General features: G+C 43.3%; 3 protein-coding genes across 4 annotated transcripts in view; 1 reads left to right on the forward strand and 2 right to left on the reverse strand.

Moving 5' to 3' along the window:
* The first annotated feature begins 2188 nt into the window (after positions 1-2188).
* LOC107372805 (synaptotagmin-5) lies at positions 2189-12558 on the forward strand. The gene is made up of 5 exons (XM_054732600.2): positions 2189-2550; positions 3109-4064; positions 11633-11804; positions 11977-12143; positions 12215-12558. The coding sequence occupies exons 1-5, from the start codon at positions 2529-2531 to the stop codon at positions 12362-12364; spliced, it is 1467 nt and encodes a 488-aa protein (XP_054588575.1). The 5' UTR covers positions 2189-2528; the 3' UTR covers positions 12365-12558.
* A 9072-nt stretch (positions 12559-21630) lies between these two features.
* Positions 21631-26764, reverse strand: LOC139071847 (uncharacterized). The gene is made up of 2 exons (XM_070555130.1): positions 24903-26764; positions 21631-24455 (listed from the first exon to the last, which is right to left on the reverse strand). The coding sequence occupies exons 1-2, from the start codon at positions 25173-25175 to the stop codon at positions 21996-21998; spliced, it is 2733 nt and encodes a 910-aa protein (XP_070411231.1). The 5' UTR covers positions 25176-26764; the 3' UTR covers positions 21631-21995.
* A 23491-nt stretch (positions 26765-50255) lies between these two features.
* LOC139071848 (zinc finger protein 420-like) overlaps positions 50256-53329 on the reverse strand; it is a 36827-nt gene continuing 33753 nt past the window's right edge. For both annotated transcript variants that reach the window (XM_070555131.1, XM_070555132.1), the window contains exon 2: positions 50256-53329. This exon is cut by the window's right edge and continues 627 nt beyond it. In XM_070555131.1, the coding sequence (XP_070411232.1) occupies positions 51957-53329 (1373 nt within the window). In that variant the 3' untranslated portion in view covers positions 50256-51956.

Genomic DNA, 53329 nt, shown 5'->3' on the forward strand with positions numbered 1-53329 from the left:
CCACCAAAAGAATCACTCATCCAGGAAGTACATTGATAAGAAAAGCGGTAATTGGTGTTTGTGAAAACACATCGGACCGTAACCGTGACAACCGAGACAAAAATCCACGCTCTGGGGTGTGATGTAAGCATGGGAAAAATGTTTGATTGCCTTTGAGCTGCAGTGCAGAGGGATTTGCGGACATTAAATAAATAAACAAACAAACAAACAAATAAATAAATAATTAAATGAATGGCATTAAAGATGGCATTAATCATTAAAACTACCAATAAAACGGTGCTGTGGGGTGCTGAGATTCCATATCTGAATATTTAATGAAAACTTTTAACTTAACCCAAAAGGGCTTTGAGAGGAAAAACTGTTCAACTAATATCAGCCCGCCAGTCGGCTAATTCCCGCCGTGACAAACAGGTTTCAGGAAAACTTTCAGCACTGCAGGAACACCGGTCTGCTGTGGTGCAGAATTTTAATTTATAGTTTAGTTTAATTAAGAAAAGCACCATTAAAGGACCGATAAGTAATTCACGTGAATGTAATAAATATGATGGAGATTTTTAAAGTCATACGTGAGATGCTAATTGTTCCTTAGTGCTGGCTCCCTGCTCTCGTCCAAGGTTTGTTTCTACAGCTGCACGCATCATGGGTTGCCTTGACGCCTAGTTAGAGAAGTGAGTTACATCTGTCATGTCTGGGTAGGAGGTGAGGAGGAGGAGGATGGGCAGTTGGTTTAGTCAACATGCGTGTGTGTGTGTGTGTGTGTGTGTGTCCTGTTGGACTAAAGCGGTATATATTCCTTAGTTCTTGGCTCATTTCACTAATCTTCATAGACATGAATGTGTTTGATGCCTTCGGAAATAAATAATTCAAAAGACTACTGTTCTTCTATTGTGTCTCATCGGTTTGATAAAAAACTTCCGTAACAATTTGGCACCCCAGATTAAACTATCCGAGTGAATTACCGAGGATCGGTTTACCGGTGGAACGGCCACCGAGAATTAAAAAGGAAATTCTGCTGTCGGTACAGGATCGGCTCGGGGTCGTTCGACTGCCGATGACGTCAAAGTAGTTGCTTGGCTGAACATGAAGCTTACGGGAGTTACATTATCACGTAATGATTTTGATTGGTCAGAACAAATTTGCGGTCGTAGTCTTAGCGGTCGTAGTCCTGTAGTCCAAAAATCAACACTTATTGGAGAAAATATGTTTGAATTTCTAAAGGAAATGTAAAATATAAGCAAATGATAAATGGTGACCCTCAAAAGCTCTTGATGTTGATGAAACGGGGCAAAATAAAATATAAGAACTTTGTTGAAAGACACCAAGCAACATTTAGAGTCAAAGAATGTATTTAGATAACAACTAAGGAAATATACAGACGAACTCCACATGAATACAAACAGATGTGGCTTCACATATAAGAACTGTTCTATTGTTTGTCAGTCCGATGTCGGTTTTATGCAGTTTTTATGCAGTTTCTTTACAAAACAAAGATAATATGGTGTTTTATTAACAAATTACAATTATAAAGAAAACATTTAGGTGTTAACAAACAAGAATTAATTAACAAAACTGCTGATGTCTTCCCAAAACGTGTGTGAAAGCCGAGTAGATTTGCAGTAATGTGACGTCATCAGCGGGTGCCGGACCCCGAGCCGATGTGCATTCATAGCAAAATATTTTTATTTCTAAAGATATAATTTTTATTCTCAGTTCAGGGGGAGGGGGGGGGGGGGGGCTGATTGTAGGTTTTGTGTGTGTGAGCACGGCGGTCTTAAAGTCTGTAAATGTGTCCTAAATTTTACCAGCTGTGCCCATCTCTAAAGTGTGCTTAAAATTTTGCACATTTTTCCATCAAGTTCTCTCTCTCTCTCTCTGTCACACACACACACACACACACACACACACACACACACACACACACACACACACACACACACACACACACACACACACACACACACACACACACACACACACACACACACACACGTATCATTTCCTTTATTTTAAATGAAACAGCCTCAAGACATCTCTGTAAAACATGTAACGGCCACTAGAGGGCAGACACTGACCAGTAATGTCTGGATCTTGTTTTCAGGAGTCAAACTTTGACCAGTGGTGTGCCCCCCCCCCCCCCCCCCAAAAAAAAAACCTCTGTTTAGGCCTTTGATGACAATAAATAAATAAATAAATAATGTGATTTTCAGCAGTAAAAGTGCTATACTAAAAAAGTTCTTCTAAAAGAGATTGAATGTAGCTGTTTAAATGTTAATTGACTAAACGTAGCCATTAAAATGCATTATGTGACGAAGCATGGCTGCTGTTAGGAACAAACAGAAATCTGTTTGTGTTTTTGGAAGAGGGCGGGGCTTAAGATGCTTTTGACGCAGTAGTCAGAGGAATAAAGACGAGCTCCTCCAGAGGGTGAAGCTGCTGCTATAAGGTTTCAGACCAGGAGCACAGATAGATGATGATGATGATGATCATGGACCACTTCACTCTGACTCAGTCTGCACCAATCTGAGAGGATGCTGCAGGAAACTTTGGGAGGTAGGATGGATTTCACTCACATTATCGTTTATTCTGCATCTTTATTTTTTTCTTTTTCTATATTTGCATTTTGCCACTGGAAGAATAAGAATGAAAACAACGAGAACCGTTGGGTTTGATGTCACCCTTATGGATATAAAACATAATTACAGGTTTCATTGAGAAGATAGCCATACCTTAACCTATTTAGCTTTTTCAAGAGAACAATTCTTATATTACCATCTTTTTGACGTTTATAAAATAAAACAAAGTTGTTCTAACCCTCATCCTCTCTCCGATTAGTTTGTTTTAATAATCTGAGGTTTCATATTAAATCAGCTGACGAAGGCAGATGGGAAGTAAATCAACTGTCCCATTATTGGACCATTTCCTCTTTAATCGAATGAGCGTCTCAGAGTTCAGACACAAGATGCTTGTTTACCGAGAGGCCGTCTGTTAGCTTCACTCAGAGTCAGACTCAGAGGCTCATTTCCTTCCTCAGACTGATTAGTTGTTGGATAAATGTTTGCAGCATTAATTCTGAGTTGTGTTTATTATTTCTGTGCTTTTGTCGTCTAGTCCACCTGCAGATTCTGCTGGCTGTGGGTCTGGCGGTGCTCTGCTACGGTCTGGTTCTTGGCTGCATCGTCTGCTGTCGCAGAAAGAAAAGGATTCCCTCGGCAGACAAGGAGGCTGTTTTCTTGGCTTCTCCTCCTCCTCCTGAGGAGGTGACCGTGACTCTGAACCTTCCTGCCTGCACCCAGCCCGTCCAACAGCAGTATGAGGAGCTGGATGGAGAAGTGTTGGAGTTTCCTTACTCTAAAAGCTCTTTCCCCTCTCATGATGACCTCACCACTTTGCCGTTTGAGCCAGAGCCTAACGGGTCAGCTGAGCCGGTGCAGTCTTCCCTCCCAATGCGGCGCTTCAGCTCTCCTGCTTTTCCCAGTAAAGCTGGAGGTCCCAGTAGATTCTCTTTGTCCTCCCTCACTAAGCTGAATCTTGTGTCTAGAACCCGCCAGGTCATGGGTCGGCGCCGCACGGTGAGTGGGGATGCTTTAGCATACGATGAGAGCAGACACCTGACCAGGCCTGGGGAGCCGCTTCTGTCCCGGTACGGTTCTCACTCCCTCTCCTCCAGACCAGCGCCTCTCCTGCACTTCTCTCTACTCCTCAGCTCTGCTTCCTGCACCCTGGTGGTCAACATCCTGAGTCTCTCTGGGGACAACCGTAGACGCGGTGGGGTGTTTGTCCGGGCCAGCCTCCCTCCTCTTTACCCCACCCCGCAGCAGATCCCCCCACGGCGGCGCAGCCTGGGCCCAGATCTCCACAGCCAGAACTTGGTGCTGCAGGTGGGTTCTGTGGAGGAGCTGCAGACCTGCACGCTGAGACTGGCTGTCTACAGCAGAGACTTCTCTGGACTAAGAGAGGCTGCTCTGGGTGTGATGGAGCTGGCCTGTGAGCAGGTGGACTGGCAGCCTGACACCACCACTACCTACAGCAGGCAACTCAGCATGAGTAAAGCCAAGCTAAAGAAGGTACAGATCTGACCTAACTTTTATTTGTTTGGTGCACAAAATGTAGCCAGTTTAGAAAGAATAAACCTGACTACAAAGAAAAAAAGGCTCTGGTCTTCTAAATCTGAGACAACATGTCAATGTGGGGAATAGGTACGCACCAGATCAGAGGACCAAGCTGAACAGAAATGTTAAAGCTACTAAAAGTGGCTCATTAGGGTCACTGTGGACATCACCAGTGGCTTGTTGTCACCATGGCACCCATCAGGGAATAATAAACGAATGATACAATGTCCCCCACTTTTTCCAAAGTTAAGTTTTGACTCTTGGCACTTTTTACCATCCAAAAACAATAGTATGCTGTATTAAAGGGGCATTATGGAAGTTTGACAGCCAAAACATGTATAGAAATAATAAATGTCTTCTTCATACATTCTCCTGCAATGCCCTGGTCCTGTAGAATGAGCCCTGGCATTTTTACTGTGATTGCCGGTTTTTCTGTAAAATCACAGAAAAAGAGAGATGCTCGGGTCGAGCAGGCTGCTTCATGCGCGTTCACGCTCAGGCATCGCCCGTAGCATTTGCTATCTGTAGCTTTAGCAGCAGAGAGAGAGGTAGAGTCAACTCAGCGACTTTGTCGCTGTTCCTAACGCCTGGTGACAAACCTAGCTACATTTCTGAGGACCCTTATATGTGGCCCTGAAGTGCAAACCACAAAAACAAATCACTTAACGCACAACAAGTCTTCTTCAGCCAACACGTCGGACATGTTCAGAAGAATAGAACCGGAGATAAAACAAGTTCTGGTTCGGAGCAAGAGTTTATAAAGAAGTTAGCGAGATCCAGCTTTTATTTTGGTAACCAACTTCCGCTTATTGGCAAGCAAATTTGCATATTAGCTAAATGTTTAAGTACCAGCTAAATATTTATTTTCCACGATGTTATTTAGCTCCACACTATATTTTATATTTTTGGGTCAGACTTAAATATTTATTTCCCAAATACTGATTTTGCAAACTAAATGTTTAACTCCAAAATAAATATTTAGCTGGGATCTAAATATTTATTTCAGAAAATAAATATTTAATTTACAAATTAAATATTTAGTTCCAAAATAAATATTTAGTTAGTAAATTCAATATTTAGTTAGTGAATTAAATATTTATTTTACAAACTAAATATTTAGATCAGACCTAAATATTTAGTTTGCAAAATAAATATTTAACTGCAAATTAAATATTTAGCTTGCTAACTAAATATTTATTTGGAAACTTTAACATTTATAAATGTATGAATAACATGATGAAAATATGACTTCGAAAAAGTGAACTCCCAATTTTTTCTCTTATGATAGGCAAAATAACCAAAAATATTGCTGTTAGATTATGACTGTTTGACTTTACAAATGGCACCCCATACCCCCTCCCCCGCGCTGGCTGTTGCTGCCACTGTAAGACACGGGGAAACCCTGGATGTTAAAAAAATGTACACAACAGATCCTGGATCGGTCAAAATTGCAAAAACCGCAGCTTTGACGGTCACGTGATCGTTCTGTTTGAAATCACAATTTCGGTCCAAACACGGTAGATCGTTCAGCCCTGGGCAAGCTCCTCCTCCACCATCTTGAGCGGTTATGCTTGATTCCCTGTTTGAATGTTCGTTCAGTTCGTGTGTAGTTTATTTTTCTGTATGGTCGTATTCTAGGACCACAACTGTTATATCTGTCTTTTATTGCCACATATGTGTGTGTGACTAGTCAGTGACTTGATGCAATTTGCTGGGTTCCTTATACAGGAAACATTATTTCTGATTGGCTTAATGAACTGACCTGAATTGGAATGTTTGCTATGTGAAGTGCCTTGAGATGACTCTTGTCGTGATTTGGCGCTATATAAATAAACTTGAATTGAATTGAAGTTTTAAAATCCTGACATGTGAGCCAGACTTGCAGTTTTCAAAAGTTTTCTCTTGGAGGGAATCAGGGCTCTAATCAGCTTGGACACTTTCCCAGAGCGGTTAGTCACGCTGACTTTGTTGTTTGTGACTGCAGAGGAAACAACTGATTGGCTGAACGCCCACACCGTGCCCTCTGTGATGCTGCTGCCACGCTGCCAGGAAGCATCAAAATAGCCTTTTTGGGGGGTTTGGGTTCAGAAGACTTTATTCAGACACATCTACTGATAACAGACTTCTGCAGCTTCTGAAAATACAAATGAATTTGTTTAGTCCTGGAGTGAATTGTTTTTTTTATTCAGGTATTCTGAACTGGTTTATGTTACACCATGAAATCAACCGTTTGATGTTTACACTAAGAAAAAAGCAATGTTCATTTAGTCATTTCTTGTAATTTTTCTTAGATATTAGGAGGTGTGAGTGAAAATAATAGCCCTTAGACACAAGTCTCAGCTCCCCTCCGCCTGGACTGGGTTGGGAGTTTTCTCATCAACCATATCATATCACATTCATTTGTATAGCACATGTGAAAAATGGCATGAGAGCCGACCAAAGTGCTGCACAAAACAACAATCATAAACTAACGTCCCAATACAGATGTACACAACACATTTAGGTAGCGTTACTTTTTCTCGAACACAACCAGACATCTTTTCAGCCCTCTTCTCGAGGAGGTCTGCCTGGAGCTGAACAGGGCCGACACGCCCACCGCTGACTGACTGGCTGGCTCAAAAGCACGTCTACCATTAGGTGAAGCCTCCGACTGGCAGATAGAAACAGCCTGTGGGGGCTTCCCACATGCGTAATTCATTGGATGCTGTGGAGTTAACAAGCCTCTGACTAAGGCCTAGTCCACACGTAGCCGGGTTTTTAAAAAAACGAATATCCGCCCCTCCAAAAACTTGCATCCACACCACCTCGTTTAAAAAAACAAACTCTGTCCACACGTATCCGGATAAATACGTTGTTAAGGACATGCCAGACCTGTAGGCGGCAGTACTTCCCCCGTTCTTAACCTCGTCCTTCGTCTGTGGTCTTCCGCAAGGAGCAGTAATTCCGCTTGCAAAAACAAACAAGCAAAAAGCGCTTGGACAATTGATAAAGCGAGCGCAGCTCTGAGGGCATCCATGCTGTTGGCTAGTGTAAACACAGGTCGCACACGTGGTGTCAGCATTTTTTTGTCGCGGAAAGTGACGTTGCTGACCTTAAAACTCCGGTTTTGTCTGTCCACACGCAGACACCCAAAACGGAGAAAACGCAGATCTTCACTTTGGCCGGAGTTTTTAAAAAGATCCGTTTTCGTGTGAAAAAACTTCGTTTTCGTGTGGATGACAGGCCAAAACGTAGAAAAATATCTACGTTTTGGCAGATCCCCGGCTACGTGTGGACAGGGCCTAAAGCCGTATTTCGATGCCCCTCACTGCTGTGAGGAGGTGCGTGCGCACACACACACGCACAGAGTGCTGCCAGAGTCAGAGTCTCCAAAAGCAAGACTGCTCATGCTGCTTTTAAGGGCAACGGCGGCACAGGATTTCAGTGCTTGCCCCGTAATCGGAAGGTTGCAGGTTCGAGCCCCGCTCACTCTGTCGCCGCCATTGTGTCCTTGGGCAAAACACTTAATCCCCCTTGCCTACTGGTGTTCAGAGGGACCAGTGGCGACAGTGCTAGGCAGACTCGCCTCTGACAGTGCGACCCAGGCCAGCTGTGGTTACATTGTAGCTCATCCTCACCAACGTGTAAATGGGCGAATGACTGATTGTGTTGTAAAGTGCCTTGGGGGTTCCAGGACTCTAGAAGGTGCTATAACAAATATAGGCCATTTAACACACCATGGTCTTCTCAGCGCTCTTTGCCCCGTCCTTGTGCGCGGAAATGTGCTCATGAGATCACAGACCGCCCATGTGCTCAATCATGTCCGCATTCCTAAGGAAGTGTGGAACGAACACGGCCGGGCTGGAGCGGAGCCATGCTAGTGTGTAAGTGGCATAACTCAGGCCAGATGTGGTTTGATGTGAGTTTTTAAATCTATTCATGCTTTAATCCTTCATGAACATATGGACCGCTTCAAACATCAGAACTTCCGGGTCATTTTGCTCAACCTTCGTGGCATGTGCGTGTCTCTGTTTCACTGGGACACTTTCCGGGCCATTTCAGGGGCCAGTCGAGTACCTGAACTAGAGTATGTATTCACAAATGGTCCAGTAGAGTCGCCAAGGGGTAACCGCGATTACCGTAAATCCTCTAATACAGGCCGGGGCCTGTATTTGACTCAAGCTCATCAAGCTCCAGGCCTTTATTGGAAGGAGGGCCAGTATTAGAGGCAGGCCTCTATTTCTAATTGAGCAAAATGAACTAATGGTTCGCTGGAGTTTTTGACAATTAAAATTGCGCCCACATTTTCAAAGTTAAACACATTTCTTTTAACAACGGTAGTTTCTGCTTCAGCCCTCTCCCCCCTCCCCCTGCGCAGCGGCCGCAAACTCACTGATGCGTCTGCAGCCTCTCGGAGTTCCTGCTGCTCTAAACATTAAAATAATTATTTCATTTTCTGTTCCTCACTAATGATTACCTTCAATGGTGTCTGTTTGTTGCAACCAGCAGGTACAAAAACTAACTTGTTTTTATTTGACTATTTTTCTGTCCTGCCTGTTTATTATCTTCCTGCATCTCCTCTCAGTCCTAAAGAGAAACTGCTACCTGGGTTCATATATATTCACCTTATGAGTTACCTTTGAACTGCAGTTCTAAAAGATCTACCGACCGCAAAAACAGCGGAGTGCTCGCTGCTTGGCGGCCGCATCAGTGATCGGTGCGTCACCGGATGACAAGGTGATGCGCCCCGCTCCACAGCGAAACACATCAGGCGCAAATAAAAGACAGAAAACATTAAAGGAAATGAACCGACATGAACGATCGCGTGTCAGTACCGACGCTCTGGCACAGCGCCTTGCCCCCCCGAGCGCAGGAGCTTGTCACCTGCTGATAGCAGGCTGCTGTCTTTTCCGAGGGCTGCATCTTGCCGGTCATTATCACGTGACAGCGACTAGTCGATGACTATTGCTCCCCAGTGTTCTACAGTGCACGTTCTCTTTGAACTTGATATCAAATTTTCGCCTCCTCTTCGTCTCCGCACGTTTAAAGTTACCCTTGCGGTCTATCACTGGCAAATCAAAAGTGAGACGATGACACAACCGCCCCCCGTACTTGCTTGTTACCACATTCCACCCGGCCACAATAAGAGACCGGCCATTATTCACCTCCGCCGACTCCGACACCGGCCAAAATACGAGACCCGGCCGTTAATTGAATACAGGCCTGTATTAGAGGATTTACGGTAACTTATGCTGATTGGACAAAGCTCTGTAGAAAATGACATCAGCAGATGTCGCCAGACTACTGGCTTTCGCATAGTTGGAAGGGTTGCTTGTGAATCAGAATGGTAGAAAAAGGAAAGAACGTAGTGTTGATGTTGCTTTAAATACACCATTACTACACTTCCAACACAAAAAAAATAAATAATACAACAGAAATTCTCCACAGTGCCACTATTTTGTCCACTTTGAGGTTTCCTACAGAGCACCATAAGAAACGGCACTTCCTCTGGTCAATGAATGCCTCCTTTAACTCATTCACAGTCATTGACGACTAAAGTCATCATTTTAAATCCAACCGTTCACTGCCAATGACCTGTTTTTACTTTGTGGGCATCGGAACGAGCCACCGTGAGAACAAACATCTCAGCTATGAAGCCGATATTCACCCGCATTCATCACACATCACGTGATCGGGAAGCAGAACATCCATGTGTTAGGGAGTTCGTTTTGGGCCGCTGCTGTAAAAAAAGTGAGGCGCGAACCGGAAAAGCTTCTGCCGATCACAATTCAACAACGGATTATGAAAGAATGGATAAAGTTCGAAACGAGCGGATTCTTCCTGATGTAAGAGGTGATTTTCCGCTTTGTTTTGGAGTCGACATCATCCTAGCGCGCAACGTTCTGTGAGAAACGCTGGCCACGAAGGGCTTTACCGATCAGGAAACGGCTGGCAGCGAATGAGTTAATGTCATAGCTGCTCTCCACGTCCCCCAAAAAGATTAAATTGCAGCGTACTTTGAGAGAATAAAACTTTTCATTTTATAAATGTCCATGGGTGCCTGTTGGCAGTGAGTGATCTGTGACATCAATCACTGTCAAAGCAGTCGCAATACGCTGCCATCTCAGCAAAGTCCTGAAAGGGACGATTTTGTATGAAGACATAATGGCTGAGAGGACAAAGCTCTGTCACCCTGTCACCGTCCTTTCTCCCAGAAGTTTCCTGGAGTTCCTGTAGCCAACTACAAAGTTGAAAAAGTATGGAAAAAAAGGTTTATTTTTTATATCTCCAGTGATCCAAAAGGATTCAAATGAAGGCAACTGGACATCTTTGGTTTTTGAAGATGTTTCGCTTCTCATCCACCACATGTGTGGAAGCCCTTTTGGATTACCATGACCTGGAAGACTGAGAACCTTCACCAGAACATCTCCAGTGATATTCAAAGCTTGAAACCAGTGGTATTTAAAGGGTTAAAGTTGTTAGAGCGAATCTACGGAACAAGCTAGGTTTTGAGCATCATCCCTGAGACGCCTCTGCAGGTATCGGAGATCTGTGATGCCAGAGGACACAAGATAGTCCTAAACAGCAGTCGCCGTTTTTCTAGGTCCAAATACCTTTTGTTGTTTGTGACTTCAAATGGTGTTTTTCATTTTGGGACTGTGGTAGTTTGTCCTAAAGTTGAAGTGGAAGCAGCCGGTTGTTTTGTCTTTCTCTGATATTAGTGAGCAGAGAACCTCTTGCACCAGTGGGTTTGTATTGCTAATTACGCAAATGCGTAATGAATGGAGGACCCAGGGAAGTTAGGCTTAGGCGAGACCGACATCCAGATGGTCCAATAGTTGCTTTCCATCCGAGTATTGGCGGAGGTTTTTACTCAAGTATGAAAGAACATCCTCATTTTTTTAATCTCCACAATATATTCATAGCTATATTAGGTTAGAACGTTGTTAAAAGGCAAGAAAAAAGTTTGAAGCTAATTTGTTTTCCAAAGTTACCATTGTAGCTTTAAGTCCTGCTTTTGTCTCTTTATTATAAAACTCCTAGTTTTTTAACTATCCTTCACAGGACACATCCAGATGAAATGAGCGTCTTCTAGTTGAGACACCGCTGTCTTTTCACACAACATCACTCAAAGGAGTGACGTCCTCCGAGATGAAGCGTTAGTGACAGAGGCAGTGAACTGAAACTTGATACAGTCTGGTTTTAGCATGCTGGTCGCCTGCCGCTGATCATTCAGCCGACAGCAGAAAGTGACTCACTGGGTCGCTCACAGCTTTGGTTAATGAAGGTTGACACAAACTCAGATGGAAATAACCACCTGATCCACACATCAGCAGATGCTGATATCTAAAGTGACTCGAGACAAGAGTGTTTACGATCTTTAGATACATTCAAAAGTTCCATGTAAAGATAATCAATTAATCTAATTAATTAATAAACCTGATTTGATCACATTAATGTTCATTTTTTTACATTAATATTCCGTAATATTCCAAGTTATAGTCTTACAAATATCTGGTCTTTTCTCTCTTCTTTACCCTCAGAGTGTGAGTTCTTTGGAGTCACCGAGTCGCAGGAAGAGCTCCGTTTGGGTGCCTCAGACTTTGGGGCAGCTCCTGGTCCTATTGCAGTACCAGGCGCAGGCCCGGCGACTCAAAGTTATGGTCCGAAAGGCTGAGAATCTGGTCAAAGTCACACAAATTCCTGGAAATGCGGGTGAGTCTCACACTTTTTGTCCTTTTATGACTGAGAAGGAAGGTTTCAGGCTGAGGTTATTTGGTTTTAGTGACAAAAATACATAATTTCTGACCCACACACACCATAAACCTGCCTCTTTTAGAACAATGAGAGTTTAATAAACATGAGGATCTGCACATTCCTCCAACAGATCATTATATCGTCATCAACTTGCGTCAGGATGGTAAGATAGTTGATTCAAAAGAGACAAAAGGGGTCGGTGGTCCCAACCCAGTCTGGAACGCTCCGTTCCTGTTCGACCTGCCTCCTGGTGACATCACACAGCTGTCACTGACTCTGGAGTTCCTCGTCATGCAGGTTTGAAGCTTTAAGGTGTCACCACTGTACAGTTTTAAGACAGAGATTGCTCACTTCTGTCTACTTTACAGGGTCGCCTCTACACCAAGAGTAGCATTCTGGGTCGCGTCCTGATCGGTACCGATGCCTCAGAGGCAGGACGGGAACACTGGAGGGACACATGCTGTCCAGGTCAAACAGAAATCACTCGCTGGCACATCGTCCAGCCAGATATACGGTAGAACCAATCCAGACCATTATGGTGTCACGACACCGGACTGTAGAGGGCGCTAACAACAACTAATACCAGTTTTCTCCACATCAGCTGTTGCTCCTCCATCTTTTGTGTCATTTCTAATTTATTCTGTATGTGATGTGAAATGTGATTACATTGTGGCTTTGTGTTTTAATCCTCTAATTAAAAATGTTAATGTTGGCTGGTCTCACTGGGCTGTGGCTGGCAGTGACTAGTATTGCACAAAACTGAGAAAAATACACACGGTTTTCTATTTAAATCAAAGAAAATTACCAAGGGGATCTGCCTAAACTACAAATTGCAAAATGTGTGAGTAATTTATTTAGATATTCTTAATGTATTTCTATCCATAATTTATTCTTCAAATTTTCTGCATTGGCGCTTCAGGCTGCGAGTGCGGTCATTTAACCAGGGACTAGGGTTCACTGCAGGAACTGATCTGGTTCTGACAAGACAGATGTTGTCCAGAATGGAGAGGCAGTGCTCGTTAAACTGAGCAGTTAAGGAATCTGGGTCAATATCAGAAGAACAGGGTGGATCAAAAGCAGCAGAAAAATTGCTAGCTGTGCTCTCATTAAGAAAACGAGAACTAACCATACGGTGAGCAGGACGTGGGGACGCAGAAACTGACTAGTTAAAGAAAATGGTGATCAGAAATATAAATGTCCTCAGGACAAACACTGTCAGCATTTAGACTCAGGGTAAAAACAAGGTCCAGAGTGTGATCCCTGGTGTGTGTGGCCAGAAACATGCTGGTTCTAGCTGAAGGAGTCCATAAGGCTGGAGAAATTCATGGCAAAGCGATCAGAGGGATCATCAATGTGGATGTTAAAGTCACCAGTCTGGACAGCTTCACAGTGGAAGATAGAAAGTCACTAAACTCCTGAAGGAAAGAACTGTTTGGACCAGGTGGACAATGAACCACAGCACAGTAGAACGGGTCCTTACCCCCGACTTTAATCAGCTGCAGTTCAAAGGAAGCAAAGTGACCAGAGGTTGTAGAGCTACATGGAAAATGGTCTCTGAAAACAACAGCTAGGCCTCCACCACGACCAGAACCCCGGGGCTAGCTAAGAAAAAAATAACCACTTGGGCAAAGTTCAATCAGACCAGAATAATCGGATGTTTGCTGCCAAACTCCAGTCAGAAACAGAAAATCCAGGTTTTTAAAGAGAATTAGATCATGCAGGAAGGACTTATTGTTAACAGAGCAGGTATTTAATAGCCATGTTGAGTGAGGTGGAGGAATCAGATACTACAGTAACAGCTGGAGTTAGTGGACGTAAATTAGCAGGGTTAGATCCACGGTGTTTATAAAAACCACTCATGGAGGAAACAGGAGGAGAAAGCGCTGAAGAATGAGGATAAACCGACCTTAAAAACTTGGATGAAGAAACCACGCCGCAACGCAGCCTGGCGGGAATGCGGAAGTGGCGCTCAGGTCGCCAAACAAAGGACAAGAAGCTAGAAGATCACGTGTTTACTAGATAAACCACATTTTAAGAGAAGTCTTATTTCTCACCTGGATTCCTGCTCACTTACCTCTTATCCTCCGACGTTTTCCTGGGACCGGATAAACATCGCTGGAGGCATTCAGGTAGGAATCTGAGTTTGGCTCCGGGCCAGTGTACTGCTCATGTAAGCAAACAGGGAGGTGAATCCTCAGTGCATCTTGGGCGATCGTGAACAAACGGAAGGACAACAGAGTCTGGCGATCATAGGAGATGGCAGCTGGGACACTACCGAAGAGGATCGCAGACAGGAGCAAGGTGGAAAAGAGGACGTTAGTGGAGAAAGGGGGAGAGAGGAGGATCCTGACTCAGTATAAGCAGCCATCCACCATGACTCACTGGGGATCATGCGCGATTCATTTTCATGCTGGATGTTGTAGCACGGAGCTGCCGATCAGTGTGGGAACGGGAGAAGAGAATAGCTGTGTGTGTGTTTGTGCGTGCCTGTTCTCCACATTGGAGCTCTTGCCCTGGTGAGCTGCTCAGGGGAGAAAGCAGTGTGTGTGTGGCACATGATTATGAGGACACACACAGCAAATTAATAAAATAATGTGGTTCTGAGTTTCGAAAAGCAACAGCTCATGCCTGCCTTTGTTTACCTTATAATGGAGGACACTGCAGACTTTCCCGCGTGTATTAAACGCCACCCACAGGCTCAAGGATTTCCACATTCCTGAGAAGTCACTTGGATGTACAGTGGGGCAAATAAGTATTTAGTCAGCCACCGATTGTGCAAGTTCTCCCACTTAAAATGATGACAGAGATCAGTAATTTACATCATAGGTACACTTCAACAGTGAGAGACAGAATGTGAAAAAAATCCATGACTTCACATGGCGGGATTTTTATAGAATTAATTTGTAAATCAGGGTGGAAAATAAGTATTTGGTCACTTCAAACAAAGAAAATCTCTGGCTCTCACAGACCTGTTGTCGCGTGCACGTCCCATTTACCGGTTCCGTTAGAACTTATGAGACAGTGCATCTATCAGGGTTCTGTGGGGGTGTCGGCGAGTTTTATCGTACTAGACCCTGGTTATGGACCTCCTAATTAGAATCGTATCTTTTATTTTAAAGGTGAAATGACTTGCACGAATAGTATCCCCAGAGTAGTCCACTTCTTTTAAACTCGTTATCTTTTGGTTAAGATACTAGAGTGAAGTCTGTAGGAAGGCCAATCCTCTCAGCAATTGTTTGGATTATCTGGATTAATTGCGCCTCTATCAGCTTATGTGGGAGGTTGGTAACTATAAAATGATTTTTGTTAGTTGATCAGGCTAACATAAATTTATCAATTTATTTAATTAATCCAACCCTCCAGCTGATAGAGACTTTTTCAACCTGCAATCAGAGCCAAAAATAACCTCTAATATTTTGGTTTTATCGCCCTTAAGACAACTCGTTACTCGCAGGTGGGGGAGGAGTCAAACTCCTCTTATCTTGAGGTTTCTTTATATTAATTTATTATAAACTGTAAAGTAAGTCCTGATAATTCAGAGACCTATAATCGACATGCTTACCTCCTGTGCAACAATGGTCAGGGCCCCCACTCGTGAAGCTTTAGAGAAAACCTGAAATAATCAGGATTATGTTTCTTTTCCAAAAAAGTTTATTACAAAATAGAAAAATACAAAAATGAGTAAATATAAAAACAACCGCTATCCCCCAAGGAGGAATTAGTTCAAAATGATTAAATAAGAGAGTTAGTTTACACCAGCTTGTATCTTCTGAGAATCTCCCCAGACTACTCCCCAGCTTCGATCTGGGCTGCTGTTTTTATATCATTCCTGAGACTGCTCTAAACAATGTAAGAGTCACAAGTCATTCTCTCCTGACAGTTTAGGTCAAGAGGTCATTTACCAAATACACTTTTTTTAGCTCTACACAAAACATTTTGGTGTCATTATCACTTCATGCAGTATTCACATGAGGGCACAAAAGTTACATGTTGCACCCCTTATGGGAGCACAGGTCATAAATCTTCATGTTGGTAGCAAATTGTAGGTCTTCCTTCAGCATTCCTGAGGACTTCTGGATCCAAATGGACTGTCTTTTACTCTTCTCCATTCCTTCTTTTCCCGCCAGAGGTGGATCCAGGGGTGGGGCCATGGGTGGATCCAGAGAAACCAGCCTGCCTCTTGACCCTTGGCCTAGTTCTGCCCCCGACAGCAAGTCCTGAACCCTTGTCCTCTTGACCCTTCTGTGACCCTTGTCTCTGACCACTGTTTCTAAGTCTTGACCGGCTGGGACTTGCAACATCCCCCACGGGGACGAACTTGGGCAAAGGACCATAAAAACAAAGAGCAGCAATGCAAGCCTTCGTAAATCTAGCATCCATCTCACTCAGGAACGGCTGAACACTCAGAGACCTAAGTGTGGCCTCAACATCAACCCTCATTCTCATCATAATGCCATCATCAGCTATGGGTAAACACAAGGTCCCTTTGCGGGTTGTTACATAACCTTTAAACTGCTTTCTCCCATCCGCGGGATCTTCACCCAAGAAGAATAAAGATAAATCCATCACCGGAGCTTCTCCACGTGGATGCGATCCCAGCATTTGCGGTGGGAAGCTGGCGCTGAAAACCAAAACATGATTTCTCGTATCTAACAAAGGTGCGGTCCCAAAAGAGTCACAGACTTCTGGGCCGAACCATCCAGTCTTTACAGACAAAATATTCATAAACTGGAAGCAATCTATAATCTTGCCTTGACAACGTGATTGACAAAATTTTCTCTACGATGAGAACGGAGAAGGGGGCTCCCACCTGTCCCGAGGGGACATTCGCATCGGGATATGCACTCGATTCTTGGGAGGTCTGGCGAATCGTGTGCCTCTCTCAGCTGTCCATCGAGGACGTGGAAGATTTGTGGATATTCGGCCTAATGATCACTGGATTTCTTCTGATTGGAGTGGGAGGATATCTGGTTTTCTGGAAATTTGGGAAGACGGGAGCAATTGGAGTGCGACCCGTACCCACGGAATGTGCCGCTCGTGCGGTGGCCTCACAGACTGGGACGTTACTCGAGGTGAACCGTAAGCTGGACAATGTCCTTGCGGCGTTGCCTGTGTTAGTGCGCAAGATGGATTTGATCTCGGAGAGGGTCGCCGGACGATGCGGGGATGTGGAATGTAAAATTGGCTTCACTGGTGGACATGAATGACCACTTAGAGACTACAAGACGGAGGGGAAGATTATCTCTGTCTACTCTAAACAAAGCTATGTTTATCCTGATCTGACGCCATAGCAGCCTCTCAAGGCTGCCTCAACACACCCCCACAAAAGGAGGAATGCCGACAGATGCTGTGTCCCGACCTTCACCCTCTTCCTTCAGGCTGACATGTCTGCAGGGAACTCAAATGTGCTCTCTGTTCCTTATCTCTCCCTCCCACCTGTTGTTCTGCAGCTGGTCGATGCGCCGTAGTGGCAGCTCCCATTGGAGGCTTCAGGATCCCGCCCACCCCCACCTCCCCTTTGGACTCTGATGTTGTACACGTGCCGTCTGTGCTTCCATGTCGGGCGTTTTTTTGCATTGGAGTGCTACACCCTGCTGGTGTAACCCTGTTAATGCCGTTTTTTACCCTCCCTGAACTTTCCTCATGTAACACCCTTTTCATCTAGCTATTAAGGTAGCGCGACTCATGTTGCGAATGACCGCAGTCACCAATTCTTGTTATGTGTCTTACCCACGTATGTATGATCTTTGAATTGTGTGTGCTGAAACTGAATTTCATTTCTCTGTATGTCCTGTACATGTGGAGAATATGACAATAAATGACTCTTGACTCTTGACTCTTGACAAACAAAGTAACACCCCTTCTGGGATTTAATCCTCCATCGCAACTCCTTACCGGGGGCAATTCGAACAGGGGGAGGAATGCCTGCTGGCTCCCTACTAAGACAGATCATAGGGACTTCACTCATCACATCAGGACACGGGACACATGTCGAAGTTGTGGTCATTACTGATACAACTTCTTCTGCCACGTCAGATGAGGGCGCCGTTGTCAGCTCCTCGTCGTGGGTCCCATCAAGCAGGTCATTCATGCCAGGAGAGGTCAACATTAGTACGTCGTCCTCCTGACCAGCCTCCCGCTTGAGTCCCGTTTCCATTTGGTTTGGACGTACTGAATAAACCTGCAAGACACGCAGTGTTCATTCATCGTAGAATGCTCACATTGGAGTCCGATCGTCTTAGTCTGAGGCAATCCGTCCCTCCTGCGATTCACGGTGCACAAATAATATGTACCATTCAGAGAGAAAACAGTTGGTGGATTTGCAGAGGGGATTAATCCCTCTATGATATTCTGCAGGATCGAATCCATCTGAAAGGAACATAAATATGTCCCACATGAGATATATAACTCATTCTATGAAGCAATTAGTAATTGCATTACTGCATAAACACTTCTTAATTATAGGAGAAAATAAATCAGCAGAAGCTGCAGGAAGAATCACACCACAATTCTTCTGCAGGCATAGTTTTACAACAAAAAATCCTCATAACAAGTTTACACCAGTTATGAAATGTCTACAACATCCTAAAGATAAACTGGATAAAATCATTATAAAATCCTGACATACCTCAAGATTCAGAGCGTCAAGCAGTTCAGATTCAGGGTGAGTTTGATTAGCCATTTGTGTCCACTTCAAGTTACACTGACAGGTAAGGAGCAAGTGACATGCTGGTACATGCAGAGAGGCTTATACTTAAACAGGAGCAACAAGAGGGAGGGCTAATGCTCCCCCTGTCCTGACACCTCTCTTCCCATCTTATCTAGATGCACCAGGTCAGGTCTTCTATCTCCTAACAGCCTTCTTCCTGTCAACTGCCACTTGTTGTGTTTACAGGCCAAAATCATACCGATTAATAAAACAATCACCCCAGACATTAATCCGAGTGCACAGAGAGGCCAAAAGAGAGCATCCCAGACTGGCCTAATTATGTGCTCTCTCACTCCTTTTACTAAAGTTTCCATTGAATCAGAAGTTCCTTGAATTACATTATTAGAAACTTGCACCACACTGTCACTCACAATTTCCCCCACACCGCGAACTATTAAACTCACATGACGTAATGTGCCATTTATGCCATACGCAAAATAATCAAACCAGTCGGCTTTTTGCTGATCCAACGATCTTCGAAATGGTGAGCAAAAACCGCTTCTCAGGTCCCAATTTGGGAAATTTCTGAAGTTAGGAAACTCTTTGGGTGTGTCAGGGTAAATTGTGAATCTTTCAGGTTGAGGATTTTTCCCTAATCTAGGTTCATTAAAACACACATGATGGTCTATGCCTAATCCATTAAGGTAATTAAAATTAACCAGACTAAACGCTCCCCACTTAGTTGTTCCTGGGGCTGTGAATCCAGGGGGCACTAAGTCTCCAACCTTATCATTCATAATTATTATACGATCTAAAAGACCATTTCCGGTTTTCGTATCATTTACTTCCCAAGTATTTGATTTATCAATAGAAAACCAATTTGTTTTAACTCGAAGCTGACCATGTTCCATCACAAGAGTTTTAGTTCCCACTAATTTTCTTTCAAAGGTTTCTGCTTCAATCCGTGTGTCCTGGGGGTAATAATCATATTTTTGCTTATTATATCCCTCTCCATACCAGTATGTCATAGGATATGTCTCGTACATTCCTTTTCTATAATATCTATAATCTTCTGGAATATTTCTTTGCATATAACCACGTAAGACTTTATAGCATAATTCTCCAGTTCCTAAAGTAGCTATGTTTAGATAAGGAGGCCTAGGTTTAAAAAACTCTCGATCTCCTAATGTGTCTGGACGCAGACCTCCAACTGTTAATCCATATAGTTGTGAATACCAAAAAATACACATCCTTCTAGTTAACCCCTTAGTATTATTACAGACTTCCACCTGACATCCTTCAAGCATTAAGGTGTAATTTCTAGCCCATGTGGGACTGTGATAAAAATCTTTCTTATGGGTTGGTCTAATCATTTCATTTACTGCTTCGAATATGGAGTCTGCCTCAATTATACTATCAGGAGTAGCTGTACACTTTTGATAATATGCTCCTGCGATCCTTACTCTAAGTGGCTCGCCTCCCTGCCATAAAGCGCTGTTATTCGCTTTCTTGGTTAAAAAGAGTCTAGTTTCCTCATTCCATGCATGAAACCCTGTATCTAAATTAGTGGGATCAGATTGATTCGTTTTCATCCATTGCACTACATTCGGGTGTTTAAAATTGGGAACTTCGTAAACCCATTCTGTATAAAGAGTGTGTTTTATCTTATGCAGCTCCCAGCCTTGTGGCTGAAGGCCTACCTCATTATGGAGGCTAAAAAATGTCCAATTAAAATATCTACTATTAATGGGGAGTATATAATTCTGATATCCTGTGTAGTTTGCATATTCACTATGACCTTTACGTAAGAGTCGAGCTAATTCTGAAGTAGATCTCTTACCCCGCCCTCCGGGCTCCAGAAAGAGAGGAACGGTCTCTTCACCTTCCTCTGCCTCAGCCAGGGGATCAGACACTGCAGGGGGCACTTTTGATAACCATTTAATCACATTATCTTTTACTTTCTGCCACATGTGACTCTCTTCTATCATGGACAAGGAATCATATTTTAGTGTTGTGTTAGGAGGGGGTGTCGGACAAACGTCTCTTCTTTCCCTCCCCTTCGATAATCTTTGATATCAATGTGTAATATTTCCTGTTTGCCAGGAACTTAGACTACTGTCTTTGGTTTGAAAACACCCAAATTCGATTCTACGAGGCCACCATCTTTCTATTTTTATTACTTTAAAAGTGGTGAAGTTGTGTCCCCATTCTAAATCACTTCTAAGACAATATTTGTAAACCCACAACTCTACTTCACCTGAAGTTTGATTTAAGATTTTCTTTTTTCTTAATATTATCTGACAAGATCGATCAAGCTCTGTGGATCCTGTCTGATCCATTAAGACTGCCATATACTCTGCCCATGGGCCGGTCTCATCACACTCCGTGTCATTTCTCTCTGTTACGACCTCACCCTGGTCTAGGTTCAGGGAGGCCTAACACAGGAACGTGAGAAAAGAAAAGAAACAATCTGACACCATGTCACAATCAAAAGAAAGTCCTTTTATTAACCAAAGGTGTCCCTAAGGGAGAAAAAACCTGTTTAATGAAAATATGAGTTTAATTTATGCTGCAGGAACAAATGCTGAGGGCTTAAAGTAACTACAGGAGCAAATAACAATGGGAACGGAAACTCACTGGTTCTGAAAATAAACCAGGAACAACGGAGCTTGCCCGGAGGCCTTACCAAAAGGTCCACTGGTGAACCAACTCACCCACGCAACAGTCAACTCTGTTAAGAGCAAAGAAAACCGGAGCTCAACCGGTTTTCTTATGCGGGTGGAAATTAAACCAGCCAGGGGCAACCGTCCACAAGTTTTCCAACACAAGCAATCTTTCACTCCAATCCTCTCTCCAGTCCTCTCTCTGTCAGCCTCAATCCTCTCTCTCTCTCTCTCTCTCTCTCTCTGAGCAGCGCTGATCTTTATCTGCTCCAGCTGGGTGATTCCTGATGGGAGTCAGCTGCATAGAGTGAAGCCAGGGAGCTGGGCGCTCTCCATGGTCCTGAAAATGGTGCAGGAATAAGGGTGTGGAGTAGAAGCCGAGTGCTGGAGAACTCAGGGTCCGTAACACCCCCATACCTAAAGGAAAGAAAAATGGTGGAAGTGAAAACAGAATAAAAACACCATTTTTCTCATAATGTGTCTCCCTTTTTTTTTTTCTCTACCAGAAACACCAAACGCCCACACAGAGACCGAGTCCCCGCCATCTGCCTAACCAAAAACTAACTAAAAATAAGCCTAGCTTTTCATGTGGATTTGGGCGGGCAGATTAAGCACGGTGCAAAAGACACAAAAAAAACATAACCAGCAAAGAGAGGTTCTCTTTCTGGAGTGCTCCCGAGAAGGTGAAATGAATCACCAACACTAACCCATGGGCCACAACACTAACAAAATAACAAATAGATTATCCCCTAAAGAGGAAATAATCTCTCCACACTAGCCAGGGGATCTCAGCCGTCTGAACACGGATCTTGGGTGCTGAAGGATCGTGATAAACAATCAGCGATGACGTTCTCGGTTCCTTTCCGGTGGCGGCTTCAAGTGTTTGCAGCCATCACAGGACGCTTGAGCACCAACATCCAATACAAACGGGACCTTTGTAGACAGTAAAAATGTTAGTGTAGCTACTACAGCAGCAACTTTCTTATAAAAACAATGAGTTGTGAGGTTCGTGGTGAAGCTGGTCGGTTCCAGATGAGTAAAAGGATTTTCCAAAGCCAACAGGTCATCCCAGGAGGAAGTGTGAGTAACTATGTTATCCAGATAAATGCTGCACAAAGGAAGTTCTGGCGCCACTAGATGGGTTTGGGTAACCTCATCCAGAACTGGAGTGATGGCAGCGGCTGCGCACACCGCGGCCTCACCGGGTGGTTGTGCAGTAGTCTGAGGAGACAGATATCTTTCTAACATGTTAACATTACAAACACAATTTTTCCTGCGACGGTCAGGGATGTTTTTAGCTACTGGTTTACACCAAGTTCTCAGCAACACATCATTCTTAATAACACAACCAGTAGTTCCATTCATTGTCTTTCCCACATGCTCAAAGCAGTCGGTCAGAGATTTATCAGACCGTTGTTCCGCCTCCAAAGAAGCCGGACTTAGCAGAAACATGTTGGACGACACTTCATTTGTGACCAGATGAGTGGAAGAAGTTGTTTCAGCGGGATTAAGAACATCACTCTGCGAATCGTCAAACAAACTGGAGAGATCCAAAATCTCATGCGCTCTCTTAGCTTGAGATCGGGTACACACACAAGTGGGGAGCACTCCTGCGGGAGTCTCCTCACACTCTCCGGGTGCGATGTTCTCTTTCACCACTGGGGGAGGAATGACCGCACCTCCAGCCAAGTCGTTCCCTAAAAGAAGAGCTACACCTTCCACAGGCAAGGAAGGGCAGACTGCTACTTCACACGACCCAGTAAAAAGTCCACTCCTTAAGTAAATCCTGTGAAGCGGGCGAGAAACAGGCACAGCATTTACTCCAGCCAACAACACGGAAGAGCCGGTAGAGCTCAAGTCATCAAATGGCAACACTTTCTGTGAAATTAACGTCTGAGAAGCCCCAGTGTCTCTTAAAATCTTAACAGGGGTCAGCTTTTCACAGCTTTCTGTGAGAGACACTTGTCCTCCTGACATGAAAGGACCAAAACCACGGTTATTTTCTCCCGACTTGGAGACAAAACCCACGGGCTGCGCAGCAGACCCTCTTTTTTTATTCCTCCGCTTGAGGATTACACAATCTCTCGCGACATGCCCCACCAGGTGGCAATAATAACAGCGAGGTTGCTGAGGACGAGGAGGAGAAGGAGAGTTTCTAAAAGGTGTTACTGACACCGGGCGAGCAGATTCACCCTGATGAACACCACCAACACGGTGCGTCAACACAAACTCATCCGCCAGTAGGGCGGCTGAGGAGAGAGAAGAGACTTGTCTTTCATTTAAATATAATGCCAACCTCTCTGGCAAACACTTCTTAAATTCCTCCAGGAGAATTAACTCTTTAAGATCCTGTAGGGTTTCAACCTTTGAGGCAAGGATCCATTTCTCAAACATCAGAGCTTTTTCTCTAGAGAACTCAACATAAGTTTGCGTGGAGAGTTTTACATGCTGTGACCGGAACTTCTGACGGTAGGCTTCAGGAACCAACTCATAAGCAACAAGAACAGCAGCTTTTACTTTATTATAATCCATGCTGTCAGATAAAGAAAAAGAAGCAATTACCTCTTGAGCCTTTCCGGTTAACTTACACTGCAGCATAGTGGACCACACCTCTTGGGGCCAGTCTAAAGCAGCAGCCAGACGCTCGAATGTAGCGAAGTAGCTGTCAACCTCGCTCTCCCGGAAAGTCGGCACCAGAACAAGGCACTTGCTGATGTCACACTTGTTTCTCTGTTTGTCCATGGACCTCTCGTGCTCATAGTCTGTAGTAGAAGAAGCACCTCCTCTTGCTTGGTATTCCAACTCCATACGTTTCAGTTTTAACTTTGTTTCAGCCTCGATCTCACAGCGGCGGATCTCCAGTTCGATTTGCTGCAATCGGGACTTTTCCTCAGCCTCATATTTCATGCGGGCCAGCCTGAGACGAAGACGTGCATTCTCCATACCAGCAGCAGAGGAAGTGGGGGATAAACTCTCTCCTGTGAGCGGCGTCTGCCGCGAAAGAGCGTCCTGTTCATCTGGGACAGAAGGGCGCTCGGGTGCAGCACCCACAGGAACGGAAGTAACAGCTTTCACAGTCTGTCCATCCTCCATGTCCTGTTTCAGGGGCAAATCAGAAGAGTCACTGAAAGGAGGTTGTAACAAACCTTCCTTTTCCAACGCGGCCATCACAGAATCCTTTAAGTCCTTTTTCAGCAGGTTCTGGGTGCCTTGGAGACCGAGGTGTACAGCCAACTCTGCCAGTTCGGTCCTTTTGAAGCTTTCGACCTGGTCCCGAGAAGGGGCAGCCAGAAACTCCTTTAAATTAAACATGCTCACGTTAGCACAAAAATCAGCAACAAAAACACGGGTACTCAAATCACACCACCAATCACGTTAACGTAACACATAAATTAATAACAAAATAAGATCCCGGACGAGCCCCCAATATGTTACGACCTCACCCTGGTCTAGGTTCAGGGAGGCCTAACACAGGAACGTGAGAAAAGAAAAGAAACAATCTGACACCATGTCACAATCAAAAGAAAGTCCTTTTATTAACCAAAGGTGTCCCTAAGGGAGAAAAAACCTGTTTAATGAAAATATGAGTTTAATTTATGCTGCAGGAACAAATGCTGAGGGCTTAAAGTAACTACAGGAGCAAATAAAATTGGGAACGGAAACTCACTGGTTCTGAAAATAAACCAGGAACAACGGAGCTTGCCCGGAGGCCTTACCAAAAGGTCCACTGGTGAACCAACTCACCCACGCAACAGTCAACTCTGTTAAGAGCAAAGAAAACCGGAGCTCAACCGGTTTTCTTATGCGGGTGGAAATTAAACCAGCCAGGGGCAACCGTCCACAAGTTTTCCAACACAAGCAATCTTTCACTCCAATCCTCTCTCCAGTCCTCTCTCTGTCAGCCTCAATCCTCTCTCTCTCTCTCTCTCTCTCTCTCTCTCTCTCTCTCTCTCTCTCTGAGCAGCGCTGATCTTTATCTGCTCCAGCTGGGTGATTCCTGATGGGAGTCAGCTGCATAGAGTGAAGCCAGGGAGCTGGGCGCTCTCCATGGTCCTGAAAATGGTGCAGGAATAAGGGTGCGGAGTAGAAGCCGAGTGCTGGAGAACTCAGGGTCCGTAACACTCTCCTCCTGCTCTGCTGCAGAAAATGTCACGGAGGGTGTAGCCATGATCCGGTCTAATCCATTTTCTCCACAGGGCAAGCGCAGGCAACCAGTTTTGTTCCCTGTTACACTACAAATCTTGAATCCAATCTGTGTTGCTATCATGCAGGTGGTTATATTCTCATTAAAATCTTCTTTGGGCCATAACAGCTTAATTTTGGATACATTCCAATTCCCTACTAATTGTTGCGGTCCTCCGTGAGTTATGTTATATGTCACCGAGGACACATGATACGTTCGGAGATATACATGTACCCCATATGCAATCGCTATACTTAATCCTATGAGGCTAAATTCGAAAAGGATAAAAAAGGCCCATTTAATCCATTTTATTATCCAATTCTTTCCTTTTGGAATATTTACATTTTTCTTTTTAACTTTGGGGTCAACTCCAGCCGGAGTTGCATACCTGACCACTTTTCGTTTTCTGCTGCTTTCCCTCTTATGCTTCTGAGGAGAGAACATCTGCAAAAACAGAAGCATAAAAATCAGCAGGAAATGAAAGCACCCTGCTCTAATTAGTTAGAGTCAGATTGGAGACCAGCCTTCTACGAGACATTTTAGTGTGAGCAGTCCCATAAATCTTAGGCCAATATGCCTCCCCTCTCCGGGTGGTCACTATGTTAACAGCCGAACTGCAAATGCGACCCGACAGGTCTATTACCTCTATCAAAGTTAACTGATAAGGCATGAACTTACGCTCTGCCCCGGTCCAAGACTCTTCAGCTCAACAAGGCATGATGTAACACGCTTACACATCCCTGGAGGCTCTTGAACAGACAATCCTGTATGCCAGTCAAGAGTCCCTGACAGATAAGTTCCCCATCTGTCATCTTTATATTCTTGAGTTACCCCAATCTGTGTACCTGTTTCCCATGCATCAGCCAGCGTACCAAATTGCTGTCCTAATATCAAGCTCTTAATAGACTCAAATCTGGATCGAGCTTGAAGCTCTTCCAGTCTTTTTCTCTAGTCTTGAGCTTGACCACAAATGGATAAGCTTCTACCCATAAATCTCTAACTGGCTTCACCAGGCTAGGATTTCTGAGCAGCTCTCCTACAAAAAACATACTGGGCTGGCTTGTCGGCAAGCAGGTAGTCAAAACACCATTCTTCATGAAACAGCACCCATCTTTGATTTCACCTCTGTGGGTGCATTCACAGACCTGCCAGGAGATGATGCCTGGATTATTCCTCAAGCAGGTTCAGCAAAAACATATTTTAATGGGGGCTGACAGCTCCACTGCACCTGTATGCAAGTCCGTTCCTCTCTCCAGGTGAGTGGGCTTTTGCTCCCGGAGCCCCGACCATTTAATTAGGGTGCACAGAGATCCACATGCCACGCATGTTCCCGGCTTCCAGCCTCTCCATTGCGCCTAACGATACACATTTGCAGATTCTATGAAGCCCGGAAACATAGCCACTTTACAATCTTTAATAACCCCCCCCCCCCCCCCCCGGTGTCACCAAAATTAGGCCCGGATCACCTAGGATCTTACAAGTCATTTCTTCGCTAGATTTTGGCCCAGCCATGACCTTCAATCAAGTAATTAATTAATTATTATTATTTTTTAAACTAATAAATTTTTTTTTTTTAGAGTTATTTTATAACTTGATGAGGGTGAACGCGCAAACCAGTGTCAGTTTTAAACCACGTTCCCAGTTACGTCCTGTATTATAAAGGGTCCACTTACGTTATGCTTAATGCAATCTCCTTTTCGAACCGGTCCTCTTTTGACCCAAATTCTTTCACCTTTCTGTAACACAGAGACGTGTTCTGGGTTAGTTTTTTTCTCAGCTCTTTTCAGCTTCGTCCTATTAAGGATCACATTTAGTTCTGAAACTCCCTCCGGTGTATCCCATCGGGAGCTCAGGTTAGTTAGGATGTGATTTTTTATCGTCCTAACTGCTCTTTCTGCTATTCCGTTAGTGTGGGACTCGTATGGGATAGAAAAAATGTGTCTTATCCCCCTTGATTCAAGCAGACAAGAAACTTTGTCATTCTTAAATTCAGGTCCTCCATCTGAACGGAGTGACTCACACGTGAGGGGCAGATGCAGAGATAAGGCCATGCTGACCGTATTTCCTGTGACACGTTTCAGCGGTATTATCTTGCTCTGATCACCTGTCCATTATCTTTGATTACCAAAAAGAACTTATATCCGTTCACTCCTCTAGAGGCACATTCACCAACATCTGTGCTAAAATGCACTCCTGGCACATCACACATGATGGGCAAATGGCCATAAATCACGGGTTGAGCCCCTCCTTTTAATTTACACGGCTCACATGTCGCTTTTACTCGTGCTGTTAGTTCTTTTAGCTTTGGTACAGAAATCTTTTCTTTTTTGAAAATCTCACGCAAACGCAGCGCTCCCACATGTCCATAATTTTTATGCGCAAATGTCACCAGCTCTTCATCAGCTGCAGCGCTCCTGTTCTGTAAAAACACTGTGGGTAGAAACAAAGCTCGAGCTTGTACTAAGTCATCCACTTCTGTGTTACCGATCTCATCCTCACTTTTTCCATTTGTATGGCTATTTACATGTGTCACCTGAATCTGTAATTTTTTCTTATAACACGATACTAAAGTCCACAAGTCAGCGTGTTCCAATCTTTCTCCATCAGTTTTCTGAAAATCTTTAGCTTCCCAAAATGACAGATGGCCATCTAGTCCATCTGTCACATATTTAGAGTCTGTGACCAATCTTACTGATCTGAGTTTCAGCTTACACGCGTCAGCAAGCGCCATGACAACAGCTGTTAGTTCAGCAGTCTGAGCAGACCCAATTGCCTGTCCAGCCTGTTGGTATTTCCTGTTCCCTAACCGTCTTACAAACCCCCACTTACAGAAGTCTGCATCTGCTGTTTTCTTAGATCCATCAGTGTAGTAAACTGCCTCTGGTTTTATGGCTTTAACGACCTCTTTCCTGTCAGGCTTAAGTTTTGTTTCTCCCTCCACGTGGATCTGCGGGTTTGCCAATAACATCTCCCACTTTGCCCATCTGGGTAAAACGGCCCTCGCCTGTGGGAGGAGATCTTTCCGAAGTTCTTTAATCATATAATCAGTAGATTGAATTATGATTTTTTGCGATCCGGCCAGAGCGAACATCATATCTTTATGTTTCATCAGGGTTGTCAGCACCTTTTCGCTGGGCGTGTAACGGCTCTCAGTTGGTGCGAGTTTATAGCCTTTACATGTTATCAGACTCTTGCTGTCATAGTTCTGAAATAAACACTCTGTGAAATCCTGTCCTACAATCACTCTTACAGCTAACGGTTCATGATGCTCTCTATTTGAAAGATTCACTAGATTAGCACCTATTTTAACCATCACTGCTTGATAAGTCTCAAGTTCCTGTGAGCTCAGTTTGCGGTTGTGCGTCACCAGTTTCTGACCCACTTTGGTTCTGAAACCTTTTTTAAGTGACATTATGGGATCAATGATGCTTCGAAAATCACGGACGTTGCTGGAAATGTACTGAAGCTGTCCGATAACACCTTCCAGCGTGAGTAAGTCATGCGGGGGTGTTATGTTCTGCAGATAGGTGGAAGGTACCGACACTGAATCTGACACTTCGAAACCTAGGAACGTAACTTTTGTGCGTCCTAGCTGACTTTTCTTCAAGTTGAGTTTGAATCCTGCACATGTCAGTCTGGTCACCACCTCATCCAAAGTTTTCAGGTGTTCGCTTTCACAATCATGCGTGAAAAATAAGTCATCAATATATTGAACAACAGGTAAATCTTCCAGATATGACTGTACGATTCCTTGAAATAAATTTGGCACGTTTACAAATCCCTGAGGTAGAACGCACCATTGAAAATGCTTTCCTTCAAACGTAAATCCAGTTTTTGCTCGACTTTCTTGCGCTAGAGGGACAGACCAAAAACCGTTAGCCAAATCAATGCATGTTTTATATTTTTTAATAGGCATGGTTCGGAGCTGCATGTACGGGTCAAAAGTTTTACGCACGTCATGCGGAGTCAGCCTATTTAATACTTTCAAATTGTGTACCAGTCTGTAGGTGCCATCAGGTTTAGGAACAGCTTGAATGGGAAGACAGGTGGATAATGTATCTTTCTCTTCGATTATCCCTTTTTCTTTAAGCTCAGCGAGAGTACACCTGATCTCATCTCTTCCGTCTCTGATCGGATACTGCTTCTCCCTGGCAGGCATCGCTCCTTTAATAATGCATTGTTCTTTTACTCTGCCACAATCCTTTTTGTGTGTAGCCCAATTACCTTTTTGGATTATTTGTCTGAGTCTGTGTGGGTCCAGACTAGTTTTCTGAATTTGCTCATCAATGAGATTGTTCACATCTAATTCACCTAAAAAACTCACATGCAGTGCTGGGTCTTTTGTTAACTTTACTAAATCCTTTAAACTAATTAAGTTTTCTGCACCTTTTATGTAAAGAATTCCCTGTTCGTCTTTATGAACTGCCATGTTACGTACAGAGCCATCTGCGAGTATCACATTCTTTTATCCTATTTGTTCCATCGGATTATTTTCGCACTTTACTGATATTAATGCCCCGGTATCTAAAATGTATTTTGTATTTTCGTATTTTACTTTAAGCCACTCTCCATCCCAATGTGTATGAGATGAGAGCGCCTCAATTATTTCTACTTTTGTTGTGGTGGAGGTCGGCTTCTCTGATTGTTGTATTTCGCGTCCCAATCTTTGATTGATTGGATCAACATCTCTTTCTGTTCTTTGTTCATCCGGGCCCATTCCTCCGGGTTCGCTCTCCTGGGTCGAGCCACAGGGCAGCCGGGGGGTCCCATGAAAAACGGCCTTGCATTCGGGTCCAATTGGCCCCGAGATCTCTGGTTCTGATTCGGTTCTGTCCTGGGTGGGAGTTGCCTCGGTTGAGAGCTCACTGATTGGCTCCCTTGTTGTGGGTGTGGAGGGGGCAGAGGGGATGGTATCTGACCTTTCAATCTGTTTCCAGCCTGCCGTCCTAATTCGTTTTTTGACTGTTTAAATTCCCTTGTGCGATCCCACGCCTGCACTTGTCGGATCTTTTCTGCAGGAGAGAGATTAGGCCACATCGCAGCCATCATTAACCCCCCTGGCAGATCAGCTAAAATTTTTTCCTGCTGAACCTGAGAAAGCCCTGCGATTGTTCCCAAGCACCCAGCTAATGTAACTTTTCCCGTACTGATTTCAGCGCTTAAAGCTTTCCTCCGTCGTTCACCAGAATCCTCACCAATCCCTCTGGGAGAACTCTCCGCCAAGGACATCAGCGAGGCTCCTGGGGTTAAACGCAGATCGTTCTTTAATGCTATGACCTGAGAAATCTCTGGACTTGAAAGTTGTTCAGTCGTCATACCTCGATCCTGAAGCCGCTGCACATAACCAGTGTCTGTCTCACCCGGTGCTCTCTGTGGCAGGATGGTATGATCAAAATGTCCTAAGCTTACTTTTGACTGTTCCTGAGCGGTTTGCCAATATGGAGAATATTCCTGTTCTAGGACTCTTTCCCTAGGCATTGAATTAAATTGTCCTCCCTGCGGAGTGCTTCGGTTTGCATCCAAAGGTTGGGAGGGGCTGCACGGCGAGTAGCAGTGAGTTTTCACTGCCGAATCTCTAGCCATACATCCACCTCGATAAAAATCATATCCTTGGCCCAAAAAGGCATGTTTAAAGGGCTGCCCCCATCCTGATTGCAACATGACTTCCTCCCTACTTTTCGCTGCTTGAATTGCTGTAGCCGTGAGGCCATCCACAGGGTACCAGTCTGGAAAAGGATTTTCTGCTTCTTCTCCTGCATAATTCTGGTCTCCCCCTGTATTAATTGCAAACTGGCCTCGTCCTGGTTCTGGAACTGGTCTCACTGGGCCTACGTTAGGAGGTGCCTGAGGGTTATAATATTTCATCTGTACTGGACGGCTATTTTTATTTAGTCCTCGAATGCCATAAACTATAGGATTTGTCTCATTTCCTTTTTCTGCTCTCTGGGGTTGCTGTTCTACATTTTCTCTGTTCTCACCTTGCTCATGGGCTGTAACTGGGGATAACCAACTCACTTTTTCAGGTGTTTTGCCTCCAGGGATCCGAGTGCTGCATTTTTGTTGGGATCCGCATTCTGACCTGAGCGTCCCTTTGGGTGTGCCATGCACCACCAATTGGGAACCCCGTTCTTCCTCCGATTCAGCCTCACTCTCGCTGCTCCTGTCTCTGGCCTCAAACCAATATTTGACTTTCTTCTCTACTCGCGGCAAGGTTGATTTATCCACTAAAATTACGACCGGAATGTCTCCGAGCCTGCTGGAGGCTTCGGAATAAACCACCAAACCTGCACCATATGCTTCAGTTATCCGACACACCTGGGGTTTGTTATTAAGCTTAAACACTAGCCGTCGCGCTCCTAAATCCAAGGCTTCTGACACCAACCGCTCCCAAGCTTGGTGAAAAGAGATGTCGGGATTATGAGGGTCTACGTTAATTATGGAAATAGCGCTGACACGACCTTCCAGATTCCCTAATTGCTTGTCTAAGAGAGTAGTAATTTCTCCAGCTTCGTAATTAAGATCTACCAGCGGGATCATGGTGCTTCTACTTTCCGCCCCTAAGAGTCTCCTCAGAGAACTTAAAGAGGACGTGGTACCAGCAGAACTTTGTGGATCTTTCAGAAAGATCAACGCATCTTCCTCTCGGATCTCCGCATCTATTTTCTCGCCTGACAGAATTATCACCGGCTCTTGACCTATCATAACATGATTCAGAGGAGCTGCGGGACTATGCGGTTCTAACGGGGGGAAAGGAATTGGGTTTAGAGTCCCTTCAGCCCCTGACCGTCTCTGGGTCTCGTCTTTCTCCCACGCAGCAACATGCTGTTCAGTGGGCGATCTCCCCGCTCCTCTCATGGGCACCTGAGAAGGGGTTTGTACATGTAGAAACGGGTTCCACTGCGCCGGCCGAACCGCGTCAGGCGGGTTCGGTGGGGGTGCAGGAAATCCGCTCTCGGAACCGGGGCTCACAGGGAATTCCCCGCGGAGCGCTGGATACAAAGGGGGCGCGGTCGGAACCGATGGGACTTCATCCCATGAGGATGACATTTCGACCGCAGCTCTCCTTCGGTACATTTCCGCTTGGAGCTCCGTGATCCCCAGTCGGTTACATAACGCCTGTCTCATTTGAATTGCCTCATTTTTGCTTCTAGATAAGAAGTAAATTGTTCTACCATTAGCCTGTTGAACCACGAACTCTGCCATAGCAGAGTACATCGCTCCCTGATCACATCGGTACTGCCCGACTCCAAATGGAGTGAGAACTAAAGGTTCCGGTCCAGTTGGTATTTGCTCGAGCAATCCCAGAAGGATCTCATATTGCTCGCCCGTGGGGAGTTTCGCTGGATTCTCCCAACAACACCACGCTATCTGATTAAAAACAGGATCATTTTGTTGTTCTGCTAGAATCACTAAATCACCCACTAACGGAAATACATGATTATTCTTTACTTGAGTTTCAGCATTTGGACAGCGCTCCGCTGCGGCTTGAGCTGTGCCGGCCTCGTTCTGAAAGCTTCGGTTACAGGCTATTGCTAAAACGCTTTGTGGTTCACCTTGAAATGTCGCTATTTCTCCGGTGACAAATCTCACATTAAGGAAAATATTTTCCGGTTTTACCGTTAAAGATCTATCTGCCATGGCTGGTTGAAAGTTTCTCTTTTTTTTAATTTATTTTATTTTTATTCATTTTCACGTCTTATTCTTTACTCTTACTCTTTATTCCTTTTTATTTTTTGCCTAGCTTTTATCCTTGGCTTTTCTTACGTCGGAAAGCCGTGATTTCTTTATACCTCTTTGAGTTAATCGTCCGTTCTCCCAAATTTCTTTCCTTTTCGAGAAATTGGTGCGGTTTTCACTCCAAGGTTATAAGCGTATCAGGTCCATAGCGCGTAAGCTTTTATCAGCCTAAAAGACAGTTCTACGTCGGATAGCCTGGTATCTAATATTTGAACCTTCGCTCAGCAGCCCCACGTTGCAGGCGCCATGTCGCGTGCACGTCCCATTTACCGGTTCCGTTAGAACTTATGAGACAGTGCATCTATCAGGGTTCTGTGGGGGTGTCGGCGAGTTTTATCGTACTAGACCCTGGTTATGGACCTCCTAATTAGAATCGTATCTTTTATTTTAAAGGTGAAATGACTTGCACGAATAGTATCCCCAGAGTAGTCCACTTCTTTTAAACTCGTTATCTTTTGGTTAAGATACTAGAGTGAAGTCTGTAGGAAGGCCAATCCTCTCAGCAATTCTTTGGATTATCTGGATTAATTGCGCCTCTATCAGCTTATGTGGGAGGTTGGTAACTATAAAATGATTTTTGTTAGTTGATCAGGCTAACATAAATTTATCAATTTATTTAATTAATTCAACCCTCCAGCTGATAGAGACTTTTTCAACCTGCAATCAGAGCCAAAAATAACCTCTAATATTTTGGTTTTATCGCCCTTAAGACAACTCGTTACTCGCAGGTGGGGGAGGAGTCAAACTCCTCTTATCTTAAGGTTTCTTTATATTAATTTATTATAAACTGTAAAGTAAGTCCTGATAATTCAGAGACCTATAATCGACATGCTTACCTCCTGTGCAACAATGGTCAGGGCCCCCACTCGTGAAGCTTTAGAGAAAACCTGAAATAATCAGGATTATGTTTCTTTTCCAAAAAAGTTTATTACAAAATAGAAAAATACAAAAATGAGTAAATATAAAAACAACCGCTATCCCCCAAGGAGGAATTAGTTCAAAATGATTAAATAAGAGAGTTAGTTTACACCAGCTCATATCTTCTGAGAATCTCCCCAGACTACTCCCCAGCTTCGATCTGGGCTGCTGTTTTTATATCATTCCTGAGACTGCTCTAAACAATGTAAGAGTCACAAGTCATTCTCTCCTGACAGTTTAGGTCAAGAGGTCATTTACCAAATACACTTTTTTAGCTCTACACAAAACATTTTGGTGTCATTATCACTTCATGCAGTATTCACATGAGGGCACAAAAGTTACATGTTGCACCCCTCATGGGAGCACAGGTCATAAATCTTCATGTTGGTAGCAAATTGTAAGTCTTCCTTCAGCATTCCTGAGGACTTCTGGATCCAAATGGACTGTCTTTTACTCTTCTCCATTCCTTCTTTTCCCGCCAGAGGTGGATCCAGGGGTGGGGCCATGGGTGGATCCAGAGAAAAAAGCCTGCCTCTTGACCCTTGGCCTAGTTCTGTCCCCGACAGCAAGTCCTGAACCCTTGTCCTCTTGACCCTTCTGTGACCCTTGTCTCTGACCACTGTTTCTAAGTCTTGTCCGGCTGGGACTTGCAACACTGTAACGTCTTCTTTAAGAAGCTTTTCTGTCCTCCACTCGTTACCTGTATTACTGGCACCTGTTTGAACTCATTATCTGTATACAGGGTATATGCAGAGATCTCAAAATTAAATTGAAGACTTTTTCAAGACATTTTAAGACCTTCTAAAAATAAAATTAAGACTTTATCGCAAAGAACTAATCAGCGGTTAAACACTAATATATTGTTTTTACATATTGCATTGCTTCGTTTTCTACTTCATAACGGGTTACGTTCATCCGGGACAGCGAGGCTGTAGCAATAATACGTAAAGCCACATGGTACAAAAATGCAAGCCGTGCGCATAGAAGAACAAAAAAATATTTTACTAGTTTGCATGCATCTATTTTTCATACCTGCAAACTCAGAGGCTGTGAAAAAAGTGACAACTAAATTTACTCCCCCCAAACAAGGTCCTTGTGTGCTGCAGATTCTATTCTTTACATTTACATACATTTATTTTATTGAGAATAACAATAAAAAAAATGTTATGTGATTTATTTTGCAAATTGCTAGCTATTTTCTACCAGTCATATTGTTCAAGAGAGCTAAATATAATAAACTGACAGAACTGATCAGATAATGATTAGAGATCATCTAATAATAATTAACAATTATTATGAAACTAATTAACAGAACACCAAACATATAAACATCTGAAAATATTCCAAATTACTGTAATCGTTTTTCAGTAGGATGACCAGATCCCAACTCACCAAAAGTGGGACAGAGGCTACTCACGGTGGGACGTGATGCTTCAATGCAACGAGAAAATGTAAAAATGGTTTTGAAATAAACTATTCCGCATTTTGTCTCTAACATGACTGTTAAATATAAATAAAAGTATTATATGATTGATGTCTTATATATTCTATTTGAATTAAACTTGAACAGCTGTTTCTCTGTTCCTCTCCAGTTACCACAGCTTAACTCAGGCTGGACCTTCTACTGTGGCTCTGAGTAACTTTAGAAGAGGAAGAAAGAAAATATCATTTCTATAGCGCCTCTCAAGATAAAAATCACGAGGCGCTTCAGAAAAACAAAAAATGTAAACATTTAAAAAAGAATTTAGAAAATGGTTAAAATATATTTAAAATGAGCAAAAAATAGACAATTGTGATTAAAAATGTTAAAGAGAGAGAGTGAATATGAAAGAGGGAAATCTGTGGATCATGAGGAAGGTGGAATAGGTGGGGAGAGCAGAATAAAGTGAGAGTGGTGAAGAAGATCATTCAAAAGCCAGCTTGAACAAGTTGGGACTGTGTTGTGGTGGTTCAACCCGATTTCCACAGAAGCTAGCGATGGATAGCTGCCGCTCTCTGCGGCTAGCAGCAGCCTTGTGGCTAGCACAACACATGTGCGACTTTAAGGAGTTTATGCCCATTGACACGATACTTATTTTCTTCTTGCATATCGTACAGTATGCCTCCCTCACGTTCCCCTCGACTGGCTGCAGCCATTCTTTGAAATCCGGGATATCCAGCCAGGACGCTGCAAACTTGCACTTTCCCATTCTCGTTGTGCGTTCACGTTCACCAACATTCTCTTCTGTCTTAACATTTAGGTGCGTTCGTAATATGCACCGGGAACACCAGAGCGTTCTTTGCACTTTTGAGCTTCCACCCCATCCGCCCTGGTGCTCTGAGAGAAAAAATTATTAACGCACCCACAACAGCGTAGTATTTTTTTCAAATCTTTTTATGCTCCCTCGGTTCGTTAAAAAATAAAACTAAAACAAACTGTTGGCTATCTAATTCAGAAAAAAATCTCTAAATTTAAGACTTTATAAAGCCGTGATAAGAATTTTTAATACTTTTTAAGGGTCTTAATTTTTCCAAAATTGATTTATCACCTTTTAATACTTTTCAAGACTCTGCGGATACCCTGGTATAAAAGACACCTGTCCACAGCCTCAAACAGTCAGACTCCAAACTCCACTATGGCCAAGACCAAAGAGCTTTCGAAGGACACCAGGAAAAGAATTGTAGACCTGCACCAGACTGGGAAGAGTGAATCTACAATAGGCAAGCAGTTTGGTGTGAAAAAAATCAACTGTGTGAGCAATTATCAGAAAATGGAAGACATACAAGACCACTGATAATCTCCCTCAATCTGGGACTCCACGCAAGATCTCATCCCGTGGGGTCAAAATGATCATGAGAACGGTGAGCAAGAATCCCAGAACCACACAGGGGGACCTGGTGAATGACCTGCAGAGAGCTGGGACCACAGTAACAAAGGTCACCATCAGTAACACACTACAACAGCAGGGAATCAAATCCTGCAGTGCCAGACGTGTTCCGCTGCTGAAGCCAGTGCATAACCAGGCCCGTCTGAAGTTTGCCAGAGAGCACATGGATGATACAGCAGAGGATTGGGAGAATGTCATGTGGTCAGATGAAACCAAAGTAGAACTTTTTGGTATAAACTCAACTCGTCGTGTTTGGAGGAAGAAGAATACTGAGTTGCATCCCAAGAACACCATACCTACTGTGAAGCATGGGGGTGGGAACATCATGCTTTGGGGCAGTTTTTCTGCTAAGGGGACAGGAAGACTGATCCGTGTTAAGGACAGAATGAATGGGGCCATGTATCGTGAGATTCTGAGCCAAAACCTCCTTCCATCAGTGAGAGCTTTGAAGATTAAACGTGGCTGGGTCTTCCAACACGACAATGATCCCAAACACACCGCCCGGGCAACAAAGGAGTGGCTCCATAAGAAGCATTTGAAAGTCCTGGAGTGGCCTAGCCAGTCTCCAGACCTCAACCCCATAGAAAATCTGTGGAGGGAGTTGAAAGTCCGTGTTGCTCGGCGACAGCCCCAAAACATCACTGCTCTTGAGAAGATCTGCATGGAGGAATGGGCCACAATACCAGCTACTGTGTGTGCAAACCTGGCAAAGACCTGACCTCTGTTATTGCCAACAAAGGTTATGTTACAAAGTATTGAGTTGAATTTTTGTTATTGACCAAATACTTATTTTCCACCCTGATTTACAAATAAATTATTTAAAAATCCTGCCATGTGAATTCATGAATTTTTTTTTCAAATTCTGTCTCTCACAGTTGAAGTGTACCTATGATGTAAATTACTGACCCCTGTCATCATTTTAAGTGAGAGAACTTGCACAATCGGTGGCTGATTAAATACTTTTTTGCCCCACTGTATATGCGAACACTACACTGACCTTTCGAGACTTAACTCACGCCACCCAGCCCGACCAAACCCCAACCGTGCCGACGCTAACGTGTAAGCTCCATTAGCTAGCAGGTATTATAAGATTATTTCAAACCTGAAACTGGAAACACAAACCTATAAGGATACTGGGCCTGATCAAAGCATTTTAGATTCGTAGGAGCCTAGATATAAACAACAACAAAGGAAAAAAACACAACTGAGTAAAGAGAAATATAATTTACTGAAGAAATTTTATTATGGATTAGAGCTGAAACAACTAATCGATTTAATCGATTATTGAAATAGTTAACAACTTTTTTAGTCATCGATTAGTTGTTTAATAATCACATTTTACCGCATAAAGTCTATTTTTACCACAATCTGACATCGGTTACAATCTGTTAAATTTGCCGCCAGTGTGTGGCAGTAATGAGCCACTGATCTACCAGTGGAGCCGTAGAAGAAACGAGCCAATAAGTGCCCTCGGTTTTCATGACGTAACACGTTACTGACGCGCATCTTGCTGTGAGAGATGGCGGAACAAGAAGAAATACGGAAGAAAAATAGAAGCCACAAAACTGAAGAGAAACCCCGGACAACAACCTCACGAGTATGGGAGCACTTCCCTCTAGATGCCATGAAAAGACGGGTGACCTGCAAAATATGCAAAAACCATCTAGCATGGCACGGAACACGACGTCCCTAAGTGAACATTTGAGACGAAAACATGTGGGGGCTGATGCAGCAGAGGAGCAGCCAGCCCGGTGTTCTGACAAAACGTCCTACCCGTAGGTTAATTTTACGGTTTTTTACATGACACAAACCCTAACCCTCACCCTAACCATAACTCTAACCCTAACCAAAGGAAAGAAGTACTAAGACTTACTACTTATCTATTTTCCTGCAAATATGACAGCGGAGTAGCATTCCCCTTTAGTGTTGTGCGCATGCGTGCACATGCTCAGAAACAACGGGTAGGACGGCTTACGGGGTAGGAGAAATTCCCACAACACCGGTAAGTAACAGAAAATAAACAAGCTAAATATAGTAGTCCATCACTACACGCAGATCAAATTTGGGACTTAGTGTTTTAGCTGAGTTCGTTATAGTGGATGTTAAACATGTTTTTTTGCCACGTCGGTCTAATTGACTAGACGCAATCGTGAATTTCCTCCGTGTTGTGTATCATGCGCTTGCCAAATTTAGCACGTCTGTTTATAAGAATGTTCTCGTTAAGAGAAAAACGGCACAAACCCATAACTATGTTCCTCATTCAAAAAAGGACAACTCCGTGGAGAAAAATATACAGACGAGCTGTGTCCAGGTGAATATAACACGGCATAGTTGTATGCTTTCAATTTTTAAATACAGGAGAAATTCAGAAAGTCATTTTTGTACTATTAAAAGGCTGTTTTACTATCTAACGCTGTAAAACGCCTCACAACACATTTTTGTCAAAATAAATGATCACTGTATATTGTTAATTAATTCAAATAATATAATATTGATTTACTGTTGTAGTGTGTGTGCTGCTTTATTTTATATGTGTACTTATTTCAGTCTATTTGTGTTTCTTATGCAGAAAAAAACAAGCAACGATGGACAACTACATGGGGAACAAGACACTCACCCCCCAGCAATGCATACCACTTACAAACTCTATTCTAGATTCTACATTATTTTTTATGGAATTTACCTCTTATATTTTGATGCCAAAAAATTATTCTGGACTGATATTTTGCACTGTTTAGCTCATTTTACACCGCTGACTGTGTTCATGTGCAATAAAATAGATTGCATTCAACTGCACAATTATCTTATGTTTTTCTTTTTCTTAACTGAAATGTATTCATCACTTGTATAGGTTAAATAGCTAAACAATAACAAACAGATTAATCGATTAATCGAAAAATAATCGACAGATTAATCGATTATGAAAATAATTGTTAGTTGCAGCCCTATTATGGATCCAGTTGCAAATAGAAAAGGCCAGAAAAAAGCTGCTCAATTTACAACTAATTTCCATTGGCTTAAAGCTACAATTTTAAGGGGTTCTAAATTTAATTTTTCACAAATCTCCTATGTCCTCCTTAGGGATGAGTACCGAATTCGGTACTTTTTAAGGTACCGACCGAATTCCATAGTACCGACCGAACACCGATTCACGTCATTTCAAACGGTGCCTTGTTTCGGTACTGAAAGACAGTTGCGCATGCGCAAGAGCGTTATGTTGCCGGTCCCTGCGAGCCCGTTGTAAACAGAGCAAGCATGGTAGAAAGAACGCACGCTAAAGCTTGGGTCCACTTCACTAAATGTGATGGGTAACTGGGTGATGAAACTAGCGACAGACAACGATCTAAGTGAGACATCCTCATCTTAATCTGCTCCAGTAGGTAAATAAAATGTTTAAGATAACGTTACCTTGATTTGTTAGCTTCCGTTTCGCTAATGGTGCGTTCGCTTTCTCCTCGGAACTCCGAATTTCCGACTAGAAGAACATGAACGCGCTCTAAAGTTTGGCTTTACTTTACTAAATGCGACGGGTGAATGGATGAAGGTAAAACCAGCGACAACGATCTAAGTTTGAGGCATCATCGTTTTAATCTGCTCCAGCAGCTAAATAAACTGTTTAAGATAATGTTAGCTTGATTTGTTAGCTTCCATTGCCACCGTTGTTACCAGCTAATGGTGCGTTCGCTTTCTCCTCGGAAATTCTAACTTCCCAGTAGGAAAAATCAAATGAAAAAGGACGGCAAAAGGAATGAAGATACACAGTAAATTTAGTTCACAGTAAAGATGTTTGCTTCAGTTTAATTATCAGCTTATAAAACTACAAGGACGATGTTAAAATACAAACTTGTATGTTATTTATCGTGATATTTATCAAATATGGTTATATATTGAGAAAAATATATATTTAATTATAAAAGAGAATTAAAATAATAAACACTCAAAAGTATCGAAAATTGGTACCGTTAAGTACCGGTATCGACTCGTAGGTACCGGGAATTAGTACCGGATCGATTCAAATGTCAAAGGTACCCATCCCTAGTCCTCCTACAATACAGTTCAAGTAATCACAGTGAAATATCACCAACACATAAATAAAACAAAGAAGAACTAACTACAGCTACATGGTTTTACAGAATATTAATTCAATGCTTATCCAGAAATAATTATCTAATATAATGTGGATAAGAAACATACATTAGGTCTAAAGAGTAATAAGTGCTTATAAAACGCCAAAATAAGTGGAAATGCACAGAAAATACACCACACACAATATTCAGACATAAACCTTAAAGAGGGCATTTGTTTTGACTGAAATCTAGCGTAACTAATGGCCACAGTTTAATGCATTTTTGATGCTAAAATGCTAGCGGCGTACTAACTCTGCTAGCATGCTAACGTTAAACACTCACCAACAGCGTGAGGCAAAAACGGGGATTCCCAACGTCCCATCTGCTCACAACCACGGGTGTCTAAAGTCAAATAATAGTTAAATTACTATTTAGAACAATAATTTACACAACAGCTGTGGGGTTGTTTGTATTCTTACTGACTTCTAAGTTTCAAAAGCAAATTTTCAAGTTGGCTACTAACGAACGCGAACAGGTGTTCTGACTATCCGTGCTCCCCGTCGAAACTCGAAATGTGCTACTTTGGGGAAATGCGCATGCACAGGCTGATTATTGCATCACAGGCTGTTTACAAGTCGAGACGCGCTACTGTGGAAGTTTACGTTTAATCTCGACACTTATCTAGTTTCAACTCGTCGAAGGTCACAGTAAATTTTCTTTAAGTTGTTTTATTAAATTACTGCTTGCTGTATGTTTACTTGACAGTTAGCTTGTAAATGGCTTCTGAAATATCGTTATACTGTAAACAAGAAATTTCTCCCATTGTTTACAGTCATTCTGAAAGAGTCCCAATGTTGAGATGTTCAATATTGTGCACTCATGTGCTAAGCTGTGTAATCTGGTGTTATTAAGCAGGTTGTGCTTTTAGTTGTTCACCACTAGAGGGGCATGCACACTGCGTCATTACGTAACAGTTGCTTGAGGAGAATGGAGTCTCCGGTGTGGACGTTTAGATGTGTGTGTCGCAGTTTCTAAATAAAAGACACGAAGAAAGCACTTTTGGTCCCATCTTTCTTTTCCTCGAGTTCATACGTGATTGATGCTGCAACGCTCAACACCCAAATTAATATTCAAAGATACTTTATTAATCCCAGAGGGAAATTAGAGTAGTATCCAAAAGTTTTATATTATACATATAATACATTTATCATAGTTGTATAATCTCCCAAATTATACATTCAAACAAATAACTAAGTATTGGGGGTAAGCATATTTAATCTGTGGATTAATTTGTCTAATAAAGGATTAGGTAGAGAAATAGAACGGTAAGAGCTAACGTCGTACAAATCTCCACTTTTATGAATCACTTTCTCGACATGGGTGAAAGTAGTTGGTAAATCGTCATTGTTCTGAGAATATTCAAATGTTTTTAGCAACTGGGGTTAATTTTTACAAAATGACTAAATTGCTTCTTACACTATCCACTTTTTTTCATAAAATAACAGTAACTACCGATTTTCAGTAAACCTGGACATAATGAATCAGCTGTTGAAATGTGCGTTGGAAGGAAAATTCGATGAGGAAGCACGGATTGTCAGAACACCGGTAATACAGGTCTCTCTCTCTCTCTCTCTCTCTCTCTCTCTCTCTCTCTCTCTCTCTCTCTCTCTCATGCATAATGCATTTGCAAGTTTCTCTTTGAACCCTAAGAAATCGTTTATATAGTCAGGAATTAAATAGACTAAACATCTCCGACCCTTACCATGCCACTGGGATACTTTTTAAAAACGCCAGAAGCTGTCGGAGCGGACCTGGCCAGGGAACGCCTTGGGATTTCCCCGGAGGAGCTGGCCCAAGTGGTTGAGGAGAGGGAAGTCTGGGCCTCTCGACTTAGGCCTACTGCCCCCGCGACCCGACTCCAGATAAGAAAATGAATGGATGGATGGATGGATGGATGGATGGACGGACGGACGGACGGACGGACGGATGGACAGATTATAATATGGGCAAACTGGGCACAGGCTCAGGGGCCCACAGCCCCCCTCCCCCTGCGTAGCGGCTGCAAACTCACTGATGCGCCTGCAGCCTCTCAGAGTTCCTGCTGCTCTAAACATTGAAAGAATCATTTAATTTTCTGTTCCTCACTTCTGATTACCTTCAATGGTGTCTGTATGTTGCAACCACCAGGTACAAAAACTAACTTGTTTTTATTTGACTATTTTTCTGTCCTGTCTGTTTATTATCTTCCTGCATCTCCTCTCAGTCCTAAAGAAAAACTGCTACCTGGGTTCATATATATTCACCTTATGAGTTACCTTTGAACTGCAGTTCTAAAAGATCTACCGACCGCAAAAATAGCAGAGTGCGCACCGGTGAGGTGAAATCACCGGAGGACGAAACAGGTTATGCGCCGCTCCGCAGCAGTAAAACGCATCAGGCACAAATAACAGACAGAAAACATAAAAGGATGTGAGCCGACATAAACGATCACGTGTTAAATTTGTTTTTGAGGTGGCGACACTTTGAGAATGTTACTGTGGCCGTGCTCAGGACGCATCTGTCTGGAGCGCGTCAACGATCAGAGCTCTGCGCCTCTCAGCTCTAAATAATCCCAGCAGAGTCCACTTGAATAATGTAATATAAATAGAACCATGATCGTTTACGGTCTAAAAAAATAGTCTACAGTTCATCTTCCCTAATGTGTTTGTGGCCCTGCGGATTTTTCTAACTCTAACTGCACTTCTTATATGTACCTCTCACCGTTCATAAGGGTACTGCACCATCAGCTATGTCAGCCCAGACAAGAGCAGAGAAAATAGAGACAGAATAGAGGATAATTCTGTCTGGATGTGGATGGAGATTACATTTTACAACAGCCGGATCATCATTTAAATACATAAACCATCACCTGTCTTCTAGTCCACGCTATCAGCATTAATTTAATTGGTGTGTTTGTGCGTGTGTGTTTTCCACTTCAAACACTGGTCTAACTAACCAGACCAGCGTGTCCAGTAACATATTAATGTTACAATTAAACAATTTCACTTCATGTGGGCTAGGAACATTTCACCTGCCGTGGCCCGACCGCTTCTGCTCCACATAAACTTTGTGCGTGATCAAATGTCTCTACAGGTGCTTTCTGAGCTGAAGAGGCTATTCTGCCTCAGACTGGATGCGTCATGCGTCTCCATATTGGAGACGGGAACAAGCGCTATTCAGCCATTTTTCCAAGTGACATATCCCTCAGAGAGACCGGGTTTCCAGACGGTTTCAATGGGAGGAAATCTTATCGCATGCGTCGTGGTTCTGCACTGCGCTGCAAACCCCTCTACAGATCTACAGCTCACTGTCCACCATGTGCGCTGCGAGCTGCGCTGAGCACAGTGTCCAGTATAAAGCTCTGGTGTTCTGATGGGAATCTTTTCTTGATTGATTTAGTTACCTCCGCGATGTGCGTAACGATTAAAATGTCAGCTCATCTGTGTGCGCATCAGTGTGCGTCAGGGTAATTCTTTCAAAACAACCAACATCCTTGAGTTTATCCGTCAACATAAACAGTCAAATGGAAATATCTGTAACCCTGCCATTTAACTGTTTTGTCTTCTTGTGAAGATTGTTGCAAAGAGAAACAATAAAACTTGATTAACCCCAGAGCCATGCACACTGCGCTGTACTCCGTGACTGTAAATGAGGGGAAAAACAATTTAATCAGATCCTTTTCTTACCTTTTCAACATGGTTTAGAAGAAGAAAATATCATTTCTATAGCACCTCTCAAGATAAAATCATGAGGCGCTTCACAAAAACAAAAATCTAAAAATATAAAAAAGCATTTAGAAAATGTTTAAAAATATATTTAAAATGAGCAAAAATAGACAATTGTGATTAAAAAAATGTTAAGAAAGAGAGAGAGAATAGGAAAGAGGGAAATCAGTGGATCCTGAGGAAGGTGGAATATGTGGGGTCATACAAAAGCCAGCTTGAACAATTTAATGTAAAAATTTCATTGAGTACAAACTTTAGTCGCACCAATCTAACGAGACAGAGCCTGGGTTTGTATTCTGAACCGTTTAAACATGTTTAAAACGGAGACATGCGTGATGCGTCTAAAGTTCGCACCTGCTCAGCTATTATGGAATTTAAACTGACAAGATTAATAACATAAAATTATTCTAGGCAAGACAACATCCCCCACACTTTTGAAAAGCTTGCAACGTGCCTGCTACCAGTTACAAATTGTGAAGGGGAACGATTTTCACAAATGGCAAGAATGAAAAATGAACTGCGAACAACACAAACTCAACAGCACCTCAGTGCACTCTCACTGATGGCAATTGAATCTCAGCTTGTGATGAATCCGGACTTTGATGACATTGTAAATGAATTTACTAATAGAAAGCCCAGAAAGCAGTTTTTCTGAAGGCAAGAGAGGAGACCAATAAGAGGAAACAAAAAGAGGAGGAAGGAGCCAGGAGTCAAGAGGAAGAAGGAGACAGGAGTCAAGAGGAGGAAGGAGACAGGAGACAAGACGAGGAAGGAAACAGGAGAAAAAAGGAGGAAGGAAACAGGAGACTAGAAGAGGAAGGAGACAGAAGACAGGAGGAGGAAGGAAACAGGAGACAAGAGGAGGAAGGAGACAGAAGACATGAGGAGGAAGGAGACAGAAGACAAGAGGAGGAAGGAAACAGGAGATAAGAGGAGGAAGGAGACAGAAGGCAAGATAAGAAAGGAAACAGGAGACAAGAGGAGGAAGGAGACAGGAGACAAACAAAAACATGCAGATGTTTAACACTTGTGTCAACATAAGTAAGCGAGTTTTAATATTGACAATGTTATGAAATGTCTAAAAAGTGCTTCTGGGTGGCAGTAATGTTGGGGGAGGCCGGGTGGGGTGGGGTGGGTGCCCAGGGGCCCCTGCAATGATAATCCAGCCCTGGATGGACAAATAACATAGATTTACATGTAAGAAGTTTAAATAGAGTGCTGTGCTGTTTGAATGTATAAACTGAACACCAAGAGAAATCACTAGTCTGATTTTTTTTTCCGTGAATAAAATAAATATGTCAGGCAGGAGCGTCTCAGGATCTGTCTGAGATCTATCTCGGTGAGACAGATAATAGCAATCCAAAGTGCTTTTTATGTGTGATCTGACAATTGATCAATCATTGCTGGAAAATGAAATATAGCTTAGCCGGGTAATTGCTGTGATCATAAAACACGTAAACGACAGCACGCAGAAATCACGAGGCAACGTTTTACGTGATACGTGATGTATACTTGTTGCTATGAGTAATAAGACAGAAAAAGCCACGCCAAAATAAGTTTAGGAAGCCCACTAAGAATCGTAATAAAAGCATTTAAAATAAATACCATATACAGGACACGTTGGTTTAAGTACCTGATATGAAGTGGTTGCTGCATAAGCGAAAACCTTTACTCTCAGGATCCCACAGCTTCATTTTAGCCTGGAGGCTAGCGCGTTTCATTGCGATGATCCAACGTTTGCGGCGTTCCGGATCTTGAGGAATCCTGTAGAAGGCTCTTCCCTTATCTCATCCACGTCTGTTCTGGCATCCTGGGGCACAACAGGAATCTACCATATTTCCCGTTTGATTGAGTTTTCTGACAACAACAAATAGCCTAGCTGCGGGCTACTGCCTGCCAAGATGGCGCAGATTCGATTTGAACTGTTGCATGCCGGGAGAAGTGACGTCAACTCCCGGAGTATTTCAGAAACATCAAGTAAAAAAACAGTAGCATGTTGTCAGGGGTAGTGTCGTGAACCAGGCCACCGGGCTAACTCTAGGTGATAAATCTCAAAGCACTTATTCACGGTACTAGATGGTGGGCGTGACCTCTGCCTCCTCCTGCAGGCACCCTTACTTTGTAGAGAAAAACTGTTACTTATATGCAATCTAGGCCTTTAATTCTGGTAAAATGACCTTTATTTAGCTGTAGGAAGACTCTGCTGATAAGAACATACAGACACTGCAAGAGCTTATGACACTCATCAGACCCCCATCAGCTTACCCTCTGATCAGGCCACAGCTGATCTAAACAACCTGGGATGGAATGAAGCAACCAGCAAACTCACCTTGCCGAGCCAGAGAAATAAAGGAGGCCCCCACGAATTGCCTTTTAATTTCCTCCCGAAGGAAGAAATAGTTTATTCCACACACAAAAATGAAAAAAGGTACTCCAAACAGGGAACAATAGCGTAGGCGAAATAGGAAAAGCTCGTATCAAAAACCCAAGTCTAGCAGATCCGCGGGAAAACAAGCTCTGTGTAACACACACTTCAGCTGTCAATCACCAACTCTCTCCCTGACCAGAACCCTAGACACTTTTATTTCCCACCTCCCACATTATGCATTACAATATTTTTTCCTTCTTCCTGATCTTTGTTTTACTGTCTCGTCAACTTTTTTAACACCTGTTGAGGAAAATTCACATCTTTATTTTTGCTGCACAAAAACTGTCTCTTGCCTCTCTTGCAGGCCCAGTCTTCTGAAGTGTGACTTTCTGTGGTTTCCTGTCCCCATCTTCTTTTCCTGGTCTTCTTTACACATGCAGTCCTTTTTAGACGTCACGCTCTGACTTTCCAAGAAGTCAGCGTTCACACCTCTGGCCTCTTGGTTCTGTTGGACCCAGTCAGCTTGTTCCACAGAACAGAGTGCAGAGCAGGGGGGCCAGCGGGGGCAGGGCAGAGGCCCACGCACACACTTCAGTCAGGAGCGGAAGTGCAGAGTTCACACACACATTTCAGGAGCTGGGGCCTGTGTGCAGGAGTGGAATGGCAGGAGGTCAGAGGTTTTCACAGAGATGAGCTTGGCCCAGACTCGAAAATGTGACCACCGAGTCTGCCCCAAGTCTCCTCTCAATAGGTAGCAAGAGCCTGTGGAGGAGCGAGACGTGAGCGTTCCCTCATTTGGCTCGCGGTTTGGGCGGCCAAGGTTTCAAGTTCCCTTTTTGTTTGGATCAGTTTAAGTCAACTAGAACTTATTCCTGCACGAGTGTGGGCGAAACAACCTCTTGATCCTTAATTAGGCCTCCAGTTACCTTAAAGACAGGAGCTTGGAGTCCATACTCACACACAGCAGAGCTGTCATACCTGTAAGGAGGTGGCAGGGAATACAGTGGAGCAGAAGGAATTGAGAGGCCCCCTGTGTGTGTGTCTAGCGGCTTCACAGGAACTTCTGCTTAGCTCTCAGCTTTGTGTGTAACGTCAACAGAAGCTGACTGCTGTTGATGTTTTTCCACCGCTAACACCTTCAGAGACAAGTTTTGTGACTGTTGTGATTAAGTGGGTTCGTGATCTTTCATCATCTAACTCCTGAGGCCTTTTCTTACCCTTTCTCCTTGCCACAAAACTCAGCTTGTCCCCTGCATCCACTCCAACCTGGTTGTATCTGTCCCTCAGAGCCATTTCAACCTCAACCATAACCCGGCATATCCAGCAGCCAGCTGGATATGAAATATGTTTCAGTACAACCTTCCTTCCAAAATGACTGAACATTACAATCATTGGGGATTTTCTCACTGTAAAATTTTCACTATATTAAAGTCCCATTAGTTGTCACACACACAGGTGTGTGTGCGAAATTTATTCTCCGCATTTGACCCATCCCCTGGGGGAGCGGTGAGCTGCACACAGCCGCGCTCGGGAACTATTTGGTGGTTTAACCCCCCAATCCAACCCCTTAATGCTGAGTGTCAAGCAGGGAGGCATTGGGTCCCATTTTTTCAAAGTCTTTGGTATGACCCGACCAGGAATCGAACCCCTGATCTCCCAGTCTCAGGGCGGACACTCTACTAGAGCCCTGCACGGGCCTAAAATCTGAGCCCGTGTCCGGCCCGGCCCGAGGGGGTGGAGCCCCAGCCCGACCCGGCCCGAAACGGTTTTCAGGACTCTCTGGCCCAGCCCGAGCCCAAGCCCGACGTTTTTTTTTAACCAACTAAATGAAAATAAAGTGCGTCAATCCTGACCAATGTGTTAAAAGACGTGCAGGATCCGAGCGTCGCAGAAGCGCATGCGGGAAGCTTCCTCCCACTGAAGCGAGTGTTTTCCAAACCCTGTCGCTCAGAGAGACTTGTCACTTATAAAATGTTCCCTGATTATGAAACTTTGGCTCAATAGCGCTTGTTCCTGTCTCCAATGTGCGACACATCCAGGAGCCTGTCTGAGGAGAAGCCCAGAATCTCACATCCTCTTCAGCTCATAAGCGCCTATATGATTATGCACAAGCGTGACCCAACACGGTCTCACAGTAAGACTGGGTTGGACCAGTTCAGGTTTACGCAGACAATCTTCACATAGAATTGACATACAGATATAAAATTAATTCAGTAAAATATAAAGCATTTTATTTAAATATCCATTCATTATTTTTACAAGCACAGAGAGCCGCATCAGATGGATGGAAGAGCTGCGGGTTGCCGACCCCTGCTCTAGTTCAAGATATCATTAAAATTCCAAAAGTGCTGAAAAGAATAAAAATGGGGCTTTCCGTGCATATACAATACATTACGGTAGCCACCGGGATTCCCTGTCTTGAGCGCAACGAATCACAATACAGATTCAGAGACGTGCCGAGTTTGTCATCCAAAATGCTCCGTTTTATAACTTTTGAATGGCTGATCAGATTCAAATAATTCCAACGGTTCCTAAAAGTACATAAAAGCAGCTTTCCAACGATATATAGCATGAAGCAATCAGAGTTAGAGAAAATATCGCTACGAGGGGAAATCCTGCTGTACAGCCTGATTGAAACGGAGTGCAGCGCCGCGGTGAAAGCGGATACCTATAAAATGACATGTTGAGGACGCAAACTCAATACATCTCTTTTATTGTGAGGTAATAATTTCTCCAAGTTTTGCGGTTGCGGGCGGGAGTAGACATGTACGCTGCAGGTGCGGGCGGGAGTGTAACACACACGTTGCGGTTGCAGGCGGTAATGGTCAGAAATTCAGCAGGAGCGGGATGAAGAAAACAGTCCCGCGCAGGGCTCTACTGCTGCGTTTAAGTGTTTCAAATTTTTAAATGATTTTGATTAGAAATAAAGGAGCCCGGCCCGTGTCCGAGGTAATTGCACAGTCGTTGGCCCGAAGCCCCAGGCCCTCGGGCCGGGCCGACCCGAGGGCCTGGGGCTTCAGTGCAGGGCTCTACACTCTACCACTAGCCCACTGAGAAAGGTGTATATTCTTACATATTGCACCTTTAAACATATATTGTTCGGCTTCACTGACCATCCATCTGAGGAAAAACAGCATTTTTGTGTATTTAATGTTATTTAACATAACAATTGGCATATTCATAAAGATCAAAATACTAATAAAAAACCATTTTTCTCTTTATTTGAAAATGAGATCAAACTATATATGATCACTCCACTAATGTTAACGCTGTTGTTTACACACAATTCTTTTTACGTCTGGCACAGTGACTACCAACATGTAGCTGATGTGCCAACTCCCCTAACCAGTTCTCCTGAACTACCAGCACAATCTCTGCTTCAAACTTAAGATTACGGTTTAAAAACACACGTTTATCAAGGAAATCATGAAGGAAATCTCTTTTCACAACAAACACACTGTCATTAAAAACTGTAAAGTCAGCTGCCCTACTTTTCATACCAACTTGTTGAATTGGAAAACACTTTTCACACATTATTACAAATACAGTTCTTCACAGTTGTTTATTCACGTTTTTTTAAAGCATGCAACATATTTTTAGAACTCTACACGCGAATCCAAAAACACACGCATTCTTCTCAAAATGGTCTTTGGTTTCCAAATGACACGCAAACCATCACATGAGTAAACATTTATAAGAACCAGATTAACTCTGATGTGTAAAACATTATGACCACTTCTCCAGTCATCATAACAACTTATTGTGTTCAGTGTTACACTTACTGTACTACGGCAGTGCATTAAATATTTCAGAATGTTTGTGTACAAAACTCACAAACACGTTACAAAATATACTTTAGTGTGTTTTAACACAAAACAGAGTTCATCCAAACCAACACAGAGTTGCCTATGCAGTGGTCTACATATACAAACAGAAGACTATAATTAATAGTTAAGCTAAAACAAATAAAGGAAAAAATGAATTAATAAACGACTGTGCTGCATCCGCTCGTTTTTATCTGGCCACAGCGCCTCATCCACATCACAAGCAATGTGCTCCCTGACCAAGCAGAGTAGAATTGAAAACTTGGGAGGTTGTCAGGCCAGGTCCAGACCGCCTTTTGAGGGACACTGGTATAAAGCAAGAACATTTTTAAGGCAGATGTGATCACAAGTTAAAGATCTGGGTAAAATAATGGCATGGGTTAGGAGTTTTCTCTCTCCAGATGTCTTTCCAGCCCTCTTCCCAAGTAGGTCCATCTGGAACTGAGCAGGGCCGACACGCCCACTGCTGACTGATTGGCTAACTCAAAAGCATGCCTACCATTACCAACTCCGATTGGCGGCGGGAATCAGCCTGCTGGAGGCTTCCCGCATGCGTGATTCATTATCGTTGATGCTGTGGAGTTAAGAAGCCTCTCACAAAAGCTGTTTTTTTTCTGTCCCTCACTGCTGTGAGGCGTATGCACGCGCACACACACACACATTTCTGCCAGACCCAGCAAAGCAGGATGCAATATGAAAGTCAGAAAGTGTCCAAAAGCAAGACTACTTAGGCTGCTTTTGTTTAATAATGGACAATGCGGACTTCTCTGCGCTTTTGACCCGCCCACATGTGCTTGTGACATCATAGACCACCCGTGTCTTAAATCACGTGCGCATGTGCTCAATCACATCTACATTCCTAAGGCAAGCAACAAAATGTGATGTTGTCAGCTAATTACTTTTCAAAAGCGTTTTTCTAACAGGAAGTGTGGCTAAAATAAGTTTCCACCCATGCCTTGAGCACTTTAAGGCATCTATGATATGTTGCCAAACATATTTTAATGAATACAATCTCAAGTGTGAATTTTCAAATCAGAAGGTAAAGAAAATGAATCTCATAGAAGATGAAATCAATTCTCACCTGTGTGAGTTCTTATGTGTTTAGTCAAGCAACCACTGATAGTAAAACATTTACCACAAGTTTTACATGGATATGGCTTCTCACCTGTGTGAGTTCTCATGTGTGCAGTCAAGCTACCACTGTCTCTAAAACATTTACCACAAGTTTCACATGGATATGGCTTCTCACCTGTGTGAGTTCTCATGTGTGCAGTCAAGTTACCACTTTTAGTAAAACATTTACCACAAGTTTCACATGGATATGGCTTGTCACCTGTGTGAGTTCTCATGTGTTTAGTCAAGCTACTACTGTCTCTAAAACATTTACCACAAGTTTCACATGGATATGGCTTCTCACCTGTGTGAATTCTCATGTGTTTAGTCAAGCTACTACTGATACTAAAACATTTACCACAAGTTTCACATGGATATGGCTTCTCACCTGTGTGAATTCTCATGTGTTTAGTCAAGCTACTACTGATACTAAAACATTTACCACAAGTTTCACATGGATATGGCTTCTCACCTGTGTGAGTTCTCATGTGTGCAGTCAAGTTACCACTTTTAGTAAAACATTTACCACAAGTTTTACATGGATATGGCTTCCCACCTGTGTGAGTTCTCATGTGTGCAGTCAAGCTACCACGCTGTCTAAAACATTTACCACAAGTTTTACATGGATATGGCTTCTCACCTGTGTGAGTTCTCATGTGTGCAGTCAAGCTACCACTGTCTCTAAAACATTTACCACAAGTTTCACATGGATATGGCTTCTCACCTGTGTGAGTTCTCATGTGTGCAGTCAAGTTACCACTTTTAGTAAAACATTTACCACAAGTTTCACATGGATATGGCTTGTCACCTGTGTGAGTTCTCATGTGTTTAGTCAAGACACTACTGTCTCTAAAACATTTACCACAAGTTTTACATGGATATGGCTTCCCACCTGTGTGAGTTCTCATGTGTGCAGTCAAGCTACCACGCTGTCTAAAACATTTACCACAAGTTTTACATGGATATGGCTTCTCACCTGTGTGAGTTCTCATGTGTGTAGTCAAGTTACCACTGTCTCTAAAACATTTACCACAAGTTTTACATGGATATGGCTTCTCACCTGTGTGAGTTCTCATGTGTGTAGTCAAGTTACCACTTTTAGTAAAACATTTACCACAAGTTTCACATGGATATGGCTTGTCACCTGTGTGAGTTCTCATGTGTTTAGTCAAGACACTACTGTCTCTAAAACATTTACCACAAGTTTCACATGGATATGGCTTCTCACCTGTGTGAGTTCTCATGTGTGCAGTCAAGCTACTACTGATAGTAAAACATTTACCACAAGTTTTACATGGATATGGCTTCTCACCTGTGTGAATTCTCATGT

Source organism: Nothobranchius furzeri, chromosome 9, assembly GCF_043380555.1.
Source record: "Nothobranchius furzeri strain GRZ-AD chromosome 9, NfurGRZ-RIMD1, whole genome shotgun sequence".
Taxonomy (NCBI): Eukaryota; Metazoa; Chordata; class Actinopteri; order Cyprinodontiformes; family Nothobranchiidae; genus Nothobranchius; species Nothobranchius furzeri.

Bases quoted from the DNA above. Each gene is read 5' to 3' on its own strand.
- LOC107372805 (XM_054732600.2), top strand. From the start codon at position 2,529: ATGCTGCAGGAAACTTTGGGAG. The intron at 2,551-3,108 runs GTAGGATGGATT...TTTGTCGTCTAG, and splicing joins GCTGCAGGAAACTTTGGGAG to TCCACCTGCAGATTCTGCTG. The intron at 4,065-11,632 runs GTACAGATCTGA...CTTTACCCTCAG, and splicing joins GTAAAGCCAAGCTAAAGAAG to AGTGTGAGTTCTTTGGAGTC.
- LOC139071847 (XM_070555130.1), bottom strand. From the start codon at position 25,175: ATGCAGCTGACTCCCATCAGGAATCACCCAGCTGGAGCAGATAAAGAT. The intron at 24,456-24,902 runs GTGAGTTGGTTC...TTTAATTTAAAG, and splicing joins CAGAGTTGACTGTTGCGTGG to GAGTTTCTGGCTGCCCCTTC.